This window comes from Hyperolius riggenbachi, chromosome 9 (assembly GCF_040937935.1).
Source record: "Hyperolius riggenbachi isolate aHypRig1 chromosome 9, aHypRig1.pri, whole genome shotgun sequence".
In the NCBI taxonomy this organism is placed as follows: domain Eukaryota; kingdom Metazoa; phylum Chordata; class Amphibia; order Anura; family Hyperoliidae; genus Hyperolius; species Hyperolius riggenbachi.
The window spans coordinates 89,886,147-89,939,193 of NC_090654.1; the positions used below are offsets into that span (position 1 = coordinate 89,886,147).

Consider the following 53,047-nt stretch of genomic DNA (forward strand, 5'->3'; position numbering starts at 1 on the left):
AGAATGGAAACTGCATAGAATAGGATTCTCTGCTTTTCCTTTATAAGATTCACAGGAATCATAATGTGGACAGTGCAATACACATCTGTTATGTAAGTAGAACTAGTATTTATCTACTTATATATGTGTTTTTTTATTTCTAGGTTAGCATGGGTGTCACTTGTTCTTTAAAAAACATCAGTTATCTATGCAAAAGAGCTTTACTCAGCTTTGCCACCAAAAACGTTGTGGACAGCACTGTCTTTTGAAGCTCTTATGTCAACTGTCTCTCATTGTTTCTTGTTTATGGGTTTCCTGCAGAGGAATGTTGAAAATATCATTAGCTCTGTGCAATCATTTATAATGCTTAGTGTAATGTGTAAACTGCTCATATTAGAGAATGATGCAATGTTATAAAAAATAAAAGCTATATAACAAAATAAAAATGTGACTATTTTCTTTGCTACTAATGTTCTATTAACTATCCATACTACATATAGAATTATATCATAAGTTTTTTTTTTTTTTTTGCTTCAGTGTCACTTTAAGACAAAAAGAAAGCTTTACTGAAGAATGCAGATTCTTCTTTTCCCTCAGGTTACATTGGAAAACATGCCCAGAAGCGGAATTTCACTTTACCAGGTGTGCTGACAGCAGTTTATAATCAGTGAAATTCCAGCCAAAACTTTGTTTTTTGAAGTGTATAATACAACAGGGTCAAGCAGGAACCGGTTTGATCTTTGCTGTGGGTGTTACCATTGGAAACATTTCCCCTCCCATCCATTGGTGTCAGTAGTAAAGATGGTCAATGAGAAGCAAAAAATTCTGCCTTGTATGCAAATTGGAAGTGGCATGAAATGCTTTTGATAGGCCAGATTCCACGCTGCATGTCAGCCAATATTATTAGAATTTGATTGCCTGTCACCAGTGATAATTGTTTCCACCAGGCACACAACAAACTCCTTTTACAACTATGAAAAAGTTTTGATTGGAGCTGCACATTAACACACACCTAAAGTGAGAGGTATATGGAGACTGCCATATTTATTTCCTGTGTGGTATAACTGACACTGTGTCAGGCTGCAGTTCAGAGCCTCACTGCTCCCCCCCACATGTCCTCTTCTACCCCCGTGGACTATGAGAAGTGTCAGGGCAGCTCACCCAATGGCTCTAGTAGCGATCAAAGACCTCTCCTTTCCTTCACTGTGCCTCTAGTTCCGGCTTCTGCTGATGATGCAATCAGCAGAACCTGGCACTAGGGTAGCCGTGAAGGAGAGGAAAGGTCTGTGATCACTGCTGGATTAGGTGAGAAAATAGAATGTAGATTAAATAGTTTGTTCTATAAATGTACTTTTCCCTCAGTAAATTTAGATCAGTGATGGCTAACCTTGGCAATCCAGCTGTGGTGGAACTACAAGTCCCATACGACATTGCTATACTGTGAATGCTCTAAGCATAACTGGGGGGGGGGGGCACAGAGGCATGATGGTATTTGTAGTTTTATCACAGCTGGAGTACCAAGGTTAGCCATCACTGTTAGATGGTTTCATATGTAACACCTATGTTATCCTACATCTGTCATGAAGGAGCTCTACAGGCTACAATCCTATAAAACAGACTTGGCCACAGGACTCACTACCCTGCAACAAGTACAGTATGCAGATTAGAGCAGAGGGAACAGAGGACAAATAGGGTCACAGGGGTCAGAAGGGGTTATGAAAATTAATTAGATCAATTTTTACACAGAAATCCAGCAGGAACTGAACACCAGGGAGGTTAAGCAATACCAGCTGCCAGGCCATCCTGCTGATTTTCTGCTTCTAAGCCATAGACCTTGAACAAGCATGTCAGATGTTTCTGACTGAAGTCTGACTGGATTAGCTGCATGCTTGTTTCAAACACTTCTGCAGCCAAAGAGATCAGCAGAACTGCCAGGCAACCGGTAAGGTTTAAAAGGAAATAAATATGGAAACTTCCATATACCTCTCACTTCACTGTCCCTTAAAGTGAACCTAACCTGGGCTTCTACCAGTCCCCTGCAGCCATCCTGTGCCTGCGCCGGTCCTCAACGATCCTCCATTCCCTTGCCACAGCTTAGTTTAGATTCTAACGACTGATCAGTTGGCGGTCCACTGCGCCTGCACAGCCCTGGTCATGCGCATCCTCGACCACGTCAGTAAGAGCGTCCTGCGCTGGCGCAGTATGAAGTTTACTCTTACTGCGCAGGGCGCCCTTGCTGACAAACGCCTATGAGGATATGCGTGGCCAAGGCTGCGCAGGCGCAGTGGACTGCCGGCTGATCAGACGGCAGAATCGAAACTAAGCCGCAGTGGGGGAATGGAGGATCACTGAGGACTGGCGCAGGCACAGGATGGATACAAACCCCAGGAAGATGAAACTTTATTTAGTACGGTTTAGGTTCACTTTAAACACCATTTGAACTTGCTCTATGGCTGCTAAAGCAACTTCCTTGTTTACTTGTTACAGGAGAGACCCTGTACCACGTCCTGGGCACTCATTTTGGCTGAATGAGAACATGCTCTACAAATTATAATTATTTCATTATGGAAGATAACATTTCTTCTCAAAATGTATACAGAAACAAATATAAAAAAAATATATTTACAATTAACATATCATTGATCAAACTGCCACAACAGAGGATAACCAAACCCTACATACAGCCAAACCAGAACTTTTCTGTGTCACTGTAGCTAGGGAACTTCCTCCCTTCCACTCTGTGCTGACAGGAAGTCGCATCTCTCTCATACACGAACACAAACCACAATAAAAATAAAAATCTTTTGGGTGGGGAAGGGTGAAGTATCTGCTGAGTCTATATCTGATGGCAAAGCTCTCCCCTCACATCCTGTTCCAGTCACATCCTGTTCCAGAGACACCCAGAATACATATCAGGGCTGACACAGGTAGTGTGGCAGGGATGCAGACACTAAAAATGTCCACAGGGACAGAATCTCCACCCATCTTCATTCATTTTGGATCCGTCAGGAGGAATGACCCAAAATTAAAAGGAATGGGTGGATATGTTATCCTGTGCACACCTGTAGCAGACACAGACGGCAAGATAAAACTTTCAACCCTCCCTTCCTGTTTTACATATAGTTGTAGTAGGGCTTTTATAAAATCTCAGTTATATGGTATAAAGTACTGATTGGTGAAATACAGGAAAAGTTGCCGCTCCCAGCCTTGCAAACACTACAAAGATTTAGTCTTTTCACTTTGATAGTTCTGCAAAACGCACACTTTACCACAAAGCTTGCTGTTATTGCTGGTGTATCTTCCCTCAGCAACGAACCAACTGAAAATCCGAACACCTTAATCACCCACTTCCCGGAAATTCACAGAGTCCTCTTGCAAAAGACAAAAAGGAATGTAGAAGCTGTGGAGTATTCCCATAGTAAGCAATAGCAAGACGCAGGTCGGCAAAAGTCTATGTAGGTTCCTGAACAAAATAATGCAAGTGACAAAAAATGCGGCCCCTGGACAAGAAGTTGGTACTGATGCTGAAGGGAAAACGATGCATAAAAATGACTGGTGAATTAAGAAAAAAAAAAAGCATTTAAAGAATCAGCTCCAGGGCTGTGATAAATTGATAGGTGTGTTAACAGGCAAACAGTGCGGTGTGGTGAGGGCAGGTGGCAAAGGTTCAGATATAATACTGGAGAGACCATGTGGGAATCAATGTTCTTTATAAGTCACTTTTGAGGAAATCCCATCGTTATGGAGGTCAGTGATGGGTCTGAATGGAATAATCAATCATCAATGGTCGGAAGCCAGAAAGCCTGTAAATATATATTTTTAAAAAAAAGGAGTACATTATACTATCTTGCATTAATTAAAGCACAAATAAATGAGTCTGGCTAGTCCTCCATTTCAATGCAATATTGTGGACACAACTGTTTCAGCACTCCCTGTAACCCATAGTCATCTCTCTTCATAAATTAAAATTAACAACCTAACCTCTGCAGAATTTGGTGCAATCCTGAAAAAATAATAATAATAATAGATACTTACCTTGTTAGTGAAACGCCTCTGGATTGTCCAGAAGCTTCCCATGTCTTCATACACCCCACCAATACAGTGCAGACTGCAGAGCGACTCTAAACACCTCACCCAGGAGGGAATGGCCACGCCTATCCATGGCCACGCTTGCACTCTGAAAAATCTGAGGGACCCAGTGCTGGAAGGGTACGGTGTAAGAAGATACAGGAAGCCTTTGCACTAGTCATAGGCTTCCCACTTTTAGATGCATCTTTTTTTGTTTTTTTTAAAGTACAACTTAAGTAAGAAAACATGGAGGCTGCTATATTTATTTCCTTTTAAACAATACCAGTTGCCTAGCAGCCCTGCTGATCTATTTGGCTGTAGTATTGTCTGAATAACACCAAAAACAAGCATGCAGCTAATGTCAGAAACACCTGATCTGCATATGCTTAAGGGTCTAAAAGTATTAGAAGGAGAAGGAGCAGGAATGATCGGCACTGCAATGTACATTTATTCTTCAAAAAGTGAGGCACAGTCCGAATGCATAAATACAAAACAGTTGTGCAGCATACATGGACATACCGGTGCTCAGAGGTGTGACGGTGGGTGCTGGGCACTGCTCGCCTGACGGCCGTTTCGCGCTATAACGCGCTTCTACGGAGGCTACGGAGGTTGCAGCCTCCGTAGAAGCGCGTTACAGCGCAAAACGGCCGTCAGGCGAGCAGTGCCCAGCACCCACCATCACACCTCTGAGCACCGGTATGTCCATGTATGCTGCACAACTGTTTTGTATTTATGCATTCGGACTGTGCCTCACTTTTTGAAGAATAAATGTACATTGCAGTGCCGATCATTCCTGCTCCTTCCATGTATGTACTTCCCTTGGATCAGAGCACGCAAGTTAAAACACTGTGGGTGAGGTGTGTTTTACCTGCCTAATCCCCTTCCATGCTGACTACATACTGCTGCAGTGCCAACTGCCTTTCTACTTGTTTCTAAAAGTATTAGAGTATAAGTGGCAAAGGATCAGTAGGTCAGCCAGGCAACTGGTATTGCTTATAAGGAAATAAATGACAGCCTCCATATCCCTCATTACAGTTGACATTTGACTAGAGTTCAGGATTGCTTTTAATTGGATGTACCATTGCACTCCAGTGACTGTTTTCCAGACCCAGGAGAGATAGGTGGATAAGCACCAAGAATGGGTTAGAGTAAATTTTAGAACTTGGGAGATCTCATTCTAATTTAAATATCCAGTTACCAAGATGAACAGGAAAAAGACAGACTTCTAGCATGGAAGAGGATTTCTCATTTGTTTTTTGAATACATCTGAGCAATGTTCCCACAGAATGTATTCTGCTTCTCTACCTCATACTGTAATCCAGGGGTTCTCAAACTGGGTGGCGCGGCACCCTGGTGCGCCTTGAGCACCTGTCAGGGGTGCCTCAGCGTTCATCCCCATCCTTTGGGGGGGGTGCTGCTGAATAAGGGCCGTAACAGCATTTCAGTAGTTATTTTTGCCGAGGGGTGCCTTGAAAAAAATTTCAGAACCATCAAGGGTGCCTTGAACCGAAAAAGTTTGGGAACCACTGCTGTAATCTCACTGCCTATAGCTTTATGGTATTCTTCTCTTCACAAGTTCTAGTTCCACAGAATATTTCAAACACCATAAGGGCCCTTTTCCACTAGCAATCGCAATCACAAATCACAAACGCCAGCGATTGCGATTTTTCATTAATTCTGTTATGCGATTGCGATTTGCGATTTTCATTTGCATTGCATTATCATTGTAAAAATCGCTCCAGCAAGCGATTGCGATTTGCGATTAGCGATTTCCAAATCGAATCACTGTAGTGGAAAATACTTCTCGTGATTTCTATGATAAAGTAACAACCCTAGCGATTTAAAAATCACTAGCGATTTGCGATTTTGCGATTCAGCAATCACAATCGCTCTAGTGGAAAAGGGCCCTAAATGAAAATGGCATGGACTAAAATGATGTCACCTTTAACCTAATATTTTAGAGGCAATCACTGCAAGTGATTCCTGTAGCTTAAAGAGAACCCGAGGTGTGTTTAAAGAATGTTATCAGCATACAGAGGCTGGATCTGCCTATACAGCCCAGCCTCTGTTGCTATCCCAAACCCCACTAAGGTCCCCCTGCACTCTGCAATCCCTCATAAATCACAGCCGTGCTGTGAGGCGGTGTTTACATCTGTAGTGTCAGTCTCAGCTGCTCCTCCTCCTCCTGCATAGCTCTGGTCCCTGCCCCCGTCCCTTCCCTCCAATCAGCAGGGAGGGAAGGGATGCAGGCGGGGACTGGAGTTCTGCATGAGGCGGGGAGAGCAGCAGACTGACACTATAGAGATAAACACAGCCAGCTCTGACAAGCTGTTTGTCAGCAGCGTGGCTGTGATTTATGAGGGATTGCAGAGTGCAGGGGGACCTTAGTGGGGTTTGGGATAGCAACAGAGGCTGGGCAGTATAGGCAGATCCAGCCTCTGTATGCTGATAACATTCTTTAAACACACCTCGGGTTCTCTTTAAGGCTAGTACACACTAGCAATTTTGATTGGCCAATGATTGGTCAATTTTACCACCTCCATGTAGTATGAGGGCCAAACAGATTTTCAATTCTATGCAGATTATATAGGTAAATGGTCATACTACATGGAGGTGGTAAAATTGACCAATGATTGGCCAATCAAAATTGCTAGTATGTACTAGGCTTAAGAATGAGACCTCTGCACCTGTCAGCAAGTACTTTGTGGCATTTTTCCAGAAGAAACCGATCCAGCTGTGTCACATTTAAAATACTGCATGTTTTGGTGCTGTCCATAGATGTACAAAATGTTCCAAAATCAGAGCTTAATGATTCCTAACCCCTTCCACCTCCCCCAGCTCTCACCTAAGCCAATGAAAGCTGTTTAAAAGGTGCACATACGCAATGTTACTTGTGAAAATGGACGGACTCACTGGACTGAAGCCATCAAGACTTATTGCACTGAAATTGTAAGGCAATTTGGTGAAAAGAACCAAAAACCTAAAAATGTTCAATACATACTGTTTATTAATGGGGATAATGTAAAAACCTTTATTTTGATAGTTCTTTTACCACCATGTCACAGGCTGAAGGGTTTAAAGAGACTCCGTAACAAAAATTGCATCCTGTTTTTTATCATCCTACAAGTTCCAAAAGCTATTCTAATGTGTTCTGGCTTACTGCAGCACTTTATACTATCACTGTCTCTGTAATAAATCAATGTATCTTTCCCCTGTCAGACTTGTCGGCCTGTGTCTGGAAGGCTGCCAAGTTCTTCAGTGTTGTGGTTCTGCTATGAACTCCCCCTTCCAGGCCCCTCTGTGCACACTGCCTGTGTATTATTTAGATTAGAGCAGCTTCTCTCTTCTCTCTTATCTTTTACAAGCTGGATAAATCGTCCTCTGAGCTGGCTGGGCTTTCACATACTGAGGAAATTCAGAGGGCAAAGCTGTTTGCAGGAAGAAAAGAGCAGCCTGAAACTTCAGTGCATGAGAGATGCAGGGGGAAGGAAACACACAAATGATCTCTTGAGATTCAAAAGGAAGGCTGTATACAGCCTGATTGTGTATGAATCACACAAAAGTAAACATACCAGTGCGTTAGGGGACATCTATTACCCTCTGTCACAATTTCGCCGCTCCCCGCCGCATTAAAAGTGGTTAAAAACAGTTTTAAAAAGTTTGTTTATAAACAAACAAAATGGCCACCAAAACAGGAAGTAGGTTGATGTACAGTATGTCCACACATAGAAAATACATCCATACATAAGCAGGCTGTATACAGCATTCCTTTTGAATCTCAAGAGATCATTTGTGTGTTTCTTTCCCCCTGCATCTCTCATGCACTGAAGTTTCAGGCTGCTCTTTTCTTCCTGCAAGCAGCTTTGCCCTTGTCTAATTCCTCACTATGTGAAAGCCCAGCCAGCTCAGAGGACGATTTATCCAGCTTGTAAAAGATAAGAGAGAAGAGAGAAGCTGCTCTAATCTAAATAACACACAGGCAGTGGGCAGAGAGGGTCCTGAAAGGGGGAGTTCATAGCAGAACCACAACACTGAAGAACTTGGCAGCCTTCCAGACACAGGCTGACAAGTCTGACAAGAGGGAGATAAGTTGCTTTATTACAGAGACTGTGATAGTACAAAGTGCTGCAGTAAGCCAGAACACATTAGAATAGCTTTTGGAACTTGTAGGATGATAAAAAACAGGATGCAATTTTTGTTACGGAGTCTCTTTAACAGGTTTTGTTGTTATTAGCGAGGAGCTCTGGTTTTCTGACACTCCTGTGGCATGTTACACTCCTCTCAGGGGAGGCTAAACTGCTAAAAGCATGATGTGCTGTTCACTTGCAGAGAGTTCCCCACACAGAGCTGAAGACAGCTGTGAGTAAAAGCAGCAACAGAGGTGCCTGTGTGAAGCACTGCCAGCACGGACTGTGATCCTCAAAGGCCCTGCAAAGCACATGAGGACGCTGTTGGGTTAAAGAGTACCTAAGCTAAAAACTACCAGAGCTTGTCAACTTGACTCTTGGCCTAATAACGGGCGGATGAATGCCAGAAACAGCACAAGCGAGCGCTGTAATTACAGCGCAGGAGATTTGGGTGCAGCCGGCGCCACCATAGACTAATAGGAATTACGTCTATAGCGTCACACACTGAGTAACTTTGGCGCCGTCAGAAGACGGAGCAGAAGTTACATTTAACACACTAATTCGGCCTCCAGCAATAGCTGGAAGCCGAATTACATCATTCCCCACTATCCACATCGACCTATAGGGGGAATAGTAATTAACGCCGTCAGGACTTGTGCAGCAGCAGGATAAGCCATACCGGCTGTTTCCTGTGCCCAAGTCTGTTGTATGTTGCCTATTATAAAGACATGGACTGATCTCTGCCGACAAAGATAACATCCACGCTGCATTATTAACTCTTGTCATGCTGTCCCTGGTCTTGGAAAAGACTTATCCTCATGGAGTGATTGATTCACTGGGGACTTTTGGCTAATCGGGTACTATTAGCTGTCACCTCATTTTGTATTCCTGAATAAAATGTACGGTTTTCAGTCAGATATAACTTGAAGTTATGGTCTTTCTTGGAATTGCTACTAGTGTGCCTGTCGGAGCTCTGATAGGCTCACCATTGTACTCACCACTAATCCTCTGGGTGTGTCGTCTACATCCCTGTATATATACTTGCCTATTCTGTCGTTCTACTTTCAGGAAGGGGATCACTCCGCCTGCCTCAAGAATGGGCCCTGGTGAATGTTTTCCAAAACCAGAGGCTCCGGCCTCACCCATTTGCGCTGCCGCAGCAATGCAGACAAAGGTTTACGAAAATTTCAGTTAGTCTCCAGAAACATGGCCGTGACTTGGCTGCCGGGGGGTTGGGAGCTTGTAACTCAAAAACATTAGGAAACGTATTTTACCCTTCAACCCTGCCCCCCCCCCCCCCACCAATCTCCTTAAGGCCACTGGGGCACTGGAAATCAAGAGACCATCGCTAATAAAAAAAATCCTGTTAAAGTAAACCTGAACAGAGGGATTTGGTGGCTGTTATTAAATCCTTTTAAACAATACCAGTTGCCTGGCATCCTGCTGATCTTTTTGGCTGCTATAGCAACTGAATCACACAACAAAAACAAGCATGCAGCTACTCTAGTCAGACTTCAGTCAGAAACATCTGATTTGCATGCTTGTTCAGGGACTATGGCTAAGAGTATTGGAGACCGCAGCTCAGCAGGACAGGAAGGCAATATGCATTGTCCTCTGGGGGGTACTTACCTCGGGAGGGGGAAGCCTCAGGATCTCAATGAGGCTTCCCCCATCCCTGTAGCTGCAGGCAATCCAGCACTAGCTCCTCCGAATCGTCCCCCGACAAGGCTTGATTTATTTACCTATCCGGGATCATTCGCAGGCTCAGTAGCGGCTCTTCATTCAGGCTAGGCGGAAATAGCCGAGCTCGATCGTATCCGCTCTACTGCGCAAGCGCAGAAGGACTCGCACCTGCGCAGTACCGCAGATCAATCGAGTTTGGCTATTTCCGCATTACCCGAATGAAGAGCCGCTAGTCCGCCTGTGCAGGATCGCAGTAGATAAATATTTACATTGCCGCACTTCGGGGGACCTGGGCAGGCTAACGGAGGGATGGAGGACAACAGTGGAAGCCTCGTTAGTATTTAGAGGCTTCCCCCTCCCGAGGTAAGTATACCCCAAAGGGATTTTTTTTAAATTAAAGGTTTAACATTCATGTATGTTTGATACAGTTTTGTAAAAATGTACTTTTTTCGCCAGTAACAATTTAATATTTTAATTTGCAACAGCTTTTAAAGTGTACCAGAGAGAGAATAATTGGGTGCATTTATACTTACCTGATACCATGAGATGGTGGGCTCCTTTGCCATCCGCTCCGTTCACTGGAGATCCCTCCCAGTAATCTGGGCAGTCGTGTGCCTCTACCCATGCGTGGCATAAGAGCGCAAAAGAGCACGGCCAGCCAGATTACCAGGAGGGATATCCAGTGAACGAAGCAGCTGGCAAGGGAGCCCACGCAACTTCATGTGGCTGAAGAAAACCCCAGGTAAGTATAAATGCAAACAATTATCCCGTCTCTGGTTTCCTTTAAAGGCAAACCTATGAAAAGCAGAGCACAGGCTTACCATGTTGGAACAAGCGCTGGCGAAGGTCATAAACTTCGGATTGAACTGCAGGCATGTGATGGGTCCAGTGTGTTTCCCATCCAGTACAGCCACTTTCATGCCACTTTCTGAGTTCCACACGTGGATCTTCCCATCTTCAGAACCTGCAGACAGAAAAAGCTCTGAGTGAGTGTGGGGGATGTACAAGACTACAAACCAAAACATGGTGGGAGTATAAACCTGCCATCCTTCCCTCTAGCTTACCGATCATAATGAACTGGGAGTCGGGCGTGAATGAAGCTTCCAGCGTCACGGCTTTGCTGTTGTTGTAGCCCTGCCGAGAAGCAATTCATGTAATGTTATGTTCTGCACCAGATCATCTGATCCCCCATCCCCAACCAATGACCACAGCCCAGCACTTACCCCAAATGTGTGCAGAACAGCTCCCTTAAAGGCATCAATTAGCCTGAGGAAGCCACCATTTGTACAGAGGAGGATTAACTTTCCATCATTGCTGAACTTCAGTGATGTCCACTCACATGTGCGGTCGTAGTTCATCTTGAAGGTGGCAAAAGGACCCTGTGATGGTTTATAAAAAAATACAGCTTCATCACAACAGAACCTTTTCAAACAAATTCCATTATTTTCACGCCACTTAGTTGCTAATCAATAAGATAGCCATAAACAGTACAGAAACGTTTCTGCTGTATCCAGGGGGAGCAGAAAACTTTCTCTCCTTTATTTGCTAATTACCTATTAATTATAAGCTAATCTGATAATTTGCCCTGAAACTGGTAACGTTATCAATCGGCTTCAGAGAAAAGTACTTAGGCCTTCAAATTACATTAGAGCAGTCTTAGGGCTGGTTCAGACGGACGTTTGGAGGCGTCGCGTTCGTTGGCGTCGCGGCGGCAATGCGTTCAGGCTTTCAGCAGCATTCGCTTTGCGTTCGGATGCGGTCGCGTTTTTTCTTCCCCTAGGGAAACATTACCCGTCGCGGTTAACCGTGCCTGGAAGCAACATGTAGCTTCCAGGGGCTCCTTGAACGCTAGTGAAAATCGGGACCAGACCGCCGCGTTCGTGTAAACGCGCATGAAAGCTTGGTAAAAACGCTCCCATTCACTTGAGTGGGAGCATTTAACGCCAAGCCCCGAACGCTGGCGGTAAACGCTGCACAAACGTCCGTCTGAACTAGCCCTTATACAATTTCATATTCGTTTTATTGTGTTTAATGATTTAGAGCAAAAATGTAATTTTGGGTTTCATGCTACTTGAAGTATTCAGGAATGTATTATTGTATTATCCAATATTTAGCGGATTTAGAAGTTTGGACCCAAATGGAGGTCATGGTAAGTGGAAAATTTATAATCTGCAATTCGTTCCAAAGTGTATATCCATCTGGCTGAAGGCTTCTTGTGCACACATGATGCTACAATCCGGTGTATGTCTCTTGAGCAGATTATAAATCCATACTATGCTTATAGGGGGCTGACTGGTGACATTTCACAACAGTTTGAGTCGTTGGCCAATAACAGTCAGCCTAAATATCAGAAGCCTGGTTAGACAGCGATTGGAGAACAGACTGCCAGTGTGAAAGTGCCTTGCTTTGCTAAAATCATCAGACAAACTTGGCCCTGTAACAAGAGCGCCATTGTCCGATAAGGTAGTTGATAAAGGTACCCTGAGGTAAAGATGGGAAATCCTCATTAAAACGGTGAGAGGGGCAGTCCAATGGATATCATCACTTTTAAGATGAGTTTATAATTAAGAGGCTGGGCAGGTAATCTGCAAGATACAGAGCTGGCTAGAGTGGACAGTAAGGGAAGCAGGAAAACCCATGTGGCACAGCAATCACTGTATGGTTCTGCCTGTGTACTCGGGGATGTGGCAGCATTTGGTTCCTTGAATATGACTTCAGATTGAAATGAGCTTATTGTTGTGGCAACACACTGGTATTTATTTTACCTTGTCAAAAGAACGGAGATCGTACAGCTTCACCATCTCTGAATTCACCCCTGCTGCAAAAATTAAGCCTTCTGGGTCAAACGAGCAGACAGGCTTCCCCTGGAGGTGCATCAGACCCTGTACAGAGGGGAGAAGGTGCGGTGAGTTTTTACAGATTCTGCAGATGTCAATGGGACACAAACTCTGGAAGACTGGATCGCGTACCTATGAATAAGCCGCCGGGAGATTTGGGCGCAGGATAAAGCTGATATACGGCTAACCCTGCTCCTGCACAAGTCCCAGCAGTGTTAATTACTATTCCCCCTCCAGGTCCACGTGGATGGTACAGAACGATGTATTTCGGCTGCCAGCTATTGCTGGAGGCCCAATTACAGTGCTTTAAAAGTAACTTAAGTTCAGTCTTCTGACGGTGCCAAAGTTACTCACTGTGCGCCGCTATAGCCGTAATTCCTTTTACGGCCTATGGTGACGCCGGCTGCGCCCCAAACCTCCTGCACTGTTTTCACAGCGCTTGATTGGATCTACTTACCTGACAGTTGGGGGAACGGAGGTCCCATAACCTGATTGTCTTATCCAACGATCCAGAGATGAAAGCGTCATCTACAGGGGACATAGACAAGGCCACCACCCTAAACATAGAAAACAATATAATGAGTAACAAAAGAGTTACTGGAGAAGCAGTCAAAGTGCTTTCATTCGGAGAATGGTTAAAATTAGCAATGAATTATAACTGATTTATTGATCACAGATTTTTTTGTCAATTTAGTACATTTATAAACAACCACCTTTTTATTTAAGTCGCCCCTTCAGTGATTGGACAGACCCATACTAATGACTACCTAAAGCCTCATCTACACGCGTAGATGAGGCGGCGATCCGGCGGCTCGATTAGCCACCAGATCGCCTCTTCAGCGTCCGCCGGATTCGATATCCGCTCGTCGCCGCGCCGCTTATCTTCCGCTCGATTCCCTGCCATTGAACGAGCAGGGAATCGGCGGTAGCAAGATCCGGCCTGTCGATTGATAAGCCACATAGCCGCCTCATCTACGCGTGTAGATGAGGCTTAACACAGACAGGCCAACAGTAAGCCTGGAAATGTGAAAAACTCCAGGCAAAATGTGATTACAGAAAAAAATGAAATGAATTAGTAAAGTTAAATAAAGCTTTTATTGTACTTCGGAATGACAATAAGAGTTACCTCGATCACACGTCTTCTCATTACCTGATGGCTGGCAGGCCAAAAAACAGAAACGAGCCATTGAGATTCAGTGTTAGTTGAGTATTAGCAGTTAATAATCACCGCTAGGGATCATGGGAAGTGTAATTCTACATTCTAACAAGAAAACTGGAGCAGGAGGCAACATCAATGCCTCTTACAACGAGCGCTGTTAAAACAGCGCAGGAGATTTGGGTGCAACCGCCGCCACTATAGGCTGTACTAGGAATTATAGCGATAGTGAGTAATTTGGGCACCGTCAAAAGACAGAGCTCAAATTACTTTTAAAACACTAATTCAGCCTCCAGCAATAGCTGGAAGCAAAATTACATAATTCCCACCATCCACGGTAGCCTGGAGGGGGAATAGTAATTAACGCTGCCAGGCCTTGCGCAGGAGCAGGGTAAGCCATATATCAGCTTTATCCTGCGCCCAAACCTCCTGGCTGCATATTTATAGGTATGCACTCATAATGCCCGCTTCTAGCATAGTGCAGTTGGACCAGAATGATAATGCCATTAGGATATTCAAGATGATTTTAAAGTATTGTATCTGTAGGCTTCAATTTTCAAAACCTAATAAGGATCAGTAATGTGTATGGATCGTTACTTTTTTTAAGTTGAGGAAATACTACAATCACTTTCCTGTAGCATGAATGTACATATTGCAAAGAGCTCAACAAACATTTCTGAACACTACATACTTTTTCCTGTGGAAGGTAATGGAGTAGAAATATTCTCCTTTTCTGCACTCACCTTTTATTGTGACCCGGGAAATAACGGATGTATTTGTTATCATGTAAGGAAAGATACCGGATTGTATCTGTGAAGAGATATCGGCAGTAAGGAACACAGAATGACAATGTATGGATATAAATCACAGATTGAAAAATGGGATCCACACAGACAGTACCTGCAGATCCGTTCTATCGGATTTTTGAATGACTACCTATGCCTGAGCATGACAGTTCGCAATGCTTTTTACAAGAACCGTCAACCGACTGAAGACGCTCTGTCATCTGCCAATCGTCGCCCCTCCACAGCAACAGAACACATTGCTAGCCTCAAGGCTAGGAATGTGTCTGTACAGCATCATTCAGAGAACTGTCCCTGACAGCGACAATTCCCGCATGTGTACTTAGATTAACAGTGACTGCTTACTCAGCTTATTCATCACATCTCTATTAAAAACAATTAGAAAAAACTCAAAAAGTATGGAGCTTTCATTTCTAAGGAGTTCTTGCAACCTTCCTCCTGATCTTTTTAGCTCTGTTCAACATATTGGGGTTGGAATGCCTGGATCTTAAAAAGTGGGTAAAGCAAATAATGCCAGTTAGCATTCATCAGGTATAAGTCCACTAATACAGGTAGTCCCGATTAATGAACAAGATAGGGACTGTAGGTTCATTCTTTAATAACCACTCCCCCTTGGGGGATACTTACCTTGGGAGGGGCTATTCAGACTCGGCTATTTCCGCCTGAACTCACCAGAAAACCGATACTGCGCCAGACCGGTGAAGGTAAATATTACAGGCGCTACAAGTGTGTTGGCTGTATTTCGGAGGCCGCCAGCACTGGATCCCTTAGGCTTAGGAGCATAGGGAAAGCCTCAAAAGGATCCAGGGGCCTCCCCTCCCGAGGTAACCAACCCCCACCGGGGTTTTTTTGTTTTGTTTATAGTTTCTCTTTAAATAGCCAATATTATCAAATTCGTGTCAACAGAAGAAGGAACTGGCTAGAATGTTCAGCAATTAGCAGATATGACACAAAATAGTACTTCTGCCCTCTTTCATTGCAAAAGCACAGCTTACTCTTCTGCAGTAAAACATACTGATGAAGTTACCACACGTGGTGAAGTGGGTGTGATGATCCAGTTACTGCAGAGCTGACAGTGCTGTGGCCCAGGCAAGGCAGTAGCCTGTACAGTTATCTCCAGCTGAGGGTGGTGTCACTGACCCTTAAACTGTACAAACAACTACCTCAGCCCAGATCCAAGCCTTCCATCTGAAGAACTCTTCACCAATGGCTCCAACGAGGGTGAGTAATCACTGGCGTAACCTCTCTGCAAACCAGAGTGAAGGGCAGAAGGGAAAAATAGCCAAAATAACATACCGTCAATTTTGTTGGAACTGTAGACCACCGTGTTGGCTGCATGTGTGTATCTGATGAGGTCTACTCCGTACTTTTTACTGTATAATGTCCTCCTGGGCCTGTCACAAAAGAAGATAATCAACTTAAAGATTGACATATGATAGAATTAAAGTAAATTATTCAAGATACACACACACACACACACACACACACACACACACACACACACACACACACACACACACACACCTCCAGTGATGCTTAGCTTTGGCTTTTTAACTATGCAGAATTCTCCCAGAGCATTCTGGGAGAACAGATATCATTTTCTCTGGCTTTGGAACTCAGTAAACATTCTGCAGAGATCACCTAACAGTACTAAAGATGCAGCTACCTGTGAGATGTGATCTTACACGAGGCAAACACTGACTAAATCACTTAGCTTTAACTTGTGCGCCAAGCCAGAGGTCAGCCACCACCTTCCCCTCACAAGGCAATACAATAACCAGTGGAAAGGAACCTTCACTGTAGGACAGTGTGAAAACCTTCGCTTACAGCTAAAGCGATGCGCAGGAAACCAAAACGAATCGATGACATGCTAAACTTTATAATTTGATGCAAATTGTATTCAATGTGTAAACAGCTTAAAATCGGCCAATCCAAGTTGGCAGTGAATTCATTGGATTGGTCCACTTTCAAGCTCCATGCAAATAGCAACAACATTTGCACAGTGCATTAGTGTACAGGTGATCAGTTTGGCTCTGTAGAGCAGCCCATTCTATTCCAGGGGGAGGGAGGACAAGCAGGAGTGTACAATACATATGGTATAGGAACAGTTGGTACCAGGGCTGTGGAGTCGGAAGTTTTATAAACTGAGGAGTTAGAGGCAGATGATTTTTGAACCTACTCCATAGCTATGCAAGGGCTGTGGAATAGGAGTCTGAGAAATTTTGGGAACCTGGAGTTGGAGGTTTCACAAACTGCGGAGTCGGATGATTTTCGTACTGACTCCACAGCCCTGGTTGGTACAGCCTCAGGAGAAACTGCAAAGCTAGACAGTCGCCAGGCCCATCCTTCTCCATAACATTCATGGTCATGGGAGCTTTACATGGTAAATATGTTCAATGCACATTTGAAATAACCAGCAGCCTTTAAAGGAGCAGTGCCCAGGGCTGTTTATTGTAAACAAACGCTTTCTGGTAGAGACAGTGTTTGAGTATTATTTAGTATTTATATAGCGCTGACATCTTCTGCAGCGCTTTTACAGAATATATAGTCTTGTCACTAATTGTCCCTTAGAGGGTCTCACAATCTAATCCCTACCATAGTCATATGCCCATTGTAGTATAGTGCTAATTGAGGTGGAAGCCAATTAGCTCATCAGTATGTTTTGGGGTTGTGCGAGGAAAACAGGGTGCCTGGAGGAAACCCACGCCGACACAGAGAGAACATACAAATGCCTTGCAGATAGTGCCCTGGCTGGGATTTAAACCAGGAACCCAGCACTGCAAGAATTTACAGTCTGCATGCTGTTTGACACGTACATTATAATGTGTGTACTGCAGTGCATGAGCAAGTTAGAACACACATTACAAAACATGATCAATGTCTACGTAGCGTGCAGACATTTGCATGCATTATCCAGAGACATTGCCTACAGCGGGTGGGATTATGCAATTATTTAGTATGTTTATAGGGCAGTCATCTTTCGCATCGCTTTACAGAGTATGTAGTCTTATCACTAACTGTCCCTCAGGGGGCTCTCAATCTAATCCCTACCATAATCAATTCAAGGTCGGCTGGCACACTAAAGTCAGTTTTCAAGCAAATTTATTGAATGCACAGCATGACAATTGACGTATGTCTGCACTTATCCGATGAAGGGGACCATGTTTGGCCCCGAATCAATTGTCATGCTGTGCATTCAATAAATTTACTTGGAAACTTACTTTGGTGTGCCAGCCGACCTTGACTTGCTTGTACTGGATCGATGTTGCTTCTACATCAAGGCTGAGCACCCAATGATCCACGGTAAGGTGTGCCTATCCTAAACCTAATACTGCACTAATCCCTACCATAGTCACATGTCCACCGTCAACTAGGGCCAATATAGGGAGAAACCAATTAACTTATCGGTATGTTTTTTGAGATGTGGGAGGAAACCAGAGTGCTCGGAGGAACACCGCACAGACACAAAGAGAACATACAAACTCAATGCAGATAGCCCTGGCTGAGATTTAAACCAGGGAACCAGCGCAGCAAGGCAAGAGTGTAATCCACTACGCCACACATGATAGTCTCCCTGAAAAAAATCACTAACATTTGTTTTAGGTAACATAAAACTAACAGATAATATTACTCCTAAAACTCCTCCAATGCAACTTCCAGGTTCAGTCCTGTTCTCTGCTGCTAAACGTGTGAATGGTATCAGTTTGCAAGGTCTGCAGTCATTTAGCATTCACTATCTGGGAAGCAATTTAAGAACTTGTACTGCCACTGTAACACATTACTTACTTCCCCTCCTGGCAGTCATACAGCACGATAGAGTCATCATCACTGCTGGAGATCACCGTCTCTCCACTAGGACTGAAGTCAAAGCAGTTGATCTTGTCTGAATTTTCCCGGAAGACTTTCGCCACGCGAAAACTGCGCAGCACATTGTCCGTTAGCTTCATAGTGGCTCACTGACAAGCGGGTGACACCCCTGAAAGAAAAGGAATGGGAGTCAGGAATGAGAAGTAGCACACACAGGTTGCGGTAATGAATATAGCTGTCGTTTTCTTTCAATCCAGATTTATGGATTGATTGCAAGATATTTCCATACAGTGTCACAACACCCCATAATAGATTTCAGAGCTAGTGTGGCTGAGGTGAGCCAGCAGGGAAGTCCATAGGGAACAGTTCTCCAATCACAGCAACCTCTACAACCTGAAGCATTCTAATTGGCTGACCAGTGTGGGTGTGTTATTACTACAACCTATTGAAACCTAGCAGTTAGAAAGGGTGCTGTCCACCCAATCACGTTAGCAGAATTTCCCTATGGACTTTCATGCTGGCTCACCTCAATCATACTAGTGCCTAAAATTTTGTCTATATAATGTAGCACAACGCCACACAAAACAATATACAGAATTGTACAATCACAATGCACACTTTACTATGTGCACAATTCAACAGAAAAAAATCTCAGCTCATGAAACCACCGCGTCACTACACACATGAAGATTTTCTTACAATAAAATTGTAATATTTGCAGACAGCTTTAGGGTCTGAGCCCACAAAAGCAGTTGTGCTCGCTTTGTCAATATCTGGAATACTGATGTGTTGCTGAAAATCGGAAGCACCTGCATCAGTGAGCTCAGGCCTTAAAGGGAACCTAAACTGAGAAGGATATGGATTTTTCCTTTTAAAATAATGCCAGTTGCCTGACTCTCCTGCTGATCCTGTGTCTCTAATACTTTTAGCCACAGCCCCTGAACAAGCATGCAGATCAGGAGCTCTGACTGAAGTCAGACTGGATTGGCTGCATGCTTGTTTCAGGTGCGTGATTCAGCCAAGAGTCATGTGATCAGCAGGACTGCCAAGCAAATGGTATTGTTTAAAAGGAAACATTCATATCCCTCTCAGTTTAGGTTTCCTTTAACCAGCTGAGCGGTCTGGACGAGCTCAGCTCGTCCAACACCGCCAGCGGCTGCCGCTCAGGCCCTGCTGGGCCGATTTTAATGAAATAAAAAGCAGCACACGCAGCCGGCACTTTGCCAGCCGCGTGTGCTGCCTGATCGCCGCCGCTCTGCGGCGATTCGCCGCGAAAGAGGGTCCCCCCAGCCGCCTGAGCCCAGCGTAGCCGGAAAAAAAAGTTCCGGCCAGCGCTAAGGGCTGGATCGGAGGCGGCTGACGTCAGGACGTCGGCTGACGTCGATGACGTCACTCCGCTCGTCGCTATGGCGACGATATAAGCAAAACAAGGAAGGCCGCTCATTGCGGCCTTCCTTGTTTATTCTGGGCGCCGGAGGCGATCGGAAGATCGCCTCCGGAGCGCCCTCTAGTGGGCTTTCATGCAGCCAACTTTCAGTTGGCTGCATGAAATAGTTTTTTTTTTATTTAAAAAAAACCCTCCCGCAGCCACCCTGGCGATTTAATCAGAACGCCAGGGTGGTTAAGCAACAGTTAGTGTATTTAGAAAGTTGCTTCTGGTTACAGAATGGTGGATTTTATGGTGTCCCTCTGTCTATGGTTGCAGCAAGAAAGTTATGAAGTCATCAGAAGGAGCTGCTGTGCTGCTAGAGACAGTATCTGGAGAGACAATTGTATCCAAAGTTGATAACTCAGAAAATAAATTTGTTTGGCCAAGGGGGTGTGGAGGAGGCAGGGATAGCCCTGGAGGTTGAGGATGGGGGGCAGCTTACAAGGGCCGGTTCACACTGTATTTTTAAAGGGAACCTAAACTAAGAGGGATATGGATGTTTCCTTTTAAACAATACCAGTTGCTTGGCAGTCCTGCTGAGAGTCAGGCAACTGGTATTCTATTAAAAGGAAAAATCCATATCCTTCTCAGTTTAGGTTCCCTTTATGTCAAATGAATCCGGTATTCGCTTTACTGGATCTGTATGGCTTGGTCCACACTGGTAAACGGATCTGATCACCAGTCGATCAGATCCGTTTCACTCTGTCTGCCACTCCAGCAGGTGAGGGAGGATTAAAAACGTACCCAAGCGTCTTCATTGCAGCCGGTAGAGGGTTTCTTCCAGGCTTCCATCTTCTGACTAGTCACATAACGTGGAAGAACACAGAAGACGGAAGCCTGGAAGAAACCCTCTCTACCACCCAGCTGCAATGAAGAAGACACCTGGGTAAGTTTTAACCCTCCGGCTGCTGTACCCTCCCTCACCCGCTCGCACGGCTGCGGCACCCACCCGCCCACTCAGGAACGGCCCAGTTCGCATCTCCATATCCCCCCCCAGACCTCACCTCCAGTGGATTTTGCCCTCCGAATGGTCCATTTCTTCACTAGTGTGAAGAAACATTCCGTTCTGCCATTGCTCCTAATGCTCCTTCATCTTCCTTTTCCGGGTCGCTGGGCTCAGAGGTCCAGAAAAATTGGTGTTTTAGCAAAGTTGTGTTCCGTTCAGAAAAACGTATGCAACGGATCCATACCAAGGGACGCATGTGAACGGTTCCATAGGTTAACATTGGATCCGTTCGCATCCGTCAGCTTCTGTAACAAACGCCTGGAAAACCGCTCTGATCTAGCGGTTTCCAGAGCGGTTTGAGCTTTTCCTATACTTTACATTGAGGCAGAAACGCTTCTGCAAACCGCAAAAGTGCTGCAGGACCTACGTTTGCGGTATGCTAAAACCGCAAACCGCTTATGTGCACCATCCCATTGAAATACATTAGCCAAGCGTTTTCCAAGGCGGAAGCGGTTTGCTTCAAAAAACGCTCGGTGTGCACCAGGCCTGAGTAAAGGAAATAGTGGCTAGGGACCCAAGTGAAAGCAGCAGGGACTGTAATTAAGCAGATTAGAGACATTTCATGTAAATAAAAAAAATGGACGTCGTAATCTCTCTACAAATCACTAGCACTAAAATTGCTTCTAAAAGTGCAGGGATTTGAGAAATTGCTGTACAAACACTAGAAAAACCGCTGAGTGATTGCAAGAGCTATTAGCGATCTCTAGAGGGTTCCTGGCCTCAGGGATAGCTAAAATCACAGTGTATATAATTGGAGTCATTGATGGGCTATGGTGGATATTATCAGTTTACAATGGGACATGGGGAAGTTTTTCCTAGGGCCATATCAGAAATATCAGTTAAGACAAGTTGGTCACTCTGGGGCAGAACTGCAACAAGAACAGCTATGAAGGGTTATTCTGGGCAGGGAGAGTAGGTATCAGGGGTAGTTCAAGGCAAGGTTGTGCTGGAAGGGTAGTTATCAGGGGTAGTTCAAGGCAAGGTTGTATATATGCTGGGTATTGACGGATTTCCTGGTCATAATTATACAAGAGCACTTATCCCCAATATAAGAGCACAATCTAGCATAAGCCTTCTGAGTAAAATATGAAATATCAGCCATTAACCAATTTACTGTGGGTAGCGACACTCCTAGAAACATTTCTCAGTGTAGATTTAGGTAGGAAGGATGTACTGGTATACCCAGTTACAACGCTGTTTGATCATAGGTAGATCTGGGAAGGAAATACAAAGTGATGACAATGGACTCTAGACCAGTGTTTTGCAACATTATTGTAGCACATACTCCCTTATTAATGACAATGGGCTCTATTCTCAATGACTTCCCACATGCGGTAAAGTCAGTGTGGGAAATTTGCGACCAAAACATTGAGATTCACAAAATTTTCCGCATGTTTCTGCATGCGGTAAATGTGCGGTAGTAATGCGGAAAAGGTTCCACAAAAGTCGGTATTTTCGCAAAAAAAAAAAAAAAAACATTCACAAAATATTTCAGATGCATTATTTCAGCGTTAATTACAGATTTTTTATCACCTACAAGTAGTAGGTGATATATTTCGCATCCCATTGATTTTAATGACGTCTGGAGGCTTAAGTGCTGTGCTTGGTGGACTTTGAAATTTTTTTTTAAACTATTTTTCATGCAACCTATTTACCACATGTTTACCGCACGTTTAATGGCCGTTTCCACACTCTTTACCGCATGCGGAAAACATGCGGAAAATTTTAGTGAATGCAGAAAAAAATGCGGAGATTACCGCTGGCGGTAATTTTGCGGTAATATTTTGCGGTGATTTGGCCTCTGAGAATAGAGCCCTATGTTGGCTAAGAACATCCTATACCTGGTAACATCTCAAGTACCCCTTAATGCATAGACATTTGTTAGAACTCAATAATTATGTATACAAATGCTTTTCAAACCTTCAAGATTTTAATCAGCTAAAATTTCTTAGTCAATCATATTCATGATTTTTCTGATTTTTAATTCCCAAACATATTGAAAGAGATTGACTATGAAAACTTCAAATACCCCCTGAACCCAACTCAAGTAACTGTAGGAGTATGCATACTATATGTTGAAAACCTAGGCAAATACAGTCCTGGGTGTTGGTCAAGGGTAGACCTAGGTAGAGAACATTTATGTGGATAATTACAGAACCTGTATACATAATTACATTGCTGGAGGCTTACTTCAGGGATGTAGATATTTGTGTATGCAAGTCAATTAAAAGTGAATGGGCAGTGAAAATTGCTCTGGTCCTGAAGTCAGGGGTAGATATGGGAAAGGAGTGTGTTCAAGGTAATTGTGAAGTCTGGCCAATATATTACGGCACTAGTCTACTTTAGTGGACCCTGCAGGAAACCTCATAGGGAACAGTCCTCCAATCACAGAAACATCTTACAGCACAGATCATTGTGGCCAAATAGTGTGGGCCTAGTTTACTACAACCTAGAAACCTAGCAGTTCAGGAGGGTGCCATCCACTCAATCATGTTAGCTGAATCTCTCTATGAGGTTTCCTGATGGGTCCCCTAAAGTAGGCTAGCGCTTACGGGGTCTTTGGATAAATCTGGGCATGAACAGTAATCAGATTATATGAGAGGGATCGATCTTTTTGCCAAATCAAGTAATGTATGACTAGCCTACAGGTAAGTTTGGTCAGGGGTAGATCTGGGTACGGAGTGTTTATGGTGGAACTGGCGGTGACTGATCAGTCACACTAAAAGGGGGTTTGGACAGGGATAGATTTAGGAATGGAAAATGCTCAGGCATAAAGGATGAAAGATGTGACCGGTCCCTGGGCTGGAAACTCAAGTTGCAAGCTTAGTGCTACTAGATGGTATTATCAGGTTAATTTATGAGCTTTATGACTTTGCTCAGTAGCATTTGTATGCTATTTTGATGGGTATGATAAAATGTTTGAACATGGGCCAAGGGTGCACAAGTCATTCTGGGTAGGTAGATGTATGGATGGAAGGAGATGCATAGATTTGCTGGTAGTCTGCAGGGGAAGGTTATAAGGCTGGTTTGGGTATCAGATGGTGGTGGGCAGAGGGGTGGACTAGAGATTGTGATGGGCAGAAGGGGGATTAGAGATGGTTTTGGGCAGAAAGGGGGATTAGAGATGGTGGTGGGCAGAAAGGGGTGTGTCAGAGATGGTGGTGGGCAGAAAGGGGTGTGTCAGAGATGGTGGTGGGCTGAGGGGTGTGTCAGAGATGGTGGTGGGCTGAGGGGTGTGTCAGAGATGGTGGTGGGCTGAGGGGTGTGTCAGAGATGGTGGTGGGCTGAGGGATGTGTCAGAGATGGTGGTGGGCTGAGGGATGTGTCAGAGATAGTGGTGGGCAGAGGGATGTGTCAGAGATGGTGGTGGGCAGAGGGATGTGTCAGAGATGGTGGTGGGCAGAGGGATGTGTCAGAGATGGTGGTGGGCAGAGGGATGTGTCAGAGATGGTGGTGGGCAGAGGGATGTGTCAGAGATGGTGGTGGGCAGAGGGATGCGTCAGAGATGGTGGTGGGCAGAGGGATGCGTCAGAGATGGTGGTGGGCAGAGGGATGCATCAGAGATGGTGGTGGGCAGAGGGATGCATCAGAGATGGTGGTGGGCAGAGGGATGCATCAGAGATGGTGGAGGGCAGAGGGATGTCTCAGAGATGGTGGAGGGCAGAGGGGGGGTATCAGAGATGGTGGAGGGCAGAGGGGGGGTATCAGAGATGGTGGAGGGCAGAGGGGGGGGTATCAAGGATGGTGGAAGGCAGAGGGGGGTATCAAGGATGGTGGAAGGCAGAGGGGGTATCAGGGATGGTGGAGGGCAGAGGGGGGTATCAGAGATGGTGGTGGGCAGAGGGGGGTATCAGAGATGGTGGTGGGCAGAGGGGGGTATCAGAGATGGTGGTGGGCAGAGGGGGGTATCAGAGATGGTGGTGGGCAGAGGGATGCATCAGAGATGGTGGTGGGCAGAGGGATGCATCAGAGATGGTGGTGGGCAGAGGGATGCATCAGAGATGGTGGTGGGCAGAGGGATGCATCAGAGATGGTGGTGGGCAGAGGGATGCATCAGAGATGGTGGTGGGCAGAGGGATGCATCAGAGATGGTGGTGGGCAGAGGGATGCATCAGAGATGGTGGTGGGCAGAGGGATGCATCAGAGATGGTGGTGGGCAGAGGGATGCATCAGAGATGGTGGTGGGCAGAGGGATGCATCAGAGATGGTGGTGGGCAGAGGGATGCATCAGAGATGGTGGTGGGCAGAGGGATGCATCAGAGATGGTGGTGGGCAGAGGGATGCATCAGAGATGGTGGTGGGCAGAGGGATGCATCAGAGATGGTGGTGGGCAGAGGGATGCATCAGAGATGGTGGTGGGCAGAGGGATGCATCAGAGATGGTGGTGGGCAGAGGGATGCATCAGAGATGGTGGTGGGCAGAGGGATGCATCAGAGATGGTGGTGGGCAGAGGGATGCATCAGAGATGGTGGTGGGCAGAGGGATGCATCAGAGATGGTGGTGGGCAGAGGGATGCATCAGAGATGGTGGTGGGCAGAGGGATGCATCAGAGATGGTGGTGGGCAGAGGGATGCATCAGAGATGGTGGTGGGCAGAGGGATGCATCAGAGATGGTGGTGGGCAGAGGGATGCATCAGAGATGGTGGTGGGCAGAGGGATGCATCAGAGATGGTGGTGGGCAGAGGGATGCATCAGAGATGGTGGTGGGCAGAGGGATGCATCAGAGATGGTGGTGGGCAGAGGGATGCATCAGAGATGGTGGAGGGCAGAGGGATGCATCAGAGATGGTGGAGGGCAGAGGGATGCATCAGAGATGGTGGAGGGCAGAGGGATATCTCAGAGATGGTGGTGGAGATGGTGGTGGGCAGAGAGGGGTATCAGAGATGGTGGTGGGCAGAGGGGGGTATCAGAGATGGTGGTGGGCAGAGGGGGGGTATCAGAGATGGTGGTGGGCAGAGGGGGGGTATCAGAGATGGTGGTGGGCAGAGGGGGGGTATCAGAGATGGTGGTGGGCAGAGGGGGGGTATCAGAGATGGTGGTGGGCAGAGGGGGGGTATCAGAGATGGTGGTGGGCAGAGGGGGGGGATCAGAGATGGTGGTGGGCAGAGGGGGGGGGATCAGAGATGGTGGTGGGCAGAGGGGGGGGATCAGAGATGGTGGTGGGCAGAGGGGGGGATCAGAGATGGTGGTGGGCAGAGATGGTGGTGGGCAGAGGGGGGTATCAGAGATGGTGGTGGGCAGAGGGGATATCAGAGATGGTGGTGGGCAGAGGGGATATCAGAGATGGTGGTGGGCAGAGGGGGGTATCAGAGATGGTGGTGGGCAGAGGGGGGTATCAAAGATGGTGGTGGGCAGAGGGGGGTATCAGAGATGGTGGAGGGCAGAGGGGGGTATCAGAGATGGTGGAGGGCAGAGGGGGGTATCAGAGATGGTGGAGGGCAGAGGGGGGTATCAGAGATGGTGGAGGGCAGAGGGGGGTATCAGACATGGTGGAGGGCAGAGGGGGGTATCAGACATGGTGGAGGGCAGAGGGGGGTATCAGAGATGGTGGAGGGCAGAGGGGGGTATCAGAGATGGTGGAGGGCAGAGGGGGGGTATCAGAGATGGTGGAGGGCAGAGGGGGGGGTATCAGAGATGGTGGAGGGCAGAGGGGGGGTATCAGAGATGGTGGAGGGCAGAGGGGGGGTATCAGAGATGGTGGAGGGCAGAGGGGGGGTATCAGAGATGGTGGAGGGCAGAGGGGGGGTATCAGAGATGGTGGTGGGCAGAGGGGGGTATCAAGGATGGTGGAAGGCAATGGGGGGTATCAAGGATGGTGGAAGGCAGAGGGGGTATCAGGGATGGTGGAGGGCAGAGGGGGGTATCAGACAAGATTGGCTGCTCGGGGCGGTGTCCAGCTACCTAAATGGAAGTGGCGCCAGATGCTGGCCAGTTACCTGGGAGGGCCGCGGAGCTGGGACGGGGTGGTTGGGAGAGGGAAGCGGCCTGCAAGCGCTACGGGGTTTCCTGGGTCACTCAGGCTCGGCGCGGAATCGGCGCTCTCATTGTCTCCGCCATGTTGCCGGAGGTGGGAGGAGCCGACGGACAGCAGGCGGGTGAGCTGTGCAGCTATTGGCCGCCGGGAAAATGACGAAATACTTCCCGCTATCCTGTGCGTGCTGGCGAGAGGGGTGGTGCTCCGCCATGTTGTGGTTGGCGACCTTGCTGCTGGCTGGCCTGGAAGACTTTGACTGCACGTGACTTTTGGCCTCCCCTCGGCCTGAAGGAGGACCTTACAGAAAAGACAGGACTTCACACTTTCACTTAGCAGACAGTATGTTCAATTTACACTCCCTATTTTTAGAAGCATAGAAGAGCTGAAGTTAGAAGAAAATAAAGTTAGATACAGTAGAAACCCTTTTTAGAGTAGAATCTCTTTATAGTAAACTCCAAGGGACCTGGCTCAGTAGTTTACTATATTAGGATTGCATAGCTCCCAACTGTCCCTATTTCAGAGGGACAGTCCCTCTTTGGGAGCCTTGTCCCCCTGTCCCTCTTTCCTCCTCATTTGTCCCTCTTTCTATGTAAATACATATATTTATAAAAAAAAAATGTGTTTGATTGACTCTAAATTTTTATTACCATCAAATTGACATATTACAAATATTAAAATGTTAATATGAAGGAAAATGAACCAGGATAGAAAGGACCAGTTTGGTTTGAATGATAAAAACAACATATTTTTCTTATTAAATCCTTATGGTATGCGTGACTAGGGGTGTGATGGGGGATGATCAGGGCGTGGCTTCAGTGTCCCTCTTTCTTATCTCAAAAAGTTGAGAGATATGGCATTGGTCATACATTGTATGTTCATACAGGTAAATGGTAGGGAACTGGGGGCAGAATTTACTATAAACAGAGTTTTGGTATATGAGAGTTGTTCACTATAATGAGATTCTATTGTACTAATGTTCGCTATAAGTATGTAGCTACTCGTAATTGAAACTTATATAAGCGCTGCTGCAGCAGAGAAGGGGTGCTAACTTACCTGTGCCGCCACATATAGCCAATGCAATCCACTTGTGGTCCACATAATTCCACTACTTCCTCCTTCACACCTGGAAGGAGGAAGTAGTGGTGTTACATGGACCGCGAGTAAAGCGCATCACCTATAGGCATAGGTAAGATAACCCCCCTCTGCAACAGGCAGCGCTATCTAATTTAAAGAAAATCTGTATTAAGAAAAAACGCCCCTGGGGGTATTAAGAAAAAAGCACCCCAGGGGAACCCTATCGAGGCTTCTCCCGTCCTCCTCCATCCCACGGCGGCAGCAATACAGCTCCCCGAACGGCGGGGATGTAAATATTTACATTTTGGCTCCAGCACAGGTGGAGTAGCGGCTCTCGGCTCCGAAATAGGCGGAAATAGCCGATCCCAGTCGGGTCCGCTCTACTGCTCAGGCGCAAGTCTCCTGCGCAGTAGAGCAGATATGACTGGGATCGTCTGTTTCCGGGTGGAGAGCCGCAACAGCTCCACCCGCTGGAGCCAGGGAAGGTAAATATTGCACAGCCTGACAAATTGACGGATGTGCCTTCCGAGGCGCAGACAGAGACCACCGTGAGACGGACGAGGACGGGGGAAGCCTCAATAGGATCCAGAGGCTTCCCCCTCCCGAGGTGAGTACCCCCCAGGGGCACTTTTTTTATTTTCTATACAGAGTCTCTTTAAATTTCGATTATCAGTAGCTACGTACCCGTAGTTGTCATCACTATACTGTACTTACTTCGGGAGATAGTCCAGAGGCTTCCCCGGTCTGCCTACACCCCTCCGTTCCTGCACCTGGATCTTTTTTACAATCTTCAACAATAATTTTGAATATTGTTCGTAGCCGCACTCCCCTCCCCATGTACAAGCGCAGCTGCATTGTGCAGGTGCAAACTATGTTTCACATCTTACAGTCAGTACAAAAATCATATGACTCCTCAGTTTATAAAACCACCAACTCCAGGTACACAAAATTACTCTGATTCCTCGACTCCACAGCCCTGACTTCTGCACAGTAGCACACTAGTACACAGTTTCTCCACTATGCAGTAGCTACTCCATGCTACTGCACAGGCGCAAACCCTTCTGGTGCCTGCATAGGGTCGCCACGCTCCTACACAGAGGGAAGCATAGACACAAAGAAGAGAAGGGTCCCAACCAGCTGCAGAATGGTCATGGAGGATCAGGGAAGCTTCTGCAGCATCCAGAGGCATCCCTCTACAGCGGTAAGTACCTTTTTTTCCCCAGATTCTGAGTTGCTTGAAGGATACTTGTAGCCACCTAAAAGAAAGTTACATACTCCCCTAAGAGGGAAGGCTCTAGATCCTTTAGTACCTTCCCATGGTAGTAGACAGCTCTCTGTCAGTTGGATAGCAGTAGACAGCTGTCAGTTGGAGAGCAGTAGACAGCTCTCTGTCAGTTGGACAGTAGTAGACAGCTCTCTGTCAGTTGGATAGTAGTAGACAGTTGTCAGTTGTATGGTAGACAGCTCTCTTTCAGTTGGATAGGAGTAGACAGCTCTCTGTCAGTTGAATAGTAGTAGACAGCTCTCTGCCAGTTGGAGAGCAGTAGGCAGCTCTCTGTCAATTGGTCAGTTAAATGGTAGATAGCTAGATCAGTTGTATGGTAGACAGCTACGTCAGTTGGACAGTAGTAGACAGCTCTCTGACAGTTGGATAGTAGTAGACAGTTGTCAGTTGTATGGTAGAAAGCTTTCTGTCAGTTGGATGTTAGTAGACAGCTCTCTGTCAGTTGGTTGGTAGTAGACAGCTCTCTGTCATTTGCTCACTGTCAGTTGGATAGCAGTAGACTGCTTCTGTCAGTTGGATAGTAGTAGACAGTTCTCTGTCAGTTGGATAGCAGTAGACAGCTCTGTGTCAGTTGGATAGTAGTAGACAGCTAGGTCAGTTGGACAGTAGTAGACAGCTCTCTGTCAGTTGGATGATAGACAGCTAGGTCAGTTCGACAGTAGTAGACAGCTCTCTGTCAGTTGGTTAGTTTTAGACGGCTGTTAGTTGTATGGTAGACAGCTCTCTGTCAGTTGGATGGTAGTAGACAGCTCTCTGTCAGTTGGAAGCAGTAGGCAACTGTCAGTTGGATAGCAGTAGACAACTCTCTGTCATTTGGATAGCAGTAGACAGCTCTCTGCCAGTTGGATAGCAGTAGACAGCTCTCTGTCAGTTGGATAGCAGTAGACAGCTCTCTGTCATTTGGATAGTAGTAGACAGCTCTCTGCCAGTTGGAGAGCAGTAGACAGCTCTCTGTCAGTTGGATAGCAGTAGACAGCTCTCTGTCATTTGGATAGTAGTAGACAGCTCTCTGCCAGTTGGAGAGCAGTAGACAGCTCTCTGTCAGTTGGATAGTAGTAGACAGCTCTCTGTCAGTTAAATGGTAGACAGCTAGGTCAGTTGTATGGTAGACGGCTAAGTCAGTTGTATGGTAGACAGCTCTCTGTCAGTTAGATAGCAGTAGACAGCTCTCTGCCATTTGATTAGCAGTAGACAGCTCTCTGTCAGTTGGATGGCAGTAGACAGCTCTCTGCCATTTGATTAGCAGTAGACAGCTCTCTGTCAGTTGAATAGCAGTAGACAGCTCTGTCATTTGGATAGTAGTAGACAGCTCTCTGCCAGTTGAATAGCAGTAGACAGCTCTCTGTCATTTGGATAGTAGTAGACAGCTCTCTGCCAGTTGGAGAGCAGTAGACAGCTCTCTGTCAGTTGGATAGTAGACCACTCTCTGTCAGTTGGATAGTAGTAGACCGCTCTCTGTCAGTTAAATGGTAGATAGCTAGGTCAGTTGTATGGTAGACAGCTACGTCAGTTGGACAGTAGTAGACAGCTCTCTAACAGTTGGATAGTAGTAGACAGTTGTCAGTTGTATGGTATAAAGCTTTTTGTCAGTTGGATGTTAGTAGACAGCTCTCTGTCATTTGCACACTGTCAGTTGGATAGCAGTAGACGGCTTCTGTCAGTTGGATAGTAGTAGACAGCTAGGTCAGTTGGACAGTAGTAGACAACTCTCTGTCAGTTGGATGATAGACAGCTAGGTCAGTTCGACAGTAGTAGACAGCTCTCTGTCAGTTGGTTAGTTTTAGACGGCTGTTAGTTGTATGGTAGACAGCTCTCTGTCAGTTGGATGGTAGTAGACAGCTCTCTGTCAGTTGGAAGCAGTAGGCAGCTGTCAGTTGGATAGCAGTAGACAGCTCTCTGTCATTTGGATAGCAGTAGACAGCTCTCTGCCAGTTGGATAGCAGTAGACAGCTCTCTGTCAGTTGGATAGCAGTAGACAGCTCTCTGTCATTTGGATAGTAGTAGACAGCTCTCTGCCAGTTGGAGAGCAGTAGACAGCTCTCTGTCAGTTGGATAGTAGTAGACAGCTCTCTGTCAGTTAAATGGTAGACAGCTAGGTCAGTTGTATGGTAGACGGCTAAGTCAGTTGTATGGTAGACAGCTCTCTGTCAGTTAGATAGCAGTAGACAGCTCTCTGCCATTTGATTAGCAGTAGACAGCTCTCTGTCAGTTGGATGGCAGTAGACAGCTCTCTGCCATTTGATTAGCAGTAGACAGCTCTCTGTCAGTTGAATAGCAGTAGACAGCTCTGTCATTTGGATAGTAGTAGACAGCTCTCTGCCAGTTGAATAGCAGTAGACAGCTCTGTCATTTGGATAGTAGTAGACAGCTCTCTGCCAGTTGGAGAGCAGTAGACAGCTCTCTGTCAGTTGGATAGTAGACCACTCTCTGTCAGTTGGATAGTAGTAGACCGCTCTCTGTCAGTTAAATGGTAGATAGCTAGGTCAGTTGTATGGTAGACAGCTACGTCAGTTGGACAGTAGTAGACAGCTCTCTAACAGTTGGATAGTAGTAGACAGTTGTCAGTTGTATGGTATAAAGCTTTTTGTCAGTTGGATGTTAGTAGACAGCTCTCTGTCATTTGCACACTGTCAGTTGGATAGCAGTAGACGGCTTCTGTCAGTTGGATAGTAGTAGACAGCTAGGTCAGTTGGACAGTAGTAGACAACTCTCTGTCAGTTGGATGATAGACAGCTAGGTCAGTTCGACAGTAGTAGACAGCTCTCTGTCAGTTGGTTAGTTTTAGACGGCTGTTAGTTGTATGGTAGACAGCTCTCTGTCAGTTGGATGGTAGTAGACAGCTCTCTGTCAGTTGGAAGCAGTAGGCAGCTGTCAGTTGGATAGCAGTAGACAGCTCTCTGTCATTTGGATAGCAGTAGACAGCTCTCTGCCAGTTGGATAGCAGTAGACAGCTCTCTGTCAGTTGGATAGCAGTAGACAGCTCTCTGTCATTTGGATAGTAGTAGACAGCTCTCTGCCAGTTGGAGAGCAGTAGACAGCTCTCTGTCAGTTGGATAGCAGTAGCCAGCTCTCTGTCATTTGGATAGTAGTAGACAGCTCTCTACTAGTTGGAGAGCAGTAGACAGCTCCCTGTCAGTTGGATAGCAGTAGCCAGCTCTCTGTCATTTGGATAGTATTAGACAGCTCTCTGTCTGTTGGATGGCAGTTGACAGCGCTCTGTCAATTGTATAGTAGTAGACAGCTCTCTGTCAGTTGGATAGCAATAGACAGCTCTTCAGTGTTCTCCCCAGGCTCTTTTAGCTGGCTGCTCCACCTGGCTAATTTTGATCAGCATCCAGCTGTCATCAGCTCGCCTCCTCATCCTCCTCCTATGTTGTAAGCAGAGTTGCATCGGCCCTGTATTCCCCCTTGTACCCCACCTGCCCACTTGGCTACTTTTTCATGCCACTTGGCTGGAAAAAAAAATTCTGGGGAGAACATTGGAAGACCATAGGATCCAGATCCTTCTTTTTTTTTTTTTTTTTTTTTTTAACATGGCTCCTTTTAAGGGAACCTAAGGGTAAAATAAATCTAGCCAGTTAAACTTATCTGGGGTTTCTTATGGCCCTCTGAAGTCCTCATAGTCTTTCACCGTCATTCCACACTGCTTCATTCAGCCACTCCTCTGAAAGCTGCCTGCTTGGCCCCGTGCCGCGCACCTCCTACATCCCACTCCCATGGCCAGGAGCGTTCTATGCTTGCGCAGTAAGACAAAATTGCTACTGCACATGCCCAGAACACTCCCAGCTACGGGTACAGGATCATGGAGGATCGCGACTGGCAGAACCAGCCATCTTTCAGAGGGGGACAGGGACTGCAAGGAGCGGCGCGGAATCACAGTGCAAGACCAGGAGGTCTTTAGTGGGCAAGAGGAAGCCCCAGGTAAGTTGACCTCCAGCCCAGGTGTCAGTTTAGTCAGGTGATTTATGCTATATTGGAAAGTCCGTGCCCTGAGAAATAAACTTATTGGCAGTCCAGGTTTTAGATGAGGCAACCTAGGTAAATGACTAAGGTCTGTTGCCTGTCCATGAGCCTAGCTGCCACCTCCTCTGCCGTTCCTCTCATTACAAAAAAGAGCAGGTGGCAGATAGTGAGCATAAGGTGGTGTCTTGTTCATGATCCTGTTGAGATGACGGGAAGAAAAGGATTTTTACTTACCTGGGGCTTCTTCCAGCCTCCCTTGATGTCCTCCCGGGCTGATTCGATGTGCTGCTGGTAAGTCTGCAATCAAGCTGGGTTGCAGGCATGCGCTGTTCCGGGTAGCGCGTCTTGTTATGGCAGCAAGATTTAGGAGGTGAGTGGCCAGGCCATGCATGCGCAGTAGTCCACGATTGAACCAAGTTGTGGACTTTACTATGGCTGAGAGCTGTACAATGGAGGCCCAGAAAGATATAGAGGGAGCTGACAGACTACAAGGGGTTCGTTTTGCTCCCTTCATCTCAGGTGCACCTTAATCTATGACTGATGGCCCCGCCTAAATAGTAGTCTGCTTTGCCCATCTTATGAAGTATTACCAGTCTCTATAGAAGGTCAGTAATATGCACATAATTCTGGCTTGCATGCCAATTTATTGTAATGATTGTACAGCTTGGAATTTGTCAAAAACAGCAGAAAGTGCATTAGGTAACACCACTGTATGTCAAGCAATGATACGCATGAAGTTTCAAACGCTGCCAAGGTGCTCATGGCCAGGAGGGGAGACTTAACTGCCCAACAAGCACGCAGTTCAGCCTCCTGTGTGAAAAAGGCCTAAGAAAGTATGCTTCTATGATGGTGGAACTATCTGTTACTGAAATTCTTGCACCAGAAGCTTCCATTTCGTGGATGACCCATCACAATGTCAACAGCTTCTTACTGTCGGATTTCTGCAGTGACCGAATGCATGCAAGTCGATGGGCAGTGATGTGTGTGCAGGGGGCAACACTATGCATATGACCCTATTAGCGCAAACTGCCGCATATGAATCGATTTTTTTTGCGATGCCAAGGAGGCAGAGCATCGCAACACTCGCTTCAAGTGTTAAACATTGAACAGTAGAACCTTGTTCCACTTGTTGGACCCCCGTTGCAGGGATCCAACGTTAATGTCTAAGAAGCTTTTTGGAAGTTCTTGGGTCTCTGAGTACTTTCGAAGACGAGTAGCTGTGAACGCTCAAGTGCAGTTTGGAGCATCTTCGGAAGTACTTGGAGACTCGGGTACTTGTGTAGCCTTCCAAGGTTTCCCAAAGTCACAACTAACAGGAAATTTGAACAGAAAAGGTTCTAGGTGAGTAAAGTATTTACTCGCATATAAGCTGAATTTCTCAGCACAAAAAATGTGCGGAAAAGTTACCCCATGGGCTTATATTTGAGTCAGGCAGTGGAGTGTATGGATCATGCAGCAGTGATCCGACACTTGCCAGCTTCCTCCTCACTGCGCCCCTGCCCACATCCCCCGCAACATGGTGAGCGGGAGCTGTACAAGGCAGCGGGCTTATACGCGAATCAGTCACTTTTCCCTGATTTCTGGGGGAAAAGTGGGTACCCTGATTTATACCTGGGTCGGCTTGTATGCAAGTATATACGGGTATGTCATTTTTTTTATTGAGGTGGCTACAAGTATTCTTTAATGCATTTTTAGTATTTATAGATACTGGCCTTGTAATAGAATATCCTATTACTTTTACCTATTTCGCAATCCTTTGCTGTTAGCCAAACCCGTTGTTTGACCCATGATCCTTTGCAGTACTCATAGAGAGCAGAGACAGAAAGGAGGTGGTCAGGGTGGTCAAGGGAATACATTTCTTCACAGTGAAAAAATGGTTGGTGCCCCCTTTCAGATACAATCTGACTACTAAGCGCCAAGCTGCATACATTTTCATAGTTCTGCATCAACTTGGAATTATTTGCACCTCATTGACCATCTCTACCGTCTAACTCCGTCTACCGTCTAACTCCTGTGGCAGACACTATTTACGCTGTATGGCAGAGGGAGGACCACTAGACACCTGGGCCCATATGCAATTAACTTTTTCACCTGAGTTTTCTCCTAGGAGAAACATTTTTTTTAAATAATTTTCTGACACTTATAAACTGAAAAATAAGTAGGAGCAAGTGTTTTCTTGCTTACTGGTGGCTTAAAAGGCATTTTAGTGACAAGTTTAAAAATATCACCCAGTTTTCTCCTAGGTGATATTTCCACACCTTGTCAATATAATGCTTTTTAAGCCTCCAGCAAGCAAGAAACTACTCGGAATAATGTTGACAGTACATTTTCAGCTATTTTGTAATGTTTTTTCAGTTGCAAAGAGCTGAAAAGGTGTTTTAAACAGAAAATGAAAAATTATCACCTAGGAGAAAACTCTGGAGAAAAAGAGAATTGCATATGGGTCCAGGTACACTGTATGTAGGAGGGAGAAGGACCACTAGACACCAGGTAATGCTGTGTGGGAAAGGGAGGGGTATCACTAAACACTAGATAAGCTGTATGAGGGAGTGGGGACACCAGGGAACTCTATATGGGGGGAGAGAGAGGCCACTAGACCATTAGAGAAGAAATATTGGGGTGTCAAAAGTAGCGGCCCGGGTTTCTCCCCCTAGTTTATACTCGTTCAAAGAATTTTAATCCGAAGGAAAAAAATATACAACAGTAAGGCCCGGTTCACACTGGACAGAACGAAAACTGATCTATGAAATGGATCAGTTTTTATTTGGCATCAGTTTTTGATCCATTCCATTAGTGAGTGGTCAATGCGACGTGTCCGTCGCTGCAGGACTATCGCAGCCTCCCCAAACTTGTGGTCTGTTCATCGGAAATTGCTGAATGGATCCATTCTAATGAAGCAGTGTAAATGGATCTGTAGGTTAACATTGGATCCATTTGCATCCGTTAGGATCCGTTCCAGTACGGTCCGCACGTATACAGGCTGGGGATAAACTTCCAAGGGGCGGGATGCCACCCCTTGGAAGACGCCACCTGACGCACGTCGTTCAGGTGGCATCATGGAAGGTCCGCCTCTGTGTATATTATAACAGCTTTGAGGAGTAAATATATGGTAGATAGGTTTATTGTAAAAATTACATTCAAAATGAAGGTTTACTTTGAAAGTAACATTTCTTCATGCTAGTAAACCTGATAGATCTCTAGTAGAGAAGCATTAGCCTAAAGCCAGCTTTATATGAACTGATTTAGATTTGTTAGTTGTAGGAAGTGATGCACAGTAAATTCCGTGCAGTGAAGATCATTGATTTGTGCGCATGGCAGCACGGTGGCTTAGTGATTAGCACTTGCGCCTTACAGCGCTGGGTCCCCGGTTCGAATCTCAGCTGGGGCTCTATCTGCACGGGGTTTGTAGGTTCTCCCCATGTCAGTGTGGGTTTCTTTTCCGGGCACTCTGGTTTTCTCCCACATCCCAAAAACATACAGATAAGTTTATTGGCTTCCCCCTAAATTGGCCCTAGACTACGATACATACACTACACGATACCTACATACAAGTATGACTACAGCATGGATTAGATTGTGAACTCCTCTGATGGACAGTTAAGTGCCAAGACAATGTACTCTGTACAGCGTCGTGCAAGATGTCTGCACTATATAAACACTAAATAATAGTGCTTCAAATTTTATGCAAACAATCCTGCTCCTTCTTCAGCCTCACCAATCAAGGCACTTCCTGCACTTGATATTCCGATTCAGATCCTGCACTTATTCACAATTTAGAAACCAAATATCAGTTTGGGGGATGAAGTGAACAATCAAATGGACTGCTCAATCAAATGCAATGCTCTTCCCATTTATGACCAGCTATGGAGAGCAGCGGTGAACAAATGTACTCCGGTGCACAGACTTTCAGAATGTGCTAATTATTAATTCAGTAGGGAAAAGTTCTGGCCTAAGCAAGGTCAACAAAATAGTGGACTTTAAACCCTTCAAAATAAACACAACACAGCAGCTTATAGCAGAGACATCTCCCAGTATTCCCTATACAATGCTGTGCTGACATCCATCACCTCTGCAGTCCCAGCAGTTACAGGTAAGTTGTATTATTGGGAAGGGGGGGGGTGTTAGTGAAGCTTCTCCGTGGCAGCAGGCACACTTTTTAGCTTTAAGGCTAATTTCACACCAGGACGTTGCGTTAGAGGGGGCGTTAAGGTCGCATAACGTCCCCTTAACTCAACGCCCGGTGGTGTTGGATCTGGACGTCAGAGTGAGCCGCGTTGTGCAGCTCACTCTGGCGTCAGTGATGCCGTGATGCGCACTCTTGTGCGCATGCGGCATCACGTGGTCCCGCCTGCCAATCGCCGCACAGAGCGGCTGCTCCAGGAAGTAAACACTGCACGTCATAACGTGCAGTGCATATTAATTAGCCATGTGCCTGGCCGCTCTCCGATCCTCCCCAACATTACTGAGCATGTGCAAGCAGTCTAACGCGGCTCAGCCGCGTCCAAAGTACTGCATGCAGTACGTTGTCTTGTGACGCAGCGTTACAATGTAACGCAACGTCCGCACTGTGAACAGCCCCATTGATTTTTCATTACTGTGCGGTGGGGTGCGTTACAGGCTGCTCTAACGTGCGCCTGTAACGTCCCACTGTGAAACCAGCCTAAATAACAACTGAAGTGAAACAAATATGGAGGCTGCCATGTTTATTTCCTTTTAAACAATAGCAGTTGCCTGGCAGCCCTGATGATATTTTTACTGGATTAGCCATATGATTGTTCCAGGGTTTTGACTCTACGCCAGTAGATCAACAGGAATGCCAGGCCTGGTTTACAAGGAAATATATATGGCAGCCTCCATATCCTCTCACCTCAGGTTCCCTTTAAGCAATACCAGTTGCTTGGCTGCCCAGTTTGCCTATTTGGCTGCAGTAGTGTCCGAATCACACCAGAAACAAGCATGCAGCTAATCTTGTCAGATCTGACAATAATCTCAGAAATTCCTGATCTGCTGCATGCTTGTTCAGGGTCTATGGCTTAAAGTATTAGAGGCAGAGGATCAGCAGGACTGCCAGGCCACTGGTATTGCTTAAAAGGAAATACTGTAAATATGGTAACCTCCATATCGCTCTCGCTTCACACTCACATCGATCCACAACAGCTGGACGCAGTCAATGGGAAATTTCAGTCTGTGGTGTTATGCTGCAAGCTGTCTGGTTTTGGGGCTTTGTTTTCCCCATGTGCATTTCAGTGTGAATCATCCAAATGGACTTACGTTGTAATGTGATTTTGGATGCCAAGGATGCTCCCTGTCTTAAAGAGGAACTATAGTAAAAATAATGTGAGGATCAAAATGTGTTATTTTTTACAATATTCACTTACAAATTATTTAGACAGTGTTTGCCCAATTGGCCATTGTAAAATCTTTCCTCAGGCCCAGTGCACACCAAAACCGCTAGCAGATCCACAAAACCAGGGCTGTGGAGTCGGTCCAAAAATCCACCGACTCCGACTCCTCAGTTTAGGATTCCTCCGACTCCACGACTCCGACTCCTCTAATTTGCATATTACAATTTTGTTGATTAAAAGTATGTAACATGAAATTCGTCTCTTAACTGCCAACGCTTAGGAATTTTACAAGACAACTGAAGTAAGAAGGATATGTAGACTACTATATTTATTCCCTTTAGACTAAAACTAGTCCTTGGTAAGAGTACTTGTAAAAGGTACAAACCGGAACAAAGAACATCTATCAGGCCCTAGGCAATGTAAGTGTGGGTACATGTAAGAATGATGTGCAGGTACTCTGCAGGGGAATGAGGAGATTGTAAACAGACAACACCTCTGTGTTGAATGTGCACAACATTCTCAGTGGATTCCCGGCAGCTCTGTGGGGAGTGCATATGTAGAGTATAGTACTACTGTGTAACAAAGTAAACCTGAGACAGATGAAATTAAAGTTTTATACATACATGGGGCTTCCTCCAGCCGCCTTCAGGATAATCAGTCCCTCGTTGTCCTCCTCCACCACCTGGATCTTCTGCTATGAGTCCAGGTACTTGAGCCAGTCAGGCGTAGTGCGCATGCACACACTCCGCCGCCAGGAGCATACTACACCTGTGCAGCACTATTGCGCAGGTGCAGAATGTTCCTGGCTGTGGGAGCGGCATGCTGCCGGACAGCGCTGACTGGCTGAATTACCAGGACTCATAGCAGAAGATCCAGGTGGTGGAGGACAGCAAGGGACTGATTAGCCTGAAGGGGGCTGGAGGAAGCCCCAGGTATGTATAAAACTTTACTTTTCATCCGTCTCAGTTACCCTTTAATTTGTAGTCACCAAACCAAATTTTAATAACATATCACATTATTTGATTTCATCAGCAAAGGGAGTGCATACATTTGCATAAATCAGCATCAATGCAGAATTATTTCCATCTTGTTGACCATCTCGATTAGTGACACAGCTACACATCAGGCTTTATTCTTACAGCATAGATGTTATTTAGTATATATAAGAGATTCCTGTGTACACATCATATATACAGTCACAATCAGATATGTATATCTGACCTTAAAAATACGGGGACTGCTTTATTGAAGCAGCACAAGTAACTAATTTTGATTGGTTTATTTCATTTTTGTGGACTAAGCACAGTTATTACTGTATATATACTGTATATATACTATTATCTGAGAAATAGAACATTTTATCATATTTTCTATTTTAATTACAGTTACAAATTCATTAGGAGTCGGAGTCGGTGCATTTTTTCCCGACTCCGACTCCAGGCACCCAAAATTGCCCGACTCCGACTCCACGACTCCGACTCCACAGCCCTGCACAAAACGCTAGCGTTTTTTGGTGCGGATTGCAGAGATTTGGCCCAGTGCACACCGAGCAGATTTGAATGCGATCCGCTGGCCGCATCCGCCTGTAAATCCGCTTGGCTACTGTATTTCAATGGGCTGGTGCACACCGGCGGTTTGAGGTTTTTTACAAACCGCAAACGTGCAGCAGGAGGCACGTTTGCAGTTTGCTACAAACCGCCGGTGTGCACCAGCCCATTGAAATACAATAGCCAAGCGGATTTACAAGCGGATGCGGCTGGCAGAACGCATCCAAATCTGCTCGGTGTGCACTGGGCCTCACTCTGGTTTACAGTCTGAAATGTATCATCAGAGGGAAATGCTGCGTACATATTTATATAAAATTTAAAAAAAAACACTAAAATGGAGTTACAATAGATAAAGATATGTGATAGTTAACTTGAAAACAAAGTTTATTTGAAATTTATCATGTAACAATGTTTACGGGCCGCGCTACAGAGGAAGTACGGAAGCTGGGCAGAATCCAACGCAGGCGCATTGGCCCTTGTAATGATCGTTCTCGGCAGATAACTGTACATATAGTACTGTACTATAGTTCTGTAACGATTGTTGCTCGATACGATCCGTCCTGTTGGATTTTCTCATCGTGCCGATATCGTTTGTTTGTCGTTGTACTTAATGATCGTTTGGTAAAGTTCTTTACCCGATTGTCGGCATACCGATCGTTAAGATGCTGTTTCAAACGACCATAGTCGCCAATGTGTACATACCATAAGCATCACTGGCAGGGCTACATACCAATATACAGCAATATATAGATATAAGAAAGGTTTTGGATCCTAAAACCAGGGGAAATTACCAATAGTGGTTAATCATTTACTGAATTCTGCTATATGTCACTATGGTGCCTCTTTAAAGAAAAACATTTCTTTGTTACAATTGATACGATTCCTGCAATAAATCTGCAGTGTCTACTTCCTGCTTTCATGAAAGCAGACATATTTATCAATTAGATCTTTGCCGTGGCAGCCAGCTGACGGATCAAATTACACTTGTGCTTCGTCACAAATGAGGGGGAATTAGACAGGCTAAACTCTAAGTACATACAGGTTGCATTTCTATATGTTTTCCTTCTGTCCTCTACAAGAGTTCACTTCCACTCTAAAGGTTATTATGCAATAATAATAATTAATAATAAGCAATAGTTTATCTTTTAAAACAGAGCATTCTTTTCCATAATAGAACACACACCTGATTAAATATTTAAACACAGATTAGCCTTGAAAGAGAAAAAATAAAACGTAACTTTTATTTAGTGATGAAAGGTAAAAACGTAGTAGCGCTGCTAACACATACTAGTTTTGTAACAAAACAATGGAAGATGTGTCTAATAAATAGTAATATCCTCAGCTAACATTGCAAGGGGTAACTTCACTCCTCTCACTGCACTGATATATACAAAATACACCCCCCTCCCCCGCACACATAAACAACCCTACATGTTTCGGCCCCTCTATAAATAGGGGCCTTTGTCAGAGGAACAAAAAGTGCTAAATATACAAGGTGCTAAAGTGCATTAAAAACAGTACATTGTAATTTATCACATCAAATAACAGTATGATAGCAAGTTGGCCTAAGCAGCAGCCAGGCTGGAGAGGAGTGAAGTTATCCCTTACAATGTTAGCTGAGGAGGATATTACTATTCATTAGAATTATCTTCCACTGTTTTGTTGCAATACTAGTATGTGTTAGCAGCGCTATTACGTTTTTATCTTTCATCTTTAATTAAAAGTTATGTTTTATTTTTACTCCTTCAAGGCCAGTCTGTGTTTAAATTCTTTTCCATAATCCCTGTTATTAAAATATTGAAAATATTGGCATTTTGCTGTGCAGAGGATGAACCTGTTGAGCCCTAATGGCTGCCAACTCTGTATTTCTGCCCTTGTTATTTAAAGGGAAGGTCCGAGGAGTATCAAAATAAAAAATCCACTTACCTGGGGCTTCCTCCAGCCCCTGGCAGCCATCCTGTGCCCTCGTCGCAGCTCCGGTGGCTCCCGGCCTCCTCTGGTGGAGAAGCCGTCCTCGTCAGGTCGGGTTCCAGGTCAGTTACTCCAGCATGCAGCTTAGTGAGTCGCACTGATGTCCTTTGGACTGTAATGCGCAGGTGCAGAGCTACTGCGCCTGCGCAGTACAGTCTGGATGACTACAGCGCAACTACGTGAGACGCGCACTGGAACGCATGTAGGCCTCTAGTACCGGAGGGGACTCCGGGCCACCGGCGGGGAGCAGAGCTGCGGCGAGGGCACAGGACGGCTGCCAGGGGCTGGAGGAAGCCCCAGGTAAGTGGTTTTTTTTTTTATTATTTTAATACTCCTCGGATTTATCCTTTGAGCTGTTTATTTTGTAATGTGTCACTTATATGTAATTCTTATGGTGTTACATTTTTACAGATGTGGATTGGTCCCCATGGCCAGGATATTCCGTGTTGTGAGCTCACATCGCATTCTATTGCAGTACCGCGGAGCAGTCAGGAATATGGCCACATTGCAGGATGATGGCCACCAGATATTCAGGAGTGCTGTGTCAGCGGTGCTTCCTCCTCAGATGCTGCAGAGGGCCTTGGCTGTGAGGGAGAGTGCTGGCTCTGCAGTCCTGGAATGTGGGGGTAAGAAGTACCCTTTGCACAATAATCTCTACCTGGCAGGGTTTGGAAAAGCAGTTCTGGGAATGGCTGCTGCAACAGAGCGGATAGTCGGCAAACACCTGGTGCAGGGAGTGATCAGCATACCACAAGGAATGCAGAAGAGCCTCATGCAAGCCGGGAAGAGGTACGGCATCGACTCCTGGAGGGTTTACTGTTCCTAGTAGGCATGTTGTTTGCGTATGCCCAGCTCCAGTGGTTTCACTGTCATGTATGTATGTTCTTCACAGATGATGTCAAAAGGGGTGGGAAGCATATACTAATAAGACCAGCAGGGTTCATTACAGGTTGTTAAATACAATCCAGCCTAATGCTGGGAACTCACGATACGTTTTTCCCATTCAATTCTCCGCTCAATCATTTTTTCCACTTGATTCTCTTATCTTACACTCATTTTTCTTATCTTTTTCCATTCACTTTTATGAGGAATCGAGCGGTAAAACGATCGAGAGGAATATCGGCATAATGGAATTTATCAATCAAACGCATCTATCAAGCGGGAAAACTAAACGTGTGTCCCAGCATAAAGCCTCATGCATACTGTATGTTGGATAACCCTCAGCATTTGTTTTGGGCTATCTCGGATGAGAATCTATCATGAGTACAGCTGCTCCGTGATGTCATTTAGCAATCTGTCCCTCCTCCCCTCTTAATTTAATCAGTATACTCTGATTTGCTGTGGCCAAAGACCACTCCCTCACAAAATGGGCTTAAAGGAAACCTGAGACCGGGGGATATAAAAAAAAAATTATACATACTTGGGGCTTCCTCCAGCCCCCTTCAGGCTGATCGCTCTCTCGCTCTCCTCCTGTGTTGCCTGAATCTTCCCCTTCGCTATTCGGCCTGTAAAGTCCTTACGTCTCGGGCATACTGCACATGTGCAGCCCAGCCCCCATGCTCCCTTAGCCAGAATAGTTGTGTGTAGTGCTACTGCGCAGGCACAGAATGCTCCCGGTGATGGGAGCGAGATGGGGTAGCGCGCAGTCGTACTGTGCATACTCCGACTGGCCCTGGCTGAAGGACTTTACAACCCAAATAGCAAGGGGGATTCAGGCAGCGTAGGAGGATGGTGAGGGAGTGATCAGCCTGAAGGGGGCTGGAGGAAGACTCAGGTTTGTATATTTTTTTTTATATCCCGTTTCAGGTACACTTTAAAGAGAATCTGTATTGTTAAAATCGCACAAAAGTAAACATACCAGTGTGTTAGGGGACATCTCCTATTACCCTCTGTCACAATTTCGACGCTCCTCGCCGCATTAAAAGTAGTCAAAAACAGTTTTAAAAAGTTTGTTTATAAACAAACAAAATGGCCACCAAAACAGGAAGTAGATTGATGTACAATATGTCCACACATAGAAAATACATCCATACACAAGCAGGCTGTATACAGCTTTCCTTTTGAATCTCAAAAGATCATTTGTGTGTTTACCTTCTGTCCCCTTCTTCTCTCATGCACTGAACATTACAGGCTTCCTGCAGACAGCTCTGCCTGTGCCTGTGTTTGTAATTCCTTAGTATGTGACGGACCAGCTCCTTTCACAGCCTCCAGAGGAGGATTTTTATCCAGCACTCTTCTATCACTGATAAGATAGCAGAGAAGCTGCTGGCTTATGTAAATAAAACACACACTGGAGTGTGCATAGAGGAACAGACCAGCACGGAAGAACTTGGCAGCCTTCCAGACACAGGCCGACAAGTCTGACAGGGGAAAGATACATTGATTTATTACAGAGACTGTGATAGTACAAAGTGCTGCAGTGAGCCAGAACAGATTAGAATAGGTTTAGGAACTTGTAGGATGGTAGAAAAAACGTTGTAATTTTTGTTACAGAGTCACTTTAAACCGGTCCGCCACTATGGAGAAAAACATGATATTCTGATAAACCTGCTAACGTTCAGTTTTCTATTTAAAAGCCTCTTAAAATGCTTATTTATAACGTGACAGCTTTTCTTCTGTTTGTCAACAGGGTTTGCTTTAACTTCTTTCTCTTTCTCCAAAGCAGCAGCCATTTTACAATTAAACTGTTTGCTGTACGCAAGCTCTGAAGGTGAACTGAGTTTATGAGAAATTGTGAGAAGCATGTAATTAATCAAGCAGCTAAATTAGAAACCCACCAGCATTGACCTCACAAACTTGTGTATCAAAGGCAGCTTATCTACCGCCAGCCATTTTAGAAAATATAATTCTCGCTTCTACCTGAGAAGGGAGCTCTCCCCTTGTCCTATTCCTCATCCCTGTATCTATTTGTACTCTGCTAAAACCATAGAGATAGGTGTTCTGAGGAGACGGATTGTTACTTGAGTGCAGAGAGCTCTTTCCACTCTCCATGGGGACTTCCTCTGGCTACCTAATATGGGAGGGGGTGGGGACCTCTTACTACCTAACACTCTGGGCACCTCTAGCTACCGAAACCGTGAGGTACATCTCTGGTTACTTAATACTTAGGTGCACATCTGGTTACCTAATGCTGGGGGGACTTCTCATTAACTACGGTAATACTGGGAGCAATTCTGGCTAATACTAGGGGCCACTTCTGGCTACCTGCTCCTCTCTCACACTTCGTACTCTAATTGGCAGAGTAACACATGAAAAGCTTTACCTGCTCCAGTGTGGGGTCGGTCCACTCTGCTATTTGCTTCCGCTCTGTACAGCATACCTCCACTCTGTAGGCTCCCGCTGCATGTCACAGGACATATACTGGTAGCTGTATAGAGTGGAAGTGTGCTATGACATCAACACAGGAGCTCAGCATTGCAAACGTAGTCAACCAGGCAAAAAAAATAATGAATAATGCAAAAATGGTTTACTTGAAATAAGCAAAATGTTATGTGCTGTAAATTATGGTACATTCCACACAGTATTCAATAAAAGATCACTAGCCTGAACTTAGCCATTACGCATCAGTCTCATTTGTCCATCCAGGATGTATTACTTTTTTTCAGGGACATGCTGCTGTCTTCGGATTCCCGGATACGTGTGATGGAGGGAGCTGCAAACAACATGCCGGATGAAGCTGCCCTGAAAGCTGCAGGAGAGATCCGCAAACTGGCAGAGAAGCTGCAGGAGAAAGATGTTCTGTTAGTGCTGATTTCAGGTATGATGAGGCCATTCTGTTTTCTTATTGTGAGTATCCGTTTTCTCTTATTTCTGTAGTATCTTCATTCTCCAAAGACCTTCAAAGCAAATTCGTGAGAAACCTGTGAAATGTCACATTGTGCCCATCAAGTTTCTCAATTGTCCAATCAGTTTGCATTTTGTACTGTTGTCATTAATGCACTTGCTCTTTTTACCTGTCTATAAGGTTGACATCCCCGTGGACTGCAAGCTCTTATGACCCAGATCCCTTTGCCTGTACTTCTAGTTGGGGAAATTAGAGCGCTCCATAGTGTATTATCAAACAAAAGGCAGTCACGTGATAAGGAGGTGGGCACAACCTAAACTTTCACTACACTTTGCAGAGAGAGGTTCCTCTGAGATAAAAATGTTTACAGAAGGCAGCAGCCAGTTTAAATTAACATTATCAAACCAAGTGTTCTAAAATGACAATGTACAAATAATGTACAAGTAGCTGTGAAAACATGTTCCTACTTTTCATGTTAAATATCAGATGCAAAAGCTTTAACTCATTGCGTGTAGGATTTAGCTCTATTGGAACAAATCATTTTCAAAGGGGTTGTCTGCCTAAATGTACAACCAGTGTTGTTTATTTGCATATCAGACTACAGAGTATTTTTCTCTAAAAGCAAAAAAAGGTATGAAAAGCTGTGGTGTCACAGACAATTACAAATGTTTATAACACGTTACATTTCCTCTGCTCTGTTCAGACTCTTCAGTCAGAGACACAGAACACAGGACTTTCTCACACACAGAAATAACAGATGCACTGTGAGGGAATTCCCCCTACCCGCATGGCTCTTCCATCAGATTTGAGCAGACTTGCCATCAGTTAAGAGTGAAAGGAATTTGATACAGTAAACAAAAGAGATAAGCAAATTAAATGTATACATCGTTATTTACCAGCACTTCAGGAACTCTTTCAATCCAAGGTTAAAAAAACATGTTAATCGATAGTGTTCCTTTAAGCCGCATCTACACGAGTAGATGCGGCCGCGATGCTCCTTATCAATCGAGCCACTGATGCGGCTCGATTGATAAGATCCGACAGGACGGATCTCCGCACCGCCGATTCCCTGCTCGATCCCCGCAAGGGGACAATGGCAGGGAATCGAGCGGAAGGTAAGCGGGGACGAGCGGGCACGAGCGGGGAATCGAATGCGGCGCACGCACGGCGAGCGGGGATGCGGCGGGCACGCGGAAGAGGCAATCCGGCGGCTAATCGAGCCGCCTGATTGCTGCAACATCTGATAGTGTAGACGGGGCTTTAAGGAAGGTGTCAGTATTGTGGGCATTTGTCAGCAGCTTGGGATGTGCAAACAAAAGATCTGAAACATATCATCTGATTGGAAAGAGGAAAGGATGCGCAAGAGAGAGGGAATCCTACTTCTTTATACAAATAAGTGCCATTGTGTTTTTATTTTTCTAAGTAGATGTCTTTTAGCAATGAATAAACTTTTGTTTGGTGATACACTATGGAGCGGTTTAATTTCCTTAAAGGGGAACTGAAGTAAGAGGCATACGGAGGCTGCCATATTTATTTCCTTTTAATCAATACCAGTTGCCTGGCAGCCCTGCTGGTCTATTTCACTGCAGTAGTATCTGAATAACACCAGAAACAAGCATGCAGCTAGTCTTGTCAGATCTGACTTTAAAGTCTGAAACACCTGATCTGCTGCATGCTTGTTCAGGGGCTATGGCTAATAGTATTAGAGGCAGAGGATCAGCAGGGCTGCCAGGCAACTGGTATTGCTTAAAAGGAAATAAACATGGCAGCCTCCATATACCTCTCTCTTCAGTTCCCCTTTAAGATTGCTGCACACACCCAAGACTAGTGCTGCACCATAATATTACTGAAGGAAGTATTGTGTAATCCCCAATTGCTAGGTACACATTGATATTTTCTGGCAGATTTCTTGCCAGATCGATTATTTCCAACAGGTCCGATTTGATTTCTGATTGATTTTCCGTTCACTTCTATGGAAAATTGATTGGAAATCAAATCAGACATGTTGGAGATTATCGATCTGGCAAGAACTCTGCTAGAAAATCTCCTTGTGTGTACCTAGCTTAAGCTTGTTTGAGCGCAAGAGGAGTTGTATTTGGAGTTCTACTTGAGGACCTGTGATGTCGACGAACCTTTTAGAAATTGGTCTTTGAACTTTAGAATTGAGGCCTCTAATGATTTTGTGCTCATTCTCTGGCCAGGCGGAGGCTCTGCACTGCTGCCTGCACCTGTTCCACCACTGACACTGCAGGACAAACAGAAGATTACCAAACAGCTGGCTCTTGGAGGGGCAACTATCCAGGAGCTGAACACTATCCGCAGAGCCTTGTCTCAGCTTAAAGGGGGAGGTCTGGCCAGAGCCGCATACCCTGCACAGGTCAGTAGAAGAGAAGACCGATCGCTATTGTTGATCATCATATAGGGCCTATTCATAAAAGTAAGGGAAATTTAGTTTATTACCAACTTTTTCCACTTTTTGAAATCTGTCTTTCAATCTCCCTCTTCCTCCAGATTTATAGAAGAGAGAAGATACAATTTTTAATTGGCAAACTAGGCTAAGTAGAGAAAGGAAGTACCATAAAAAATCTTTGGGGAGAGGCAGCTCACTCGCCCCCCTCCTCTCTATCTATCCCTCCTTCTCTATGCTGAGTTGGGAGTGGAGCACAAATGAGGTTACTCACCACCTCTTAGCTTTCACCACCAATTTCCCCTAAGCAATGCATCCATTCTCCATGGCTACAGCAGTATCACATCATGTGACCTGCCGCCAGTATGTACCAGTGGGTCACGTGGCAAGACGCATCGCTGTAACCATAGAGAGGATGCTGGTTTCGAAGATCTTGTCAGTGAAAGCTGAGAAAAGGTGACTAACCTCATTTGTACTCCACTGCCAACTCTGCATAGGGAGGGAGAGGCACATCTTTTGACTGTTACCTATACTGGGAAGGGGCTACTTACTACTAAGAGCACACCTAGCTACCTACAATGGGGGGGGGGGATGGGGAGGGAATACTTTGCTACCAGAGACTATTTTGCTTCCAATACGGGGGGGGGGGGGGCTGCACAAGTGCACATCATCTGGCATTTACTGCGGCACTGCACAACTACGGTGCAGTACGCGCCAGTAGACGTGGACGCGCAGGTGCAGAAAAGCTAACCTCACCAGCGGTTCGCCATCATTGCCAGTGGCCAGCAGGGCATCAAAGAAGAATGGCGAGGAACGTAGACAGCTACGAGGGGCTTAAAGAGGCCCCAGGTGAGAAAAAATAGATTATAGATTTTGCATCGGAAGTCCTGTAAGTGTGAAATAGCTCACTGATTAACATGAGTTCTCTGAGTTTTTTTGTGCAGAAAACGCACACGAAAAAAAGTCAGGTGTGATAACATGCCTGTATCTTAAAAATGGTGTCAAATAAATGATGCAAGTACATTGCATTATTGATTGTGGCCTTATTTGAAGTTCACTGACATTATAAATACTTCCCTTACAATGAAGCCTGCACATGATTGGTTAGATTCTTACATCTTGTAAGTTCTTTGGCCAGTTCATCCATTGTAATTTTTATCTTTGGTACCACCTTCCTTAACGTAGGGATAGTTAAAGAAACACTAATAATTCTAAGTTGAAGCATATTTTGGGTGAATTTTCTACAGCTTGGAAATGTGCTGATGTTGGTTCATTTTCAAGCTGCATACATGTTTATCAATTTGGAATTCTTAGCATCTCAATGACCATCTCTAATGCAGAGCGACAAACTCAGACACACACAGGTCTCAACACCTAAGTACCCAAGCAATCTAAACTAGTTGGTGGTATAAATCTCCACCCACAAGGAAAAACAAAATTTGGTGGTCCAGTCTTTTCACATCTTTTTCACACTTTCACCAGTGTCTCAGGACTTGTACTCATAAGTTTCTCTCCTCTTACAGGTTGTGAGCCTAATACTATCAGATGTCATTGGAGATGACCTTGATGTCATTGCAAGCGGCCCCACTGTTCCCGGTGTCCACAATGCTGAAGACTGTGTTCATATACTCAGCAAATACAATCTGAGAGACTCTATATCAAGAGTGGCAGAAGAAGTGATACTGTCCCGAAAAGAACCACAAGCACAAAACTGTTTTACACATGTCCATAATAACCTCATCGGCTCCAACTTTATTGCTCTGCAAGAAGCAGAATGTGAATCTAGGAAGTTGGGTTATCTTCCACTGCTCCTCTCCACTGCCATTAGCGGGGATGTTAAACCTGTGTCAAAATTTTTTGCCCTCCTTGCTCAAGTCATTTGCTCGACCCTGACATCAGCACCTGAGCAGATCCAGCAAGAGCAAGAGATCCTTGACCTGGCTTCCACAATGAACATCCCTAGTCTCAATCTGAAGGAACGACTGCAAGAGGTAAAGGCAACCAGGAATGTGGATGCAATCTGTGTCCTTTTTGGTGGTGAGACCACAGTGCAGGTTCAGGGGAAAGGCAAGGGAGGGCGAAACCAGGAATTGGCTCTGCGAGTGGCTGCAGAGTGGCACAGATCCCAGGCAGCCATGTCAGGATGTGATGTGTTGTTCCTGAGTGGGGGCACTGATGGACAGGATGGTCCCACTAAAGCTGCGGGTGCTTCTTCCTACCCTCTGCTGATGTCACATGCCTTGGATAGTGGCCTGGATGTAGAGGGCTCCCTTATTGACAGTGATTCCAACAGCTTCTTCCGTCACTTCCAAAATGGCCAACATCTTGTGATGACAGGACTAACAGGGACCAATGTGATGGATGTACAAGCGCTGCTTATCCGAAAGCAAAGAGGCAGTGATCCCTCTGTATAAGGAAGAAATTCACTGAGTGATGCATGAGAAAGCTGGATTTGGCATCAGGAAAAATTTCATACTGTATGATCTTATTTTTCTTTCTACTTGTAAGTAGTGGTGCAGAGGGAACCAGTAAGCTGAGTGGCATGTTCCTCCACCTGCATGCTCAGATTGCCGGCAGATTGTGAAATTTGTCTAGGTGGAGACAGTAGGTGCTCTCTGCCTTGTAAAGAAGTCCAGCACACCCTATTAACTGAAGGGGACTGTGACGTACGGATTCACCGGCAGATTGCACCTTCCGTGCAATCATACAAAAATGCGCAAAAATATGATCTGGAGTACCCCATCAAATTCATTAGCCTGTTTTAAGAAAACTGTGTTCCTTTCAAAACCAGACCTCTGCTACACAGGAAGGTTTTTTTTTTTTTTCATCAGGGGGGCAATAAAGCTCCTCCAGAAAGTCTCCCCATCCTAGTTTTAAAGATAAGGAGATGCATGGAGGAGAAAAACAGACCCGGTCGTAAAATCATTAAGTGACCACCTTCCTGCACATAGCCTGACCAGAGTAGAGAAATGACTTTTAATTCACCTTGGAATGAAAGAATAGTCATTAAGACAATTTACTAAATTAATCAATGTTCCGTAGATGCCAGGCATGTCAAAATGATCAGAGATGCCTTAAACCTGAGCTGGAGGTATCTGGTCCACAAAGCATTGATCTGCCACCTTCTATGCCTCAGATATCGACTCCCTAGTCAGAGAAGGCCCTGGATACATGAAGGACTTGCTGAAGCTGCACCACACCTCTCACAACCTCAGATCAGCAAGTTCTATAAACTTAGTCACTCCCAGAGTGCACCTCAAAAGATCTGGAGATAGAGCCTTCGGTCATGCTGCCCCTACTCTTTGGAACTCCCTGCCACACACAGTAAAGACAGTACCATCCCTGGAGTTATTCAAATCCAGACTAAAAAGCCACCTGCTTAGCCTGGCATTTCCAGACTTATAAAATTCTTCCTCTGTACCACAATGGTCGGAGCCATGCTTATGCGCTTTGAGTCCCACGGGAGAAAATCGCTTTACAAATGTTATTTGTTGTTGTTATTTGTTGTTGTAGAAGGTGTCACCCCAAGTGAGTTTGATATCGATTGGTTCAGAACATGATGACAGAATGTAAAATGCTGGTTTTTATATGATATGTCTGATACCCACCAAGTTATGACCTGATTGGAGAACATACCCAATTGTGTCCCTAAGACAAAAGGGGCCAGACTTCAGCCTGAGGTCAGATTGCTAAGGGTGGGAAAACCACTCTTGTTACCATCCACACCCTCTAGCAGAGAAAGGGTTAAGGCTGGTTTCACACCAGGACGTTGCGTTTTAGGGGACGTTATGGTCGCATAATGTGCCCCTAACGCAACACCTGGTGCTCTCTGGTGTGGACGTCGGAGTGAGCCGCGTTGTGCAGCTCACTCTGGCGTCCGTGATGCCGTGATGCGTACTCTTGGACGCATGCGGCACCACGTGGTCCCGCCCGGCCAATCGCCGCACAGAGCGGCCGCTCCATGAAGTAAACACTGCACGTCACTGAGTGCAGCGAATATTAATTAGCCATGTGCCTGGCCGCTCTCCGCTCCTCCCCAACATTACTGAGCATGTACAAGAAGTCTAACGCGGCTCTGCCACGTGTACAGTACTGCATGCAGTACGTTGTGTTATGGCGCAGCGTTACAATGTAACGCAACGTGGGCACTGTGAAAAGCCCATTGATTTTTCATTGCTGTGCGGTGGGGTGCGTTACAGGCTGCTCTAACGTGCGCCTGTAACGTCCCACTGTGAAACCAGCCTTAAGAACCCTGTTGGACAAAGTGAGAGTCCTGCTGCAGCCATCCATACCATTAAGGATTGGCTTTACTCATGGACTTCTAATTGGACTTTATATCTTTGGTTGGACTGATTATCGAAAAGGACATACGGTAACTTTGCTCAGACTGTAATTAGCTATTATTTTCACATTTAATCCTTATTATTACTGTATCGATTTGTTTTTATTGCTATATTTAGTTCTGCATTATTTCGTTAAATAAATGATTAAAAATAGTTAGTCTAAGTGCTGTTCTGAAAATCTCCGCAAAAGGATTCACATATCCTTAGAGAGAGACGTTATCATAACAGTTTTGATATTAATATTGCTATTTTTCTATCTCTAGAAAGGTTGTGTATTAACCCTTTTTTCTACAGGATTTAGTTAGAGTTAGACTCAGCGTATTTGCATGCTTTATTGCGGATTGGTAGCAGCGACCTAGTCTCTATACAAGACCACATATTGTATCGATTGTACATACAATCGAAATTGGACTGTGTGTGGACTCACCAACCAATCCAAAAGGTTACTTTGCCTGCAGT

General features: G+C 45.4%; 2 protein-coding genes across 4 annotated transcripts; one reads left to right on the forward strand and one right to left on the reverse strand.

Annotated features, from left to right (window-relative positions):
* Window positions 1-2,516: 2,516 nt before the first annotated feature.
* On the reverse strand, window positions 2,517-27,074 carry WDR82 (WD repeat domain 82). The gene is made up of 10 exons (XM_068253182.1): window positions 26,832-27,074; window positions 18,440-18,629; window positions 15,950-16,047; window positions 14,594-14,660; window positions 13,152-13,251; window positions 12,623-12,739; window positions 11,081-11,236; window positions 10,922-10,991; window positions 10,679-10,821; window positions 2,517-3,782 (listed from the first exon to the last, which is right to left on the reverse strand). Exons 2-10 carry the CDS (start codon window positions 18,598-18,600, stop codon window positions 3,753-3,755), a joined length of 942 nt encoding a protein of 313 aa, XP_068109283.1. The 5' UTR covers window positions 18,601-18,629; window positions 26,832-27,074; the 3' UTR covers window positions 2,517-3,752.
* GLYCTK (glycerate kinase) lies at window positions 27,064-52,751 on the forward strand. 3 transcript variants are annotated; one of them, XM_068253178.1, is made up of 5 exons: window positions 27,064-27,208; window positions 42,466-42,843; window positions 45,660-45,811; window positions 48,040-48,215; window positions 49,769-52,751. In XM_068253178.1, the coding sequence occupies exons 2-5, from the start codon at window positions 42,482-42,484 to the stop codon at window positions 50,657-50,659; spliced, it is 1,581 nt and encodes a 526-aa protein (XP_068109279.1). In that variant the 5' UTR covers window positions 27,064-27,208; window positions 42,466-42,481; the 3' UTR covers window positions 50,660-52,751. The 3 variants fall into 3 exon arrangements, with proteins under 3 accessions (XP_068109279.1, XP_068109281.1, XP_068109280.1); XM_068253180.1 differs by lacking the exon at window positions 27,064-27,208 and adding an exon at window positions 28,992-29,144; XM_068253179.1 differs by lacking the exon at window positions 27,064-27,208 and adding an exon at window positions 37,195-37,281.
* The last annotated feature ends 296 nt before the right edge of the window (window positions 52,752-53,047 follow it).

Bases quoted from the DNA above. Each gene is read 5' to 3' on its own strand.
- WDR82 (XM_068253182.1), bottom strand. From the start codon at position 18,600: ATGAAGCTAACGGACAATGTGCTGCGCAGTTTTCGCGTGGCGAAAGTC. The intron at 11,237-12,622 runs GTAAAATAAATA...AAACCATCACAG, and splicing joins ATCTCCGTTCTTTTGACAAG to GGTCCTTTTGCCACCTTCAA. The intron at 3,783-10,678 runs GTAAGCCTGTGC...ATATATTTACAG, and splicing joins CCAGCGCTTGTTCCAACATG to GCTTTCTGGCTTCCGACCAT.
- GLYCTK (XM_068253178.1), top strand. From the start codon at position 42,482: ATGGCCAGGATATTCCGTGTTGTGAGCTCACATCGCATTCTATTGCAG. The intron at 42,844-45,659 runs GTACGGCATCGA...ACTTTTTTTCAG, and splicing joins CTCATGCAAGCCGGGAAGAG to GGACATGCTGCTGTCTTCGG. The intron at 48,216-49,768 runs GTCAGTAGAAGA...CTCCTCTTACAG, and splicing joins GAGCCGCATACCCTGCACAG to GTTGTGAGCCTAATACTATC.